This window comes from Panicum virgatum, chromosome 1K (genome assembly GCF_016808335.1).
Source record: "Panicum virgatum strain AP13 chromosome 1K, P.virgatum_v5, whole genome shotgun sequence".
NCBI lineage: Eukaryota > Viridiplantae > Streptophyta > Magnoliopsida > Poales > Poaceae > Panicum > Panicum virgatum.
The window spans coordinates 19,243,164-19,315,095 of NC_053136.1; the positions used below are offsets into that span (position 1 = coordinate 19,243,164).

Genomic DNA, 71,932 nt, shown 5'->3' on the forward strand with positions numbered 1-71,932 from the left:
CAACCTTTGTATATATCTCTCAACCTATCACATGGCTTCTAGGAGGACAACCTAGTTTTGTTTTTGTTTTCAATAAGTGTAGGATCACCATAATTTGTGCTCACCACATTGATACATTTTGGCAATGCCTTTTGCTTATGGAAAAATGATGAAAGTTGCTGCTTTGTTTTACCTACGCTATGTTGTAAATGACTTGACCATTTGTTCTCAATTAAATGGAATTAAAATGATTAAATACTGGCTCTTTTATTTGTGGAGGTTAAATGACTAAATTCTAGACCCACATATTCTATGTTGCTCTTTGATTTAAGTCTACCGATGACCTTACTGCTTGTGTTGTTTAATTTGAAAACTTAATTCCTATGCTATCTACATTTGTGAATCTCTTGCAAAGTTCTACCTACCAAAGCCTATACATACATATTCTTTCATGATGAAACCTTTATATTGCAAATTTATATTTTGATGAGTTGGATTAAGATTGATTTCTTTGGTATGAGACTAAGAAGCTGGTCATTCCGTTTTTTTTTGTGTAACCTTCTTTTTGCTAGCCTATTTATCCATGCATTGTGAGTTTCTACTTCGGGAATTTTGCAAACCTCGCTAGATATCCACCCTAAACCAAAAATATCCTTTTGTGATTACCTCCTTGACCACAACCCAATTTGAGTATGGATTATCATTTTGACGGAATCAAAAGAATCAAGGGCACCATGTAAAGAAAATTTTTGGGAGACAAGGCTCCCCGGAGATTCAAGAGGTTCTACGAAGAAGAAGGTGAATTTGAGATACTTACCCTAGCTAGTTGGTTCTCCCACTATTCATACTCGAGGACGAGAATTCGTTCAAACATGGGGGGATGGCTGGGTAAGTATTCTATGTTATCAAAAGTTCTAAGGAGCAAAAAGAAAGAAAGAGAAAAATCGAAAAATAAAAAAAGGGAGAAAAGAAAAGAAAAATGAAAGAAAAAAAGAGAAGAATAAAATGCTCCTTCGCTCTTTTTGGCTTCATTAATTTTCCAAGTTACTTTGAAGAACTATTCCATACTCAAATCTTCCAACCATGTGCAATCCAATAACGAGAACTTCATTTGTATCTCGGGATCATCCATTTGCCACTTGCACATGTCCACCTATCTAAATGTGTGTGTTTCATCTTTCTCCCTCTCCAACATTATTTTCCAATGGCCTTTTTTGACTAGTCTCGGTAATTCCATTAGATCTCTCTCCTAGTTTGATAATATTTCAAGAATAATGTTTTGCTAGGATTGTTTTTACCTACCAAGCTCCACATAAACCTTCCACTTTTATATATGAGTAGAATAGACTGAAGACAATCTAATGTAGGCTTGAGCGACTTGATGAGATGAGTGTTTCCATGATCTTTTGCAAGAGAACCTTACTTATGTTTGATATGCATTCTTTTGAAAACTCTTCATGATGAAACAAGGTAAAGTTTTGAAGTTCGCTTAAGTATGAGATCATTGTATTTATTTATTATTGACTTATTGTGGCTTGTTCTTTAATTGCTAGTCTATCTTCTATAATGAAAAGTAGCCAGTCACAACATGAACTTAAATGCTAAATACATGAGAGAGTAATATGTCTTGTTATGTATGACTAAGTGCAGAGAGGACATTGAGGGGCAACGCTGATTTCTTTATAAGCAAAGCTCCTAGACTTACTCGAGGACGAGCAAGGTTTAAGCATGGGGGGAATGTTGGCGCTCCTTAAGTACCCATTTTATCCCTTGTTTATCCTTGATAATGGCATAAATTTAATATCAAAATCACTAATCGTCCTAACCCCGGCCTAATTATTGGTCATTTTCACATTTGCACATATATTTTGGAGGAACTTTGTTTTTGCAGGTTTTTGGCCTATTTTGGAGCATGAAATGACGAGGCCCGTGATCGAGCGCTAACACGGAGAAAGATGAAGGCCAAAGCCCAAAGGAAGGACCAAAGCCCATGTTGATTCGAAGCCCATTCATGCACATCCATCCTCCAAGAGAGCCCAAAGGACCAAGCCCACGAAGATGAGATCAAGATACTTCGGGATTAAGTAAAGCAAATGAAGATTTAAGGAAGGATTCCCTATCCTATCCTTTCCTCGAAGATATCTCCAAGATAACGACGTCCAAAGGGGTGCAATCGTGAAGGACATAAACTCTAGAAGATGCGAGGAGTCTACACGCGAAAGATGAGACTGAGGCGGGCTCGAAAGAGGGTAGGCCAGCCGGCTGGCCTAGTCCGTTTCCGAGGCGGTTCGGTCTCCCCTTCGACCGGTGGCTTCCTCATCTCATAAATAGCTCGCACCTTATTCAACTCGCGGCATCCATCCACCCAGAACTCGACGAAAACCTAGGGCCAAGACCGGAGGGAGATGATGGCCGCCACAAGTCTTCGAAGTTGTCTAGGAGATGGCTTAGGCCGCCCCTAGCCGCCATGGCCTCCCTGCATGGTTGTGCCATGGCGGAGTTCATGAGCTAGTTGGATTCATCGATGGTGTGCACATGGCGGTGATGATCCAAACACATCTATTATGTGAGTAATGATAATCATGTCTTCCGAATCTATTAGCGATCATGTCTCTCCTTTTTTATTTCGTTCTTGCCTTGGGTGCACTCATTCCTAGATCTATTCTCGAGATAGATTGCATGGGGTGTTCTTGTAGCTATGGTGGCTAGGAGTTCATACCGGATCTACCCAAGGGGGTTTGACACGTCTAGCGTGCTTCGGGGTGTCTTTGTCCAAAGGAAGTGTCGTGACAGGGCATGGCCTGAGTAGAGGGGTTCCCGAGGGGTTGGATTGGAGGTTTTGATTTAAGGATGCTATTGATTGAGATGCATGATTTATTTGCTCGTTAGCTTGAACTACAACTAGATGACGATAGGCCTAGTCATGTCTTTGGTTTTGCTATGGTTACGCCTATGTTCATGGATGAGATCAACCTTTACACAACACTCATATCTATTAAAGGTTTACTCTATATGTGCAATTTGTGCTTCATGTTAGGATAGATCCGTTAGATTAGATGGAAAACCTTAGATAGTTCTTTGTCGATCCATGCATTGATAAACCTTGGGGGAGTACTCTAAGGGAAAAGCTACCACGATCCGTGCGCTTGCGGTACATAAATTAGGGCGCTAAGGAGCGTCAACAAAGCACTACCGCGGCGCCGTGATGGCCACGCCTGGAGGCACTCGAACAACGTCCTCCGAATGAGGCCAGGGGGAGCCTACGGCGACAAGCATGGAGATGACCTTGAGAAGAAGGCGGGTAGCACGAAGTCAGAAGAAAAAAGGATGGCCGACACCAACAAGATGACGAAAAACATACCCCCGATGATGGAGGACGCCGCGAAGGCACGGAGGCCCTCGGAACAACCCACCAGAGGCTTCACCTTTAGCGGGACGCTTCTCTCCGGCCATCACTATGTCGAGGTACGCAACCAACACTCTTCTTCTCTCTGGTATTATGGCTAAGTGGAGGAGTGTTGGCAAGATGTCCTCAGGCAAAGCAGAGGCAGGGCATTTATAGCCACACTCTGGAGTGACACCCACGACCTTTCGGCTTCCATGCCACGTAACCGCATGACCCTACGACTTCCTATCACGCGAACCTCTAGATAATGGGTGCCGACAGGGCGATTGAGGTATGAGCCTTAAATCCCTTTCCGTTTGAACTTCCCTGGATACATAAATTGACAAGGAACCGGACAGCCACGCGTCGGGCACCGATCGCGGATATTGTGCATCCGGACCATCCCAGCTAGCCAAGCCGAGATCACCACTTGCACACAGTGCGGCAAGTAAGGCTGCACTCAGGATATGGGGCTGTATACGCTCCTACGACCCTTAAGGCCGGGGTTCCGAGACTTGCCCCTGACGGATTCGATAGCCGCCCCATGCTGACCTAAGAGAGTGAGGGGCTAGAATGGATGGGTCCGCTAGCGGCTAACACCCTGGTGTGCGAAACGCCTTGGGCATCTGAACCCACGTTCGAGTCTTGGTTTGCAAAAATGATCCATGGTTTTCCCCCGAAGAAAGGTAGCGAACCGTTGGGTCCGGTCGAATGGGTCTGGTAACTATATGGGTCGGTCATCACGAGTTTGTAGTCGACGACAAGCTGGTCTACGTCGAATCCCCGCAAATAGGAACCAGGGCTTCACTCGAACTACCTATTAGTAGCTCAGTGAGCACCAAGCTTCGTCCATCGAAGAAAAGCATGGCACGGCTCAACCCCTCCGTCCCGATCAAAAGGAACGTGTGAGGGAGATGATGGAAAGATGAGATGTCTCTCGATGGAATCCTCCCTACATGCGGAGGCTCGAGGGGCGAACTCACAAAAGAGGCCAAAAGTGTGGCCGCACAAAGCACAAAGAGTGGAGAAGACAAGAGAAGAGAAGAGAAGAGAAGAGAAGAGAAAACATAAAAAGGACATCTTGGCTTGAGAACACAGAGATATATTCCACTCTTCAATTGAAATCATGCACAAAATGTGATTACATGATAGCAGACTCGTGGCCATGTACAAGAACAAGGGTGATGCTGGAGACCTTGGCAGAGAGTCTTCCTGGTAAAGGAGGATCACCACATACGACCACGTCATGATCTATCCTCTAACTGCCATGGTGACCTCATCAACACCATGGCTCTGAGCATGAATAGGAAGGCTATGGAGACAAGCGCCGAGGCTCACAGCTGGCAAGAGCAAGGCTGTCAGGGAGGGATCAACGAGGCCCCAAGCCCAAGGCGCCGATCGAGCCTCGCGGCATCCATGTCTACCTTGCAGGAAAGAAAGACATGGATGGAATTGGCATCGGCGCCGAGGGGCTCGATCCACAGCAGCAGGCTCATTGCAGCATCACCATCGATGGTGAGGGCTGCAAGCCCCAAGCTCATCCTCTTCCGCTCGTTATGAATCCTCTAATAGCAAACCAGCAAGAGATCGGCGGACAGTTTGGACCGCAGAAGGTTGCGCTCTTGGATGGTTGAAGTAATTAGGCGCCATGGCTAAGGAACCACTAGGAGACTTGGTGCGAAGCCAAGGAGCCCAGAACCCCCATTTATAGCCATGCGAGCAACCCGCGCGGGCAAATCGAAACGACTCACCGCTCTGCCTAGGCAGTAAATGTGCGCACCTAACCCCACTACCGCGCCTTCCGCGGTGGTACAGCGCGGGGCAGTTGCGACACGACGCCACGAATGGGCGGGAGGCATGGCAGGGCCACATCGCACATGATGCACCATCACTGAGACAGACACGATGGCTGCCGGTCAAGAATCCATGCCACGGTAGCCTCCATCAGCCGAATCCCACTTGAGTGTCCGGCAACCGATGGGATCGGACGAGGAGATAGGGGTCTGACGGGAGCGTTGGCACGGAACAGGTCAGCACCAGCACGTCCTTGATCGGCACGGCAGTGCCCTGCCCATGTGTCAGACGCGATAAATGAGCACTTTGACGGGAAGGGATGTTCGGATTCAAAGCATCGAGCTTTGCGATAATTACACTAGACGGGATAGGATGACTGAATTCAAAGCATCGAGCTTTGCGACACCCTTGGGACTTCACCCTCTGAGCAAGTCTCTGACTCACCCAGAGGCTCGGCGGCTAGACCCAGTGGGTGCGCTCGGGCGCACCCACCGGAATTCAGGAAGAAGACCGGCCGTTCCCAAAGGTGACCCCGATAAATGGAGAAGAACCAAGCCATGACGACATGACCCTCCGCATGAATCCATGATTCATCCGGAGGCACGGGGGCTATTGTCAGGTATAAATATACCAGATACTTAAAGATTGAGGATTAAGGGGGGGCTAAGCCACTTCGTCAAGTAGCCTTATAGCGGCATCAGCCAGGGCGACCTGCGTGGAAGGTTCCCGCCTCTTCCGACCTAGTGGGGCGGATCTCTTCCGCCTGACCTAAGGAAGGAGCCCGCGCCTCACCCAATCTATCAGCCGGGCCCGCCTTGTTAAGCAACTGGATAGACGGAGAGGGGACGCGCCCGACCTGTAGCTGGGACCCGCCACAACCTGCCATGACCCACATCGCACAGGTCTAATAGCGGCACAAGCGGACAGGCGACCGAGCGTGCTCTGGCGCCGCCTACGCTGACATAGTGCACAGTGGGGCGCCTCTCCCCGTCACATCCTTCGGCGTTGTAGGATGTAGGGTAGGGGCCTGGCATGCTACACAAAGACCAAGATATCGCCGTGTATCCGGCTCTGCAGACCACGGGGTCAGAAGGACCCGGGCGCGAAGGCGGAGGGCAGCGACGGCAGGGTCAGGAGGGCCCACGGCGACCCACAGAGGCCAGGGCGAGGGAGGAGGAGCCATGTGGACTGCATAGTTCTCTCTCCCTTCCTCTCACTCTCTACGATTGTACACTATTCTCTCCCCTGTCATATAAAGGGTAGAGAACGGGCTCCTGTGCGGGGTCCGAGACTAGACGAAACCACACAAACACACTCTTGCCACTGGGAAAGAGGCAGGCGGAGCTTCGAGCAGCCTTCGCCAGCAGCTGCCCTAACCAGATGAGAGCCGCGAACATTCCACCTTCTCACCGGTCTCAGAGATTTGGGACACCCGTCCCTCTCTCAACCATTTGTAACCTCCTACTACAAACCAGTGCAAGATCAATACATGAGCAACACGAACTGGACGTAGGGGTGGGTACGGTGGGCCTGGCGTGGGTGAGAAACGTTTTCAATTGTATTCGATCTTTATAGTATAGATTTGGATCAAACATAAAAATAGTTTGACTCCAAGAAAGTAGGGGTGACTTACAGTTTGAAAACGGAGGGAGTATATGATAAACTGAAGGAGCAAGATGTTATTATTCAATGACAGCAAGGAGATCTATGTCTGTATTTTAGTTTTCTAATAATTATCTGATTGGTCAGCATGAATTACAAAGGATTTTTATCTGCATTGCGAGAACGATACATATATAATTTGTTGATTTCAGCAGGATTATGAAGAGTATTGCCCGCATTAAGAAGACGACGGCTTATTTTATTATTTGCTGCAAAGAGTACTATAGCTAGTGAACTCATCGGTAGGCTGTTATTAGTTCCTCATCCTTATTTCGACGATGGCTTGTTGATCTTGCTGTTTTCCCAAAGTAGGCAGTGGTTGCGATGAGTCTATCATTTACGTACACTACTAGAAAACGGGCCAAAGGTACCAGCTGCTTTTGCAACCGGTACTGATGCCGCATCAGTACCGGTTGCAAAAGCAGCTGGTACCTTTGGCCAGCGGCGATCAAAGGGGGGTTTGGTACCGGGTTAAAGCATTACCCGGCACCAAAACCCCAGTATAGGCACCGGTTAGTGCCACCAACCGATACCAAAAGAACAAGGAGGAATAGGTACCGGTTGGTGGCACCAACCGGTGCCTAAAGGGCGGACAATGGCACCGGGTTTTGCCATGACCCGGTGATGCCACGTGCCCACAACAAAGGCACCGGTTGGTATCTTCAACCGGTGCCTATGCCTATTGTTTGGCACCGGTTGTTGAGCACCAACCGGTGCCTTTGAGCCATGCCTATAAATACCCTAACCCCTCCCCCCTCCAAGCTACCGTGAACTCACTGTTCATGGCAGCTGAGTGAGGGGAGGGGAGGCGATTTTTTGTTTTTTTTCAAAAAAGGTTACTTATTTTTCTCCATAACTTAGCAATTGGTTTTTAGAAGCAGTTATCATTTAATTTAGTTTATACATGTGATAATTATTTTTAGTTGTGGCATTTTATTGAAGTTATATGCGTTATCAATTTATTTGATATGTGAATACTATCAAATTATTGTATTTATATGTTTTATCAATTTATTTGATAAGTGAATAGTATCTATTTATTATAGTTATATGCATTATCAATTATATATTTGAATTCAAATTTTGTATGGAAATATTATCAATTACATATGCAAGGGTGCTTTATTTAGTTCCCTTCAAAATTCCAAAACATTACAAGATTCCACATTCGAGATGCATGCTGCGCCAATTCGAGACCCGCAGCTCAGCTAGGCTAGAAGGCCACATGCGTCATTTCTTGTACAAAAATATAAAGTTTCATATAGAGAAACAAAGTTTTTACACAGTCATGCAGTCAGAAGGCCATATGCATCGTTATAATTTTGTAGTTCAGTTTTATTAATAGCATATTCAATATTAGTTATAAATTGGTAGTATGAATGAACTATTTGTACACTACAATGATGTATATAAATGTATTGTGGACCCAGATGAGTCGGCAATGGATGTACATGGCCGACCGGCGTTCAAAGGAGTTCATTGATGCCGTGCATGAATTCATAGAAGCGGCCGAGAAACACAAGTATGGCGGTTTCGTTCGTTGTCCATGCAAATTCTGTAAGAATGAGAAGGATTACTCATCATCAAGAACCATCCACAGTCACTTGTTCAATAGTAGTTTCATGCCGAACTACTATGTTTGGACCAAGCATGGCGAAAGAGCAATTATGCTGGATAATAATGTAGAAGAAGAGGACAGGATTCCTGACTTTGCAGCCAATTATAATGCATTTTTCAATGACACTGCAATGGGTGAGCCTGAAGAAGATACTGAAGGATACGTTGTAGAAGATGATCTTGGTCAGATGCTGCGCGAAACTGAGGAAGGTTGCGAAACAGAAAAGGAATCGAGAGATTTGAAGCGTATGTTGGAGGACTACAGAACATTGTTGTACCCTGATTGCAAACAAGACCAAAAGAAGTTGGGTACGACATTGGAATTGTTGCAATGGAAGGCATCAAATGGTTTGTCTGACAAGGGATTCGAGGAGTTGCTGAAACTTATAAAAAACTTACTCCCTGAGGGTAACACCTTGCCGGCGACAACATACAAGGCAAAAAAAGTTGTTTGTCCTTTAGGATTAGAGGCACAGAAGATACATGCTTGTCCTAATGACTGCATCCTATATCGAGGTGCATATGAAAATTTGGATTCATGCCCTGTATGAAACGCATGCCGGTATAAGATCCCTCGAGATGATCTAGGCGATGTTGAGGGGATGCATGTCAAGAAGAGGGTGCCTGCCAAGGTGATGTGGTATTTCCCTCTAATACCACGTCTGAAACGTTTGTTCATGAACAAAACGAATGCTAAATTGATGCGATGGCACAAAGAAGAACGTAAGCAAGACAATATGTTGAGACAACCCGCTGATGGGTCGCAGTGGAGAAAAGTGGACAGAACATTCCCAACATTTGCAAATGATGCGAGGAATATAAGGTTCGGCTTAAGTACGGATGGCATGAATCCTTTCGGTGAGCATAGCAGTGGCCATAGTACCTGGCCTGTGACACTCTGTATATACAACCTTCCTCCCTGGTTGTGTATGAAGCGGAAATTCATTATGATGCCCGTGCTTATCCCCGGCCCGAAGCAACCCGGTAACGATATAGATGTGTATCTGAAACCACTGATTGAGGATCTTCTATTATTGTGGAAAGAGGAGGGTGTTCGTATGTGGGATGCGCACGTAGAGGATCATTTTAACCTTCGTGCATTGCTTTTCGTAACCACCAACGATTGGCCAGCACTAAGTAACCTCTCCGGACAATCCAATAAGGGTTATAGGGCATGCACCCATTGTTTAGAAGAAACCAACAGCACGTACCTCAAGCACTGTAGGAAGATCGTGTATATGGGTCATCGTCGATTTCTTCCGATCAAGCACCCATTAAGGAGGAGGCATGCTCACTACGATGGAAAGGCAGATCATCGTACCAAGCCTAGGCACCGTTATGGGAAAATGGTGTTTGAAATGGTCAAAGATATAAAAGTAGTATTTGGAAAAGGACCCGGCAGCAGATCAGTGCAGAATGATGACGGACGTGCACCTATTTAGAAGAAGAAGAGTATTTTTTGGGAGTTACCTTATTGGGAAGTCTTAGACGTCCGCCACGCAATTGATGTGATGCACCTAACACAAAATCTTTGTGTGAACCTTCTAGGCTTCCTTGGTGTCTATGGTAAGCCAAATGACACATTGGAAGCGTGACAAGATCTTCAACGTATGAAACAACGGGCCGCCCTACATCCAGAAAAAAGGGATAAAGGACATCATTATCTAGGTCCTGCGTGCTACACTCTTAGTAAAGAAGAGAAGCAAAGTATGTTCGAATGTTTGAACAGTATCAAGGTCCCATCAGTCTACTCTTCGAATATAAAGAGGCTACTGAACTTGAAAGAGAAGAAATTCGCACACGTAAAGTCCCATGACTGTCACGTGTTGATGACGCAATTGATTCCAGTTGCACTTAGAGGTATTCTACCAGCTAACGTTCGAGCAACAATTATAAAGCTATGTGCCTTTCTCAACATAATTTCTCAAAAGGCAATCGATCCATCAAGTTTAAACAGGCTACAAGAGGATGTTGTCCAAAGTTTAGTCAGTCTTGAAATGATATTTCCTCCATCATTCTTCAATATTATTCCCGGTCCTGTTTTCCTTCATAATATGTTCCCTTTTAAACGATACTTTGCAGTCCTAAAGAAATACGTTCGTAATTGGGCTCGTCCAGAAGAAAGCATTGCGAAGGGTTACGTCACAGAGGAGGTCATTGAGTTTTGTGTTGACTATGTGGAAGAACTCTGCCAATTGGGATTCCAGTATCACGTCATGAGGGGCGGCTGATTGGAAAGGGCACACTTGGAAGAAAATCAGTAAATGCCACAGATCATGCCACGTTGAGCAAAGCACATCTCACAGTTCTGCAACAATCAGCCTTGGTGGCTCCATACATGGAGGAGCACATGCAAATTGTGCGAAGCATATACCCTTTGAAGTCTGAGACATGGATTACAAAACATCATAATGATACATTCGCCACCTAGTTGCAGAAGGAAGTCATGGCCAACGATCAAATTCATGAGCAGCTAGCATGGCTGGCCAGGGGTCCGGCAAATTTAATCCTGATGTACCAAGGATATGAAATTAATGGTTACACATTTTATACAATATCCCAAGATAACAAGAGCACCAATCAAAATAGTGGTGTCCGTATAGATGCCACCGACTCTAGTGGCCAAACGAACTCATATTTTGGATACATTGAAGAGATCTGGGAACTCGACTATGGGCCGTTGAAGATACCTCTATTTCGTTGTCAATGGGTTAAACTCATAGGAAAAGGTGTCAATATCGACGAGTACGGAATGACAACGGTAGACCTCAAAGAGCTTGGCTATCGAGACGAACCATTCGTCCTAGCTAAAGATGTCACTCAAGTTTTCTATGTGCAGGACATGTCTAGCAAACCGAGAAAGGACAAGTCCAGAAATAAATCAAGTTTTGTAGGTGCCGGAGATGAGCCAAAGCGCCATATTGTTCTGGCAGAAAAAAGGAAAATTGTGGGAGTCGTCGATGTCACAGATGAAGAAGAATACAATAAGGTTGAAGATATGACTCCGTTCGCAGTGGAGGTTGACACAAGTATTCTTTTAGCCGAAGAGGAGGCTCCGTACGCACGTCATGATCATAATAAAGCGACGATTGTAAAGCGAACCATCGTTAATATTCCCTTAGTTGAATGATTATGTCTTGTAATATTTTCTGTGAACATTATCAGATTTCTTATGCAATGAATTGATTTATTGGGCAATTAAATGATTTATTATGCAATTATTTTATTTATTATGATTTATTATTCAATTAAAATGATTAGTTATGCACCTAAATGATTTATCATGTAGTAATTAGAATTATTATGCATTTAAATGATTTATTATGCAATTATTTGATCTATTATGCAATAAAAATAATTAGTTATGCACCTAAATGATTTATTATGTAGTAATTAAAATTATTGTGCATTTAAATGATTTATTATGCAATTATTCGATTTATTATGCAATCAAAATGATTACATATGCTACTAAATGATTTATCATGTAGTAATTAGAATTATTGTGCATTTAATTGATTTATTATGCAATTATTTGATTTATTATGATTTATTATGCAATTAAAATGATTTATTATGTCTTTAAATGATTTATTAGGCAATTAGTAGACAAATATATCATTTATGTAGCAATTAAGAGAAAACTCCTTTGGTACCGGTTGGTAGTTTCAACCGGTACCAAAGGCTTTTTTTGTCAAAAAAAAAAGGTGCTCTGGGCGGGAGTCGAACCCAGGCTCCTGCGGTCAAAACAAGTTGAGTTACCGTTGCGCTATTTAGAGATTTCAAACATTACAGGGCCACCAGTCTAGATAAAGCAAAAGAGGCCTTAGGCACCGTTTGTTTTCCTCACCCGGTGCCAAAGTGTGTTTCAGTTCCCGCCCGTTGGGGTCCTAAGGCACCGGGTCAAACAGAAACCGGTGCCTAAGGCTTCATAAAGGCACTGGGTGATACAGAAACCGGTGCCTAAGGCAGCCATTGGCACCAGGTGATGTTTTCACCCGGTACCAAAGGCCCTGCCTATATAATCCTTCCCCTTCTTCCTCGGCTAAGTCCTCCCCGATCTTGTTCGTTGCCACCACCGCCATTGCGTCGACCCCAATCCTCGTGCTGCCGTCGCCGTCATTCGCCGCGCACCGCCACATCGTCATGCCGCCGTCTCCGGTGGCCCTCCTCCGCGCTCGCTCCTCTTCCGCCCTCACCCGCGCCGGTGGCCCACCCTTCCTCCGCCCTCGCCCGCCGTCCTCGACCTCTCCAGTGCTCGCGCCATCCTCGATCGCCCTCCCGGCCCGCCTCGACGCCGCACGCGGCCCTCTCCCCTGCGGCAGCGAGCACCTCGACGCCGCCCCCTCCAACACGCCGGCGACTCGCCTCCCACCACCGCGCCAGCGACTCGCCCCCCTCGACCGCGCCTTGCAGTGCCCCCGCGCGCGCCGACGACGTAAGGAATGGTGGTGCCGCCGCTCGCCGCCCCTTTTTTCTTTATTGTTTTATTTATTTATATATTCTGTATAATTAGTTTGTTATGTATGTATATATGTATGTAGTATACAATTTAGGTATATAGTATATAATTTATTATATTAGTTTGTATAATTATATAATTAGATAGAATTTAGTTTGTATTATATATGTATATAGTATATAATTTAGGTATATAGTATATAATTTATGTATATTAGTATTTAGATAGAATAATGCTTTTAACTATTACTATTAGATAGAATTTTTAAATAATGCTTTTAACTATTACTATTAGTATTAGATACAATAATGCTTTTTAGAATTTTATTACTTTTATGTATAATTTTATTACACTGTATAATGTAATGATGACGACAACGAGTAATGACGACGACGAGTAATGACGACATGTGTGTACTTGTATTCAAATAATTCAATTTACCAAGTATTGATTATTTTATTTTGTAATTCTTGATTTCATGTATTGCATTTGTAATTTAGATTGATTTAAATTAATTCTCGAGCTCGAATCCGTTCGTATTCGCTCTCTAACTCACACACGCATTCGCCGTCCCTCGACCCTCGACCCCGACCCTCAACCCCGTCCCTCGACCCTCGACCTCCACCCTCAACCCTAGACCTCGACCCTCAATCCTCGACCCCGTTACTCGACCCGGTTCCTCGACCCCGTTCCTTGACCCGGTTCCATGACACACACACTCACATCACACACACACACGCACTCACACTAACTCTCTCTCTCTCACACACACACACTAACTCTCTCTCACACACACACACACTCTCTCTCACAACACACTCACTCTCACACACACACACTCTCTCTCTCTCACACACACACACACACACACTCACACTCACTCTCTCTCACACACACACACACCCTCTCGCTCTCTCAAAGACACACACTCACTCACACTAGCACACACACAGACACACTCACACACACACACAAACACACCCTAACACACTCTAACACATTTATATAAAGTATCGACCGACGACCCTTGACACACACACACACACACACTCACACACACTCACACACTGACTCACACACACACTAACTCTCTCTCTCTCTTTCTCTATCCCACTAACACACAAACACACAGACACACACACCCACACACACACTGACTCACACACACTCACTAACTCTCTCTCTCTTTCTCTGTCCCTCTAACATACACACACACTCTCTCTCTCAAACACGCATATTCGTTCAAAGAATTGAATTCTCCTACTTCATTTAAGGATGGACACATACTCTAACACATTTTTACGGTTTCAGTTAAGGATGGACCCCTTCGGTGATGACGAGGTCGCCAAGCAACACATGTTGGACGCAATAAACGAAGATACGAGGGCCAACACCACCCAGCCAATCGCTGAAGAAGATGCTCGGACAGCTGATTAGTTCCTGAATATGTTTGGAGATGCCGATGAAGAAGATGATGACTTTGCGCCGCCACCCAATCAACAGCAGCATGTTCCAGTACGAATCTTAAAACTATATGCATGGTGACTTCGGTAGATTAGTTTTGCGATTAACATATCTTTTCTGCAATTTAGTCGACCTTCGCATCGACTTCGTTGAGCCAGTCAAAAGGGAGACGCCGGCCAACCAAGAAAATGGAGGGAAGACAGGTCGTCACAGAAGTGGACGCAGAGGGCTGTCCAAGTGCTCCAAAGGCTGTTAGCACAAAATTTGTCAACCAATGTGGGGTTATTATTCGGGCAAGAATTCCGATCACCACAAGACTATGGAAAATGAGCAAACCCGAAGAACAGCAACACGCCGTGCCTGCACATCAGAAGGAAATGCTATGGGCAGAACTCAAGGATATGTTCACTCTTCCTGAAGGAGTTGATCAAGAACTTGTGAAGAAATGTGCCTTGAAAAAGATGGCCCTTGCCTTTGCAACTTTCAAGAAGAAGTTGTACATCAATTACATCAAGAAGGATAAGGAGCCGAACTGTGATGATCTTCCTCAGCTTAAACCATACTGGGAGGAGTTCAAATAATACAAACTATCAGAGGAAGCCCAAGAAAAATCCGAACAGGCCAAGGTGAATGCAGCAAATAAGAAGTACAATCACCACCTTGGGGCTACCGGGTACAAGAAGTCAGTTAAAAATGGCAGAAGATGGAGCAGGACCTTATGGATAGAGGCATCAGGCCGACGACTTGGGATTGGCCGGATAGATCCAAGTGGTGGTTATTTGCTAATGGCGTGACACTAAACCAGTTGGATGGAAGTTTGGTCGTGCCCGAGCATATGCAAGAAGTGTCCCGCGATCTAGTCGCTGCAATAGATGAGACCCAACAAGGAACATTCCAGCCTCAAAGGGAGAATGATGAGTTAACAAGGGCATTAAAGAATCCGGAACACCCTAGACGAGCCCGCAGCATCGGCGTGGTCCAATGGAAAGTTGCTTGGGCCGGAGATTCCTCTTACAAGACTCACCGAAGAGGAAAGCCGAACATGAAGATAAATTTCGTGCCATACAAGAAGAGATGAATAGGAGGGTTGCGTCCTTGGAATCTCAGATGGACGCCAGGGTCAATGAGGCAGTGCAGCTGGCTCTGAGCCAAAGGGGCACTGCTGGGTCGCACCCGGATGTTGTGATAAGCCCGGCCTCTCAGCGACGCAGCAGCTGTGCATCCACGGCGCCCGACGTACAAGCGGAACAACAACCCCAGATTGAGCCAACGGCGGTAGATGACCAGATGTATCTAGTGGATGATGTCACCATGCCGATACCGTGCGAGCTTCATGTGCGAGCAAGAAATATATCCATTCATGTCGCATACGGGTCAGTCCTGCCCCTGAATCCTTCTACTACAATTCATGGAAGGCCGATACCCCCTGGCTACACCTCCGTCACAGTCGAGCAGATAGTTGGAAACAATGAGGATCTTGAGCTCGACTTCATTGGAGGGGATGGAGAGAAGACATTGGGAGACGCACTGCACGGGGTCGTTCTATGGTGCAAGGCCGACATCAAACTTACTGCAAGCACAACGGCTCCCGTGCAGACCGATCGCCCGTCTCCGCGGCCTCCCTCACCGCCGTCCCCACAACCACTTCCTTCACCACCGTCTCCGCCGGCGCAAAGGGCCACGAGTACTCTAACTCCTCCTGCACTAGAAAAAGGCAAGAAAAAGACAGCATCCCTCCCACCGGCTGGACCCTCAAAGAAGAAGCAGAAAACGGTCGAAAGAAAATTAACCTACGAGAAAACCGCTGAGGAGTTGGAAGAGAAGACTGCTCGATATATAAAAGAACAATTGAAGCCTAAAGTCCCCCCGCTGAGGGAAAAGGTACCTCTAGAACTAGAGAAAAAGCTTCTCGCAAACCTAGACAACCCACCAAAACCGAAAAGCTTACCCTCGGACTATGATCATACTCTGACAAAGGCACACAAGGTGAGAAATCTGAAGAAAAAATGTGGCAAGACCATTCCTCAGCTTGGCACACAACAAAAAGAACTCGAGCCCCTCCAGGTGCCAGGGTTGCCACTCCTACACCCGAAGGGACGTACAACTCCAGGCGGACCTACAGGCCGCAATATTTCTTTCTAAAACTGGATTAATGCTAGAGGAGGCAACGGGGCAAGTGGAGGTGGAAATCCCTGTCGCTCCCGTTCTTACTCCATTCCAGCATGGAAACTCTTTTGTCACTGAGGAAGAGGAGAATAGTCTTGGCACGCAGATGTTCAATTTGCATAGATGGTACCTGCGAATGTCGAATGATGAAAGGAAAATGTTTGGAGTCAAGTATCGTGACCATGATTTCTTCTGCGGGGAGGACGACTTCTGGGTGTACTTCGAAAATTTATATCACATTTACCATCGACAAGCCCTCGACGCCTCTATCATCACCATTTGGGTTTTGTAAGTATCACTTACCTCTACATTAATACTTTTTGTTAACAAGAACATAATTATATGTGTGCATTATAAAATTTCTATTGTATCGTTTAGACAGGAGACCCAAAAAAACCGAAAACATGGATGGCACCATCAAATCGGCTTCATGTCTTCTTTGCTAGTCAACCAGAAAGTGTTCAACGAAAATTACAAGGGAACGTGCCAAAACATGTACGATTCGTTGACTAGGTAAAATTACAAATCCTATATATTCATACCATACAACTTTAGGTAAGTCTTGGTCGACTCAATCCTCTGTTATATTACTAAATAAATACTAAGTCGTCTAATGCATGTATGTATATATATATATATATATATATATATCCTATCTATATCTGCAGTTATCATTGGATTTTACTCATACTTTCCATAGAGACCGGCAATCTTATAGTCTTTGACTCAATGAGAAATCCAAAGTCCACAATCCAACATATCCTAGACCCCTTGAACAGGTAAGTTCAGTTTGCACAATCAAATTCTTTTTCTGTTAATAACAATTCCTGAACATCAAACTTAACTTTGAGCACAGGGTTTGGAAAAAATTTGTGAAAAATAACAAAGGACGTGGTCAATGGAGGCCCGAACTGAACGTTAACATGGATTATCCGGTATGTTGATTCATAAAGATTTGTCTAGTTAAGTATATAATCCCAAATCGTTCTAAATTGAGTAATTTATTTGTTTCTCCTTAAGTGTGCGAGACAACAACAAGAAACTGATTGGTGCGGGTACTACGTATGCGACTACTTGCACATCATGACTCCATGCGGGGAAGGCTACTGATGAAGACACGAGAGTACGTCCAAACCGTTCACTAGTATATTTTCATAATTGTACTAACGCACGTGATGTTAATCCCTTTTTCCTAAATGATAGATGTCTCAAATGGGGGATGAATGTTACTCTACTGATCGGATCAACGCCGTGTGCGAGCAGCTCGCCAGATTCATTTTGAACGAGATCTTGGATCCTAGAGGCGAGTTCTACCACGACGGTCACATCCATAGAGGACTTCCATCGACCTCCTGAGGGGACCAATAGTTGGACTACAAACATGACTTGTACATTTGTAAATATTTTTAAACGTTATGCCTTGATGTTTGTAAATATATTAGTTCATCTAATTAGCTTAATTATATGCTCGCATTTCACTTTTAGTTAGTTTCAAATATTCTCTGAAAACGAACACGAACGACCAATGAATGTATAGTACTGTAGAGCTTGAGTGCGTTTAGCAATTATAAAAGAATAAACAGTAATAAATATAACAAACAAAACTGGACTTGGGAAAAAAAAGGGAAAAGATCATTGGTACCGGTTGGAAAGATCAACCGGTACTAAAGGAGCTGCCACCTTACGTCAGCGTGGCAGCCTCTTTGGTACCGGTTGGAAAGACCAACCGGTACCAATGAAAGTCTAAGGCACCGGTTGAAAAACCCGATGTCTAAAGGCGAGGCCATTGGTCTCGGTTTGCGGGAACCGGTTGGAAAACCGGTGCCTAAGGGTGTTTCCAACCGGTTCCCATAGCGTGTTTTCTAGTAGTGGTAGTTCTCTTCACTCTGCATGAATTGGATTACAAGTGTACAATTAGACAATGGTAATCTTAAATCGCCTTGATGCCCTCAAGAAATAGAATTCTGATGACAAGGATAGACGGAACAGCAATGTACCTCGAAACCTACTCCTGCTAATGGGGCGGGGCTTAATGGGTTTTTTGTGTGGGTTTTAATACGGGTACTATTGGATGGGTGGAAACGGGTGACACTATGAAATGAGTTGGGGCGGGTTGGGTTGACGACATAGACGGGTTGGGACGGGTTGGGGCGCTATGGTAGTAGATCGGCACGTAAGTCGCATATCATCTTCCATCGTGACTTCGGGTTGGGGCGGGTTGGGGCATTGGGCCGACGGGGTGGGTCGGGGCGGGTGGTAGTTAGGGCTCTTGAAATATGGGTAGGGGCGGATTTGAAGTGGGTTCAACCCCATTAGCAGGCGTATCGAAACCTAAGCGAGGACAAGACAACCCGGAAAGCCCTTCTACCTGCTTCATGTCCACGGTCCGTGGCAAGAACGTGATGATATTAGGAGATATTTTCAGAGCAGCCTGAAACATCGAGTACCTGCATGCAAAGCCGTAGGTCACAATATACACACAACTCTTCCACTGGTATCCACGTGAGGCTGGTTACTTGACAGTATTTGTTATTAGGTACCAAGAAGCACATACCTACGTACCTTGGAAGGCGTCAAAATTTGGTACTAAATTCGGTACATATTTAATTGTAAGTCAGTGGTGCTATATGCTGTCTCTAAACATCGAGAAAAATAAGGCTCACTACCGGAAATCGGTAAACGCCAAGTGCAAAACCGTTTGCCGAGGGCACCAACGACAAAAAAAACATATTTACCGAGTGTTCCATGTATAACACTCGGCGAAACTGCAACACTCCGCAAAATAACTATTTGCCGAGAGCCTTTGGCTCGACACTCGGCAAACAACATATATGCCGAGTGCCACGCGTTAGGCACTCAGCAAACACACTACGTAAAAACTAAAGAAAGGAGACACCTAATATAGTGAAATAAAAATAAGACGCGTCACTAATTTAAAATTAGTGATGGATGTAAATTGGATGCGTCACTAATATTTTTACATAAGCATCTGCATCACCTATATTGGTGACGGGTCTCCTCATGATGCGTCACTATTTAAAATGACACATTCATTGGAGACGGTTGTTGTTTAGACGCATCACCAAAGTTGCAACTAATTTGTGACACAATTTTCTAACCAGCGTCACCAGTTAGCTTGTTTTTTAGAAACACAGTACAGACGCAGACGCTCACAAACACGTACGCACACTCAACCCTATGAACACACGCACGCAACTCTACCCCTATGAGCACATCCGAGAGACTGAGCCAGCAAATCCTCGAGATTGACGAAATCACCACAGGCGTCTCGCTGTCGACGGAAACGTCGCCTACCACTGAAAGCACAAACGCCATTAAATCCTAGACAATTCGCTCCCACGGGGAGTCGAACCCAGGACCTCAGGTGCTACTGAGGCTTTTGTAACAACCAGGTTACAGGCACTTTCGTACTTCACCAATTAGCTACTTGTATCTCTATCTCTACTACATATAATACACCAAAAAAAACTTTCTTAAGTACACCCAAAACCCTGCACACCTCAGTCATTATCTATCCTCATTTCTTCTAAATACATCCAAAATTCTACATCCAGATCCAACTAAACATTCAAATGAACAGACCAGATTAGCTCTAAGATCTTCTTTCTCTTACTCACTCAGATCCAATGGACCATGTTCATGTTGCCTGGCCCAAACTTCCTCACTCATCCCGCCTCCCTCGTCCCGCCTCCCCTCCCGAAACCCTGCGGGCGACTCTCCCGAAAGAAAGAAAAAAAAATACCGAGAGTCCAAACGGCGCGAGTCGCGAGAGGAAAAAGGACGCGGACGGGACGGCGGCGGTGCTCGCGGACGCCGGCGGCACAGGTGAGGATGTCTTTGATCTTAGGGTTAGGGTTTGGGAGATTTGGGGGCCGCGCCGCCGCTGCTGCCCCGCCAGGCCATGCGCGCCTCGTCTCCCTACCCCCACCTCTCCCAAATCGATCCCCACCTCTCCCGGCGCCATCTTCACTCGACGGCCAGGCCGCTGCCCTGCGCGCCCTGCGACGAGCCACGGCGCGCCCCGCGAGGAGCCACTGTAGGCCGCCGCGCGCCTGGTGCCGTCAAGGGCGGCTCCGCCCCGTTCAGGCCACCGCCCTGCGCGCCCCGCGAGGAGCCCCGGCAGGACGCCGCCCGACGCGCCGCGCGAGAATCACGTCCAGCAGGTCGCCGCCCTGCGCCCCGCGAGGAGCCCATATATCCAGCAGGCCGCCCGCTGCATGTCATTGCCGGAGATCTGTGTGGGTGAGGTCAATGACGCTTTTTAATTCCTAACTCTCATTCCAATCTCAACTTCACGTTGGCTTCTTCTCCCTCTCAGATCTGAGCCATGAGATCATGGACAGCATGGCCTGATCTATACGGCCGTGGGGATTGGGGGCCACGGCATGCGGCAGCGGCAACAGGCGGCAATACTGGAGCTTGCAGAGCACACTCCTCGCCTGATCAATACGGGTGGTGCGTTTGAGTGTGTCAAATATAGCATTTAGTATACAGAACATTTTCCCACAAGATCAATTTTAGATCTGAATTTAGAGAATGTAAGCTTTGTTTAATATAAGAACTGTCAGTAAGTTACATTTGATTATTGTCAATTAGTCTGTTACCATACAGCCTGGTCCACATTTGATTGATGGTATTTTGTCCATGTTACATTAGTCTGTTACTTGATGTCAAGTTATACTAATGGGATAGCGGTTTACAAAATTTGGACGATGCAATGAAATGTAAACATAATTCACAAAAATCATTGTCTCCTTATGAGACTATGGAGAAGCATTTTTTCCTGATTCTCAGCTAATGATTAAATAGGTGTGGTATACACTCACACACACTGGTTACTCTGCTATTGATCTTCAGGGAGAATCTCTCCTATGCCAACTGTATTTTTACGGTTGCAGGTCATTCAATACCAACCATTTGATTGGACAGATTACCCTATAGTTTCAGCGCTCAATGGACTTGCAAGCTGTAAGAGCACTCTGACTTTACTTGGCTACACGATGTTGTCCTATATACACAATCATTAGCTTTACTTGGCTAAACAATGTTAGCATGGTGACTTGTATATGTTTAGGAGAATTTTGGTATTGTGAATTACATAATTTTCTGATATGCAAACTGTCAGCTGGTCTGAAATTTTGCTCTGAAAAAAATGAATGCTCTGACCAAACTGAACATTATTGTCAACAAAAACTGAATTTATGACAGGTAAAACCATTTGAATGCGAGTGTGTGATCTTGGATATCATAACATACTTTGTATTATGTCATTTTAAATTTATTATATGAAAGATTGCATTGTCTAATTGGTTTTATTTTATATTTATCTTTCCAATGATTGTGTTCTTTCTGATAATTTTGGACTAAAACTATGTTGTGCAGAAATTTGTGTCCTAATCTCTTTGTCAGTACAATTGCAGATTTTTAGCTCCTATGGTAATGTTCTCTTGTTTGAGAATTATTGTTCGGAATTAGTCAAAGCAATAGTATTTACTATCTCTTGGTTTATTTCTGTGTGTAAAATTTGTTTATAGGCTGTCTTGTATTTGTCTTGACTCTCATAGGTGACAGAGAGGTGGGCATGGGTGCGACGCTGCAGGAATTTGATATTTGTGCTACATAATGTCAGGGACAAGTCAATGTGTCTCTTGAGCTGGTAGGTTAATTTGAGCTCAAATGTTGTTCAATTGGTTACAATCCTATAACAGAGTTCAAATAAGCTTCATAAATTGTTAAAACAGATAAACATGTGTGCAGAGCAATGTTCTTATGGCGTCGCCTAGGCGTCACCTAGGCGACAAGGCGCTCCCCTGTTTTGGCCTGCCTAGGCGTTTTAGCCCGCCTAGGCGTCGCCTTAGCCCGCCTAGGTGGCTAGGCGGTGGTGACTCGCCACAACTCGCCTTAACGCCGTAAGAACATTGGTGCAGAGCTCATGGGACTCCAACATCTCTATCCAAGCTTGTGCTTTAGGTACAGATGACTAACTGCATGGGTGTTTATCTTAGAATTCCAGCTCTATGTGTTGCAATTAAATTATACTTGGTGGCCAATATTTCATCAGTACTCTTTGCTAAAGGAGGACGCGTCACTGCATCTGGTTGAACAGAGCATGATTGGGGAGACCCACCTGCCAGAGGTAATGCTATATTTCATTGTTCCTAAATATTTCATCAGTTCTTGCCTAGATGTTTAATTTATGTTCGTGTTTGTTGACGGTGAGTACTAGAGCAGCAACTTTCCCAATTTAAGATAATTTGATATGTTAACTTATTTTGCTCGTAGCTATCCAATTGCCTCTTGGTTTACTTATGATTGGGTTCGGAGATGGTGGAAGGTGGAGTCTTGGGAAGAGTTTGTCACTTTCTCTAGGTGAAGATAATGAGCTGTGCTATGCTTGTAGTGATATATGATAGGGAAAAATGTGCTTGCATTCATGGTTAATAAAAGATCTTATTCTTGATCGCATAATATAGTTGTTCTCCCTGGCAGCTTGGTCTAGGAATTTGCAATTTTGGGAGGTAAAACAATCATTTGGTTTCCTAATGTGTTAAGCAACTCAGTGATGGCTTAGGGAAATCGGGAACCTGAATCTAAAGGAGCATGCACTAGGATAAAATTTGTTGCGATAGTCTTGTAGTTTTCATTCGAAGTTTGGCAAACGAACTATTACTTCAGCTCATCAAGAACGAGGATTGGTCATATTCATTGACTCATTGTTCTGTCAAACAGGCTTAAACATATCTGGATGCAGACCTATTTGCTTTTCGTTGATCAATGGTATTAATATCCACTAAAAATTGGATCATGATGTGAGATATGTTTATATTTTTGTAGTGGTAAAATTTATTTGAAAGATTGCATTGTCTAATTGGTTTTATTTTATGGTTTCCTGCATTTCTCTATTACAGTGAAGCAGAGAGCTAAAGGGGCTGCCGCGAGTGTGAATGGGTTGCTAGAGAAGGCCAGGGCGCTAGGCCTGCATAGGTGTCCAAAAGTTCAGTGTTCTAAAAGTTGCTGGAGGGTGCAGCGCGGGGTCGGCCGCGGCCGCCTCCGCTAGGATGGTGAGGAGGCGGGGCCTCGAGTAGGCCTCGATCAGACGCCGCAGGAGCCCGGCGAGGATAGCGCCGAGGGGTCAGGCTCAGAGTCGGAGCCGATGGCCGGGAAACGGTCTTGCAGCTGTTGATATGGACGACGCCCAGTACCTCCTCGACGGAATGCCTCCAAGGCAAACTGCTGACTGGACAAACTTTCGGCCTAGACATCCTGGCCCATGTCTTACTCGCGTTCGATGAAATTGTTGCTACAGTTAGCCTTTGCAAGTAATGCATCGTTTGATTAAATTCTCTTAAGCTTTTTGTGCTATCTTTTAGGTTTCTACTTTGTGTATATATATGTTTTTCATTCCCCTACGTCTTGCATATGCACGATTTAGGTTTCTACTTCGTACATGTGTTGTTTTTTTTTACCCGCAGCGTTAGCACAGGCACTTACTAGTCTGTTATAAGACCGGCAACCTGGGCCTGGGCCCCTCCGGCCTTTCACGTGGCGCAAAACTGCCGCGCACTGCCCCGCCCTTGCATCCCCTCAGCGCCGCCAGCTCGCTAGTTCGCACCACCATCGCCGACGGCCGGGCTAGGGTTTCGCTCCAGTGCGACGCCATTGTGCGCTGCTCCAGGGCTCGCTCCCCACACGCATGGCCGCCGCCACCTCGCGGATCGACTTGTCCAGTGATCCTCCTCCCCGCTCGCCCTCCTCGTTGCTTGTCATGGCCTCGTCGGCGCCGCAGGTACGAATCCCCCTTCGCCCACTCACCCCGCTCGCTGCGGCCTCGCCGGTGCCGCAGGTACGAATCCCCTTTGCCCGCCCCCAAGACCTCCCCGCTCGACCTCCTCATCGCTCGCCGCGGCCTCATTGGCGCCACAGGTACGAACCCCCTTCGCCGGCTCCCAGATCCGCAAGTCTCACTGGCGTGGCCTCGGCAATGCCCACGCTCGTGCTCGCGCCGGGGCGATGACAGGGCCTCGGCTGGCCGCCTTGCTGCGGCAGCTGTGCCACTACCTGTCGTGGGTGCCACAGCTCCTCCCCGCTGGTCTCCCCTCCCCGCCAGGCGCTTCCATCCCCTCCTGGCCGGGCACTCCCCTCCCCGCCGAGCGCTCCTTTCCTGCCCCGGTGTCTGCTCCCGCCGGCCACCGGCCAGGCCAAAGGTCAATCCTCCCTGCTCCTCTCCTCTCCCCTGCTCCCTCCCTCTGCTCCTCTCCTCTGCTCCTCCTGTCCTCTGTTTAACTCTTGGATGGCATCATTTTTTTCTTTTTTTATGCTTTCAATTTATCTCACATCTGTGCAGATTGTCGAACAAGAAGAAGGACAGAAAATGGCATATTAAAACAAGTGAGCAAGCACAATTGGTTACGCAGAAAATTGCATTATGCTTTATTATCCTTAACTGTTACTTCTGAATTCCGATGCATTCTGATTGATTTTGTAGCCTTGTAAGTGCCAAAGAAGTTCCTAGTGGCAAACAGCATGACGGACCCTATGAGGTAGAAATTCTTCTATACCAATGCATCGATTGGACTTCAGTTTTCGATTGTAGTATGGTGTACATATGTAATGAGTTCTAGCAAATTTTCTCTTAAGTGCTTTTTGTTTGCTAGTACAACAGAGAAAACCTTACGAATGATTGGAGTAACTATGTGGTTATTTGACTTCAATTTTTTATGTGGGACTGAAGTGATAGGAGCAGAGGTTTTCTCTGTATAACTACAAGGCACAACTGTACCAGCAGTATGTGCTTCGGTGCTTGTAATATTATTCACAACTGTACCAACTGTAGATCCCTGGTTATTCACAGCACATGTCAATGCTCACTGTGGTTTATGGATACATGCTAATATAATCTACTGATATGTGATGGAAAAAAACTTGTCAGATAAGTCAGTATATGCAAGTTGCCTGTATCGGTCCAAGCAGCAGCCAAGTTGACAGTTGTTTCCATCACCATCTTGTACTTTAAAAAGTTAGAAGTATCTATCCAGTTTGTGTGTCAAATCAGGTTCGCAAATTCTCTGTGGACATGTTTCTGAGAAGATAAGAAATTTACTTGTGACACATCTATATAATCTTCATGATGCAGACAAACACAAATGCATTTTTCTATGCTAGTTACGACATATCGAAAATAAAGTTTGTTTCCCTTTCATGAACCATGCTATTGATGATGGAGTCAATCTTTTGAAACTAACTGTTTTATACATGGCTTTCCAGCTAACCTCTTGAAATTCTTGCAAACTTCAGCCAGGGTAAGCAATTCTAAACTTTTTGCATCTCACTTGATCTGATAGAATCTGAAGGTAGGTGAATGACTAGTTCTCCCAGCCATGCAACAATGAGCTAGGGAGCATTAAAATTTAGCACCAAGCTATTTCTCAGTTCAGTTCTGTTCATTTCCTGGTTTAATTTGGTATCCTAGCCTTCAGTTTTAGACAACCTATTTTATTTACACTCTTCTGTTTGTCAAGAGTGTATATTAATAAGGGGCCTTTTTGCTGCAGATGTTATTTTTTTCTGTTAGTTTTGCCTTCTGTTATTTTTTCTTGGCATATACACTTAGATCAATGATGATTTCTGCTTGAGGTTTATTTTGATGGGCAATCCATGTAGACATGACAATCAGCAGTGCAATGTTTCTTAACGAAACCTGAAATCAGACCTTTTCTTTCTTGAGCAGTTTGTGGCAACTACAGGCACCAATATGCCGAAGAATGACATGAGAAATGCAATGGACATCAGAAAGATGAAGTATGCACCTATCTTGCAATCATTCAACAGTTTATTTTATAAAGTTATCAATTGTCCATCCAGTGTTTTCTTTCCATGTTACTTTGTTTGTGCATTATGCCCTACATACTTAGCACATGTCTTCGCTCTGTAGAATTAACTGAGTTCTCCGTCCGCTTCTAATTTTGAAGACATCTAGACTCGAATGATGACTCTTCTCTACTTATGTGTTTTAACTCCTCAACAGGACCTAAGGTTCAGATCAAGGGACAAGCAGGGAGGAAGCACAACTACAGCTGGACATCAATGCCAAGTTTTGAGAGAAAGGTGAGCAAACTAACTGCAGCTGGATTTTTTGTTACCCAAGGCAAATTCATGGCATGTTTATCATTCTTAATCATTTTCCTGCTGACATCTTATGCTTGTTAGCTATACAAGTTATATTATTGTGATGACAACATCATTATCTTATATCCATGATTTGTATGTGTGATCTGTAGATAAATTATTTACTTGAAAGGTGTATCTTCACTTGTCTCACTGTATTATCAGATTTTGGAAACTCCATGCAATAAAATGTTTATCGTTCTGTGTCAACTGAACCTGCTAGGACCTTGGCAGGTTTAGCTTGCATTTTACTTATTAAAACCTGCCATTACATGATAGAGACCAGTAGATAGCTTTAACAATAAAAGGTGGTTTCAGCTTCTAATGGGTGTCTCACTTTCCCCATAAAAATTACGCAGGACTTACTACCGACCCCATCAGCGAAAGTGTATTGTCCAGCATTCAAGAAGAGCTTGCCGCCATCTTAGTGTCCCATGTATTTGACAAGAAGGGAAATTTTCAATTAATGTGCTAATCTAGTTTTCTGGTACAAAACAGTTGCACTGAGTATTGAACCTGCAACTATATATATACGTGCATGTGAACATGTAACTTTATCTGCTTGTGAACCTATATTGTTGTGAATTGTGGTTATCCAATTGTATGTAGCAGCTGACCATATTTTTTTTTATAAATTCACATTGGTGACGGGCAAAACTGTAGCACATCACCAATAAGAAAGTTATCGGTGACGCGCAAAACCAACTGACGTCACCTTTGTATGTTATCGGTGATGTGTAAAACCAACAGCCATCATGTTTGTATGTTATTGGTGACGCGCAAAATCTATAGCCGTCACCTTTGTGTGTTATTAATGACGCGTGAATTCTATAGTGGTCACCACTGTGAGTCATTAGTGACAGGTGTTTGCACGTCACTGATGTGGTTCACTGATGTGATTCACATCAGTGACTAAAATTTAGTGACGTGCAATCTAGCTTTCACTAATATTAGTCTACAGCCGTCACTAATATGAATTTCTGACGTGGTGACAGTGTTACGTGCCATGCACACGCCACGTGGTTAATGGATATCATTGTTTGCGAGTGCCCTAGGCTCGGCACTCAGCAAACAACATATATGTCGAGTGCCACGCATTAGGCACTCGGCAAACAGGTGGTTTTAAATTCTATAAAAAAGATGATTTTTGTCGATATATTTTCTATATTTAGTTAATTTCTTTATTAAAAGATGATTTTTGGGAAAATTAAAGTTTGGACCGCAAGTGTTAGGAATAATGTACTATAATGAATGGAAGTAATGATATTCATGTTGTTGAGTCCAGTTTGAGTAAGTGTTGAGGATTTGAAAGGAAAATTCAAACATCTTGTTCACGAAATATTACTACGAACGTGTAGCTGAATAGGTTTTAAATTCTATAAAAAAGCAAACAAAGTCTGAAAATCATAAGATTTGTCATGATATCATATGTGGAGACTGTGATAAAAAATTGAGAAGGTTTTGCAAAAGTTTTGACGTACGTTGCTTATGAAATGAAGCATCTCCGAAGAAGTTCCATACACAAGAGAAGGATTCATTTAGATTTCGAGTCAACCTTTGCCGAGTGTCCGGCCATTACGACACTCGGCAAAGTCTTCGTCGCCGTTAACTTTCTGTTGCATCTACTTTTTTTGTCGAGGGCCGTCTAGACACTCGGCAAGGTATTTGCTGAGTGCCCGATGAAAAACACTCGGCAAACACGTCTTTGCCGAGTGTTACACTCGGCAAAGCCTTTGCCGAGTGTATTTAAGGCTTTGCCGAGTGTCCTGTGCACTCGGCAAATCAGAGAAATCCGGTAGTGGCTCTGTATGTAACCTTCCGACTATTGCTTTCCGGTCGTCATACTGCTGTTCTAATGAAATGCAAGAATTTCACTAGGAATTTTCGGAACATATTAATTTATCAAATTAGAGGACCACAATGTGCAGGAAAAGTGATCTTCATTCATACACTAAATTCCTTTATGGCAAATGGGCTGGAACACACATGGAAAATACAAAGGGGGGACTGAATATAGTAGCCAAAGTTTATCATATCGGGATAGTGATTACATACATGCGTATTGTATTAGAAAATAAACAACGAGAGGCAGTTTATTTAGCATTTGTAGTAAATACAGTCCTTAGCTATATACATAGGTTTCCCGTAAGACTTTTTATGACGTGGAGGAGAGGGTTGGAAGAGGCTATATTTTGTTATCTCAGCAAGAATCAGCAAGACTATTCTCTACGACTATTCATCACAAGATCGCGCCATGAGTTCCATGTATAAACACTACTTGATCTATGTACATTATTGTTGGTCTAAAACTGTCTTAAAGCTTAAAATGTCGTTAGGGACCGACTTTAAAGTAAACAAACAGCTAGCATACCCGTCTTTTGGCTTGAGCATATCAGGGTGTAAACTGGAGCCTGGATGTACGACGGGCCGCCCCAGGGTGGTGACAGGAACACGACATCAGCCTGTTGCAAGCACTTAGAAACCATTACAAAACCCTCTTTGAATTCAGGATCTCAGGCTCTCAGCTGGTACCGGAGTATCTTGATCTACAGATGAGACGGTGAAGAAGAAAGAGATCGTGGCGGTTCCGGTGGTACCTTGAGGAACGGCGCCAGCAGGTAGAAGTCGCCGACCACGAACCGGATCCTGTCCTCGACGCCGTAGATCCTGGCGTTGTGCGCCGCGAGCTCCGCCTCCGGGGGTCGATCTCCACGGCGACGACGTGGCAGCCCCGGGCGGCGAACTGGATGGAGTTGCTGCCGCAGCCGGCGAAGGCGTCGACGACGAGGTCGACGGGCGCCGCGCGCGAGGCCTGCACGGCGGCGACGGACTCCGGCGTGGCGGAGTACCAGCCCTCGGCGTCCATGCGCACACCGTGGTCGTACAGGGAGAAGAGGGTGTAGCGCTGCGCCCAGTACTTGCCCGCCACGGCCGCCTCGGCGGCGGCATCCGCGTCCTGCGGCTCCGGCTCCGGGAGGGGCGGCAAGCGCTCCCGCCGCTTCGCTGCCGCGGTACCGCCGCGGGTGGAGCTGCCCGCACCCGCAGCAAGGCGCCGGTGGCGGGCAGTCCTAGCGGAGGTCGCACGCAAGAGGCGGAGGAAGCAGCGGGCGGTAGGGAGCGGGGCAGCATTGGCTCGCCGGCGCCCAGCCGGTGCCAGCACCACGGCCTGCCTGTTGTTCGCCATGGCTAGGTTCACTTCCCTCGCCGCCGGAGATGGCAATACGGACGGGGCGCCCCCTTTGCGCAGCAATAAGCTAAGAGAAGACACCAAGTGGCCGGCCAGCCTCCTTGCATTACAATAACAAAGGACCTGACCTGCTTGCTAGTAACAATAACAAAATGCGCCATTGAAGCTGGCTGGGCAGGGCACGTGCTTGGCCGCAGAAGATGCCGGCGACGGCCGGTGGGTTCCTTCGTGGATTCTCCCGGCGCCTCTGCCCGAGCGCGTACTATCTGTTTGAGCTTTCTACCACTCTATCTCCGCGGCGACGGTCGGCCACCCACTGCAGGTCAGCAGTCTGCGCGGGTTCTTGCAAACCACCTCTCACCTCCTGGCTCTGGGGCAAAATCACATGCATTCTCCGATCAAACTAAAAGGGGAAAAAACCATCAAATGCATTCCTAAATTGAGAATCATACAGTCCAATGGAGCATCAGCCCAACTTCACAAAAGCATAATGAACTTCACGTACACTGTTAATCAGCAGAACCTGTAACCTTCTTGTGCCGTGGGAAAAATGTTGGCAGATCATGTTTTCCCTTGGGTCAGTCATACACGGAGCACACATTTTGGAAACAACAGGAACGTCACATTAACCAGGAATAACAAAAACCTTATCTGGAACTGCAATTGAAATCTGACCCTCCACGAATGCGAAACTGACATATATAATAGCTGGACTCAAAGCATCAATAGTGAAACCTTTTTTTTCTTGTGTGGGTATCAATAGCGAAAGGAAAAGTCTAAGAAACAACAAACCGGCGGCCGACTTATCGCGCGATGTTGGGCTGGCCTAGCGCACCTAGGGGTGGTAAAGGGCCCAACATTTTAAACTAGAAAATCAAAGGACCGGGCCTTAAAAGGGCCGGGCTCTAATCTTATACAACTTTGAACTAAAAATTTGAAGGGCCTTATTGGGCTGTGAAGAGGCCACTAGGGCCATGGCCCATTACCACCCCTAAGCGCACCAAAGCAAGCCAGGCTTTTTACGGTAGTGCATGCTCATTACGAGAAAGCATATCCCCAATCGCCTACTGCCAGCGACGAGGACGCCTGCCCGCCGGTGATTTCTGCCGCAGCAGGTCGTATTCGCCGATCAGGAGAGCAGGGGCACGTATGCGGAGACCCGACGGCCGTCGCACCATGTGAGTCCCCCAAGCTCTCTCCCTTTTTTCTCCCATATTGTGCTAGCGGCGACCGGTCGCCTTGCGCCGCCTTGGGGATGGAGTGTTCGGGGAGGGAGTGCAGCGGCGCCCCGGCCATACCGAGGCCCAGTGCAAAATATTAAGATGGGATCCTAGCGGCAGCGATATCTAAGTTGCCGAGTGTGTGGCAGTCTAGGAGTGGCTATGCTCCGTGGAAGTCTCACGACTCATGTCTGGCGACCAGCGTTGGCGAGTCGACACAGCGACCGCCAGACGCTAGTCCGTTCCGCCTCCGCGAGGCACGAGTGTCAGTGCGCGATAGGAGACGAAGTGGCAATCGGAATACGATGTGTGACTTTCGGATGCCATTTGGATCTCGTTTTGCTATGGATTAGGCTACAAATTAATAAAATTAAAGCCTCCTATATTAGTATACATAAGGTATACTTCATATTTTGGAGGCTCTTCAAATTTGCTGGCCCTATGCTGTCGCACGGTCCGCACGGGCCCAGGGACGCCCCTGGGGAGTGTTAGGTGTTTTATCGGCGTATATTCTAAGATGGTAGGGTTGTCGAGATCAAGAATATGATGGTGCAAGCAACACAAGGGTTTAGATAGGTCTAGACCGCGAGATGTGTAATATCATATGTCCTGTTTGATGATTTATATTGCTTGAGGGATGAATGAATGCTTTGGAGAGGTCCCTGTCCGCCCTCATATAGTCTGGAGTAGGGTTACATAAAACCCTAGATCTATATGAGGCTAGAAGTCCTTCTAGAGTACTACTGGAGTAGTTTCTATCTATGCCGACTAGTTTTTTATGTACATGAGTACTTCACATAACTTATGGGTCCTGGACATGCCCCATCCCACGTCTCGCACATATCCGCGCCACGTCAGGTATCCTGTGACCCGTGTCTGACAAGCCCCGAGCTCCTTATAGCAGAGTAGTTGTAGCCTTCGAGTACTTATGAAGTCGTTTTCGAGTCCTTTGAACTTCGGCTAGAACGCGCCTTCTGAGTACTTCCTTAGCCACACCGAGGTTACATGGTACTCTCGCTCGAGTAGTCTTGAAATCATCAAAAATAATCTTCATATGTGAAGTGTGATGAAAAGTCACACTCCATATGGAGTAGCCTCTCGAGCCTTAGGTTGAATCGGAGAATCAGGCTCAGAGCCCACCTTAAAATTTGATTTTTGTCATCAAAATAATTTTGAAAATAAATCATCAATGACACGTGCCCAGAAGCCCCCGAGCTTTGAATCTAATGCTTAAAATTCATGTGCTTTGATGGTTAATTTGGTTAATTCATTTAGAAATTCGAAAGCCCCTTCTTTCAGGGATAAAATCCCTTAAAATGACTTTTATCCCTTAAAAATGGCTGAAAGAATAATTTTCTGAAAAAATTCCATAATTACCACTCAAAACAAATCTTATTCCACGGCAAACGCTTCACCTTCCATGAAATTACAAAGTTGCCACTTTGCTGGTTATATAACCACGAGGTGACCTAGGGTAAATCTCACTTCACTGTTGAGCCCCCTTCACTTCTCTTTCGCTAACACCGCCGCCTTCATTTCAGATCTAGTTTTAGATCTACTCCTCCTGCTCCCCTTCTTTATTCCATATTTCTTTCTCCTCCCACTTGCCTCCAGCCCCCGAGTGAGGTGTAATGAAGCACTCATGACTGCAGCGATGGCGGGCAAGAAACAGGCAAGCAAGGACAAGGGGAAGCAGACACAGGAGGCCCCGGTCGCCGACTCCTAGAGAACAAGAACAAGTAAGTGCTCCGAGGCAAATCTTCTTAGACTTGTAGCCGAGGGCCTTCTGCAAACTAAGGAAATAGTCCAGTGGCATCCTGCTCAATCAGAACCCGCCCCCTTTGAAAATGTTGATGAAGTAGTTCTTTTTGTTCATTTCATTGAACGTGGGCTTGCACTTCCGGCTTCTAATTTCCTCCATGGATTGTTGTATTATTACGGCATCCAGATGTGGCGGAACCACCCAAAATACTGGGCCTGGGTGCTCTGATCTTCGTTGCTAGGCAACTCTGACCAAAATCGGCACACACCAGTAGTTCCTCGAGTGAAGCCTCGATTAAAGCCACGCTCTTCCAGGATTGCACAGACAACACTCACACGAAGGTGAGCCCAGAGATTACAACATAGAACATTTCTTACATCATCAGAGTTTGCCGCGAAAGGTAAATTTATTACAAACCATGTTCAGAGTAGCATAGTACTACATAGTCCTGACTACACAAATTTATTCGAGTATCATTGTTGCAGCGGAAGAAATAAAATGACGACTAGCGAAACCGGTGATGCTCGATAAAGCCCGTACGAAACGTCACTCAGTGGGAGGGTGGTCAGCACCAGCTGAAGGGCCATCCCACTCGACAGATCAGCTCGGAGACAACGTACACGGCCAAGTCAGACTCGCAATCATATCCTCAAAGTTAGTACCAGAAAAATAGTGCCACAAGCAAGGCTGAGTATACTAATACTCAGCAAGACTTACCCGTCACCGGATATACCTTAGTCCAATAACTAGACATGCAAGGCTTTTTTGTTGGTGGGGTTTGTTTTGCCAAAAATGCCACTAAGAGTAGATCCTTATTTTCAGATTTTATCTTTGCCATCTTCTAGTTGGATTAACCGTTCTAAGTTTGCATCTATCTCTACACAAGCATGGTAGAGCAACCAATTAATCATCCAGCAGTAATATCATCATCATGTTCCACTTGTTACTCTATGTGACCGAAATAGTTAAGCAGTCTCATGCCGTGAGAGGCGGACGATTCCGAATCGAATTTCAACCTGGCCAGGGGAACCTAACACACACGCATGGAGATCGACGCCGCTTTCGCCCATGCTACTTTTCCCCTTTCTTTCCAGTCCGTGGATCCGGGTCACCCTCCTCGACTACAGAGTCCGACCACTCTGCACCCGTACGTCGCGACAAAAATTAAATCCTACTCCTACAAAGAGGGTGAATGATCGTTCCACTCGCCAGTCCAATCAGGTACTTCAGCTTACCGATTACCATATTTCTCGGCATGTGGCTAGTACTTTCAAAAGCTTAACGAAATGAGCCACACACCGCGACCTTAACCAATTTCAACTACACCGACGGGGTATCACAACTACACAACCCCGCACGTTATCCTTATATTCCAATGGTAAGTAAAGGTCAGTCAACTCCTATATTCTCGCGAAAGGCAGGAAACCTCTCGACTTCTACCGTACCTAGTTAGCGGGGCAACTAGTCGAGAAAAAGATCCGGATATCAACATAGGTACCTAGGGACATGCATCTAAAGTTTCAATCAACACCTGAAAACGTAAATGCGCAAATAAAATTATTACAACACATACGAATAGTTAGATGAAATTAACACGGAAAATAATGGGATTATGCACCGGGGCTTGCCTTCTTGGGCACTGACAGACTGAGAGTCCTCTAGGGCTTGGCCCAGGTCTTGAGTCAAGTTAGCACAGTTAAGATTAATATCCGCCGTAGGAATAGAGTCCGAGGGTACCAATTCGTAATCACCGTCAGAAAGATTAACCGATTCTATATGCAATGCAAAGATTTGTTATTACAACATGATATGAACTTTCTTTACTTCACTATAGAGTTGTAATCCAACAATATGTTAATTCAGTGATGATCTTGTGATTTCATTTCCATGGGCAGTCATTTATGGAGTAGAACTTATATTTACTTTACTTCATGAATGAGTGGGTTGGGGTGTTTTCATTTCTAGACTAGAAACATGAGCATAAGTTCTAAATTTCATAACAGAAAGTATGAGCATAAACTAGTACTAAAAAATTTACAGCTAGCAGGTCAGGTACTCTAGAATGTATTGTAAAATTTTTAGCTTTTAACAGCAAGACATCTAACCATGAAAAATCATCTATTCAGATTAAGCTTGGAACTTCACAAATTTGTACAGATTGTTAGGCATGGTTTCTGGAGCTATAAATTTTACAGTAACAACTAGATATTACTTACTCAGCACTGTAATTTTTCTAGAATTTATATACTCATAAAACAGGAGTTCTCAAAATAACAAAACTAGCATGCTTTCATCAAACATAATTTCTACAGGAAGTTTTACCATGTTTCTGGATCTTAAATTTTTACCATAGCCTTGAATATGTCTAAACATGCTTCAGTAAAATTATAAAGCGTTAAATCCAGCAATACATTTACTTATGAATTAAACTATACATGATCTTGCATATATATTCGAAAGACAAAATGACCAGCATTGCATGTCAAAATTTTTCTACAGAAAGTATTCATACTAACTAAGTTCAGGATAAAAAATCATGTTAGGTGTGAACTATTGCATTCAGAATGAAAATAACAAAACCAGGCATGACATAACAAGCATGATTTATATATGCATAAATACTAAGCAACTAGAGTTCAAACTTTGCAGGCATGATTACATGACTAAAAAAGAGTTCCAAAAATAAACCTAGATTTTTATAATCATAGGAACTATATATCATGAATTAAGTCAATATAACAAGCAAATAACACAATATATAGCAAACTAGATCTAAAATCTCTCAAATTTGCACAAAAGAAAGGATTCAGTACCATGTTCTTACAGAAAAATTTTCATAGCTAAAACATTTCTATTTCTACCAGTATTAATATATGAACATAACTAGTAGATCTAGAAATCTTGGTCATTTGAGCAAGTAAATGATTTCTAACAGGGTTCAAACTTTTACCATGGTGTCTATGGTACAATCTAACTCTAATGTATTAGTTTCATCCCAAGAAAAGCTACAGAACTTCATGAACAATTAGATCTATGAATCCTACACCTAGAGCAAGTTTTTATTAAAACCTATAGTTATCTTTGGGTTCTGGTCATGAAATTTTTCTGGGAAGCTCTGATCATAGACATGATTCTACCAGCAAGAAATCTCCTACAGTTCATGGCTAGAACTTGTGGAACATTAAAGTACTATTTAATCTAACTTTTAATCTAGATAAAAATGCAAGCAGAATCTTAGTATGTGACTGTAACAAAAGTTGTAGGTTTCATTCCAAGGATTCCAGAACATCTTAGTTTGTATTTTTATGATTTTCATACGATTTGTTAGATATTTTACAAGTTCACTGCTCAGAGTTCATGCATATTTTGCCATTTCACCCCTGGAATCAAGTTTTATATTTACACAGGGGTCCCTGGCCAGACTTTGGAGGGGAACAGAGGCAGGGGCGGCGCTTTCTTGCCGGATTCCGGAGAGGAGGCTCGCCAGCGGCGAGGGAAAAGTGGGGGAACACGGAGAGGTCGAACCGCACCTTATGGTGGTCTTGGATGGGTCGGGGGCGGCTGGGAGGTGCGTCGCCGGCGTGAGGATGAACTCCGGTGAGGTGTAGCTCGGCTCCGGCGATGGTCCGGCGAGGTAGGGAGGGGGCTGTTGGGCTTGGGAGATTCAGTGCGTCGAGGGGAACCGATTCTGGGGTTAGATTGGGGAGAGGGAGACCGGGGACGGGGGTTCCACGGAGCTCCGGCCCGCGGCGGCCTTCCTGGGCCCGCGCGAAGGGGCCGGCATTGCCCTTTTATAGGCCAAAGGCGGGGGGGAGAGCAAGCTGGGGGTGTGAGCAGCCAGGGTAGGCACGGCCCGAGGGGAACGGCGCAGGTGGCACGGCGGCCATCCTCGTGGCAGGCAACAGGGGAGGGGAGAAGAGCGTGGCGAGCGAGGGCAGGGCTGTGGGTTTGCTTTGGGGTTAAGGGAAACGACGGTCTGGGCAGGTGGCGAGGCAAGGCAGCTGGCCGGGGCTGGGCTCGGCGCGTGGCCAGCCAGGTGGCCGTCGGCCAGTGCTGCCGCGGGGCAGAAAACAGAGAAGGGAGAGAGGTGAAGGACTGAATACAAGAATTGAAGGAAGTTCAGGGGCCTAGCTGTAAAACGGTATTTTTTCAAATTTTTGTATTGAAACTGAAAAAACTGTAAATACCAAAGTTGTAGGAAAATTAAATATCTATAACTTTCAGGTTGGGTAAATATTCATTTGAGCTTCATTTTAAGAGATATTTTAAATTTTCGAAAACTGTGATTTGAACAACTTGTCTTTTCATGTGCAAACTTTCGTTTTCTCCCTTCGGCTTCAACTAGACATTTGTGTATCTTGTCAAGAGTGACATACAGATAAATTTTTAAATACTTGGGTGGATCCATTTGAAAGTTATTTTAAATTAAAGCTAATATGATTTGAATTTGTTACCATTTCATGTGATAGCTTTCAATTGGGATTCACTTTGTCCATAAAGTTTATAGAGCATTATGAAAGGTTGAATTTAATGCATTGTTACCACTCATGTCAAGTCAAGTTTAAAAACCTACCAAATTGTAGCTCAAGCCCATTTTATATTGCACATAAACACATATACACACATGACACATGCTTACATTTGCAAGAGCAAAATCCTGAGGTATTTATTTAAGTATTCTTGGCTCATTTCTGTTGAGGTTGCGTTAACTATCTTACTTTGGCTATTCTGACACCTAGGGTGTCACACCAGATCCACCACTTCAATCCTAATTCCATTCTCCATATTTCTATAATTATTCAACTTTGTGGAGCTTTTCTTGGGATTGAGCCCCCCTTGGATTTGTTCCGCTATTTGTTTCATCTCAAGGCCCATCCCAATGCCAAATCTCCACATAAAGTCGGAGGCTATGGCTTCCAACTTAGGCAAGGTAGGGATTCTGAATATATCGAGAACCAACTTACGAGCAACTTGCCTGGTTGGAGGGACAACTGGTTTTATATTGGCAATCATGCACTCAAACTTCCGGATTGGACCCAAGAAGCACATGCTTAAATTTGGAAGTGAAGGATGCAGGGGTTACTAGAGCATTGGCGATGTAGACCTGATTGACCAGACGGATCCAGCCGCTTCAAAAGCGGGAAAAATATGAATTCAAGTATCTTGGTGAAGAAGATCCATCTCATCTGGCCACCGGAAAAGTGATAGTGTTAGCAGCCACAAAGATGGCCGAAAGGGGCCTTCAATTTGTTAATGCTCAATATGCTTAAGGATGGCAATGGGTCGGGTTCGGTTCGGGTGCAGTGTCTGGCACCCAAAACCGAAACCCGAACCCAACCCGAACTCCGATTCGGGTGAAAATCCATACCCAAAACCAAAACCCACGGATACCCGAAACCCAACGAATAATCTGAAACCCGGAATTTTTTTACAAAGCACAGATTGAGATGCAGCAACACCTTGAGATCCACTTGAAGCACCAAGAGCTGACATTGCTCACTTCCTCCTGCAAGTTTGACACTTAGATGATGCATGAAATTCAAGATCCAGGGAAGGGATATGCTACCGTACCTCTTGGCATTCTTGATTCGCGGACAGGCGAGGCATGCGGCGGTGAGGTCGTGGTCTGTGTGTCTGGCGAGGCGCCGAGGCCGATGCTGGTGCGCGGGTGCAGGCGGACTTGGACCGGAGGCTGGGGTCACGGAGTATAGGCTACCCACACCCGCATCTGCGGGTGCCATCCCTAGCCCCGAAGGCCCGCATAGCACTGCGGCCGGCCGGCCGGCCCCATGGCCTCGCTAGACTTGGCGTGTTGTGGACTCATTTGTGGGCCGCAAGTATGAGCGCAGGAAGAAGCAAGGGGCTGCACTACAGCAGCCGCAGGGCCATCCCAACGTGTGATATGGCATGCATTTCTTAGATAGGAAGTAATCTCATTTAATTAAGAGGTTGAGATATAGTAGGCAAGTAAGTTGGGATTCTCTAGGAGATTGTAATTTCCCGGCCTCTATATAATGAAGCCGGCGTGATCAATAAAGGCAAGCAGAATTAGAACCAAAACTTTCCAGAGCCTCCAACGTGAGGGCAGGTTGCCTCTAATTATGCTTATCCTCTAGATCATCTGGTATCAGCTTCCTTCGATCTTGCCTTCCCAGCCGCCAAGCCCCCCCTGCGCCACCTCCAAACCACCGCCGATCTCTCTGCCCAGCCATCGGGCTGAGACTCCACTCACCCAGCGCCACCCCCTGTCCGCCATGGCTGACAATCAGGTCCCCGCGGACATCTCCTCCAAACTCGACAACCTTCATGGCGACGTCTACGGCCGCGTGCCTGGGCTTGTCACCTGAGCCCTTGTGCGGCCTCCACGTCAAGGTGGCCAACGGCAAGCGCTTGCAGTCCTCTGGCGTCTGTCGTGCTGTCCGCGTCGTCATCGGCGGCGAACCCTTCGACATCGACATCTTCGTCATCCTGCTGGAGGGCTACGAGCTCGTCCTGTGGTACCGCTGGCTACGGTCCCTTGGGTCCTTCACCTGGGACTGCACGCAACTCCGTCTTTCCTTCTAGAACGGCGGCCGCCGGGTGCGCCTCACCAGCAAGGGCGCCCCAACTGGGCCACGCGTCGCCGCGGCCGCGGCAGTGGTGGACTACCTCTAGCTCCTCCTCGTCGCGTTCGCCGACCTCTTCGAGCAGTCGACTACTTTACCGCCGAGTCGCAGCTTCGACCACCACATCCACCTGCTGCCCGGGACGGCACCGGTGGCTGTTCGACCGTACAGGTACCCGTAGCTACTCAAGCATGAGATCGAGTGCCAGTGCGCGAACATGCTGCAGTAGGGCATCATACGCACCAGCACGTCTGCGTTCTCCTCGCCGGTGCTGCTGGTGCGCAAGAAGGACGGGTCCTGGCGATTCTGCGTCGACTACCGCACCCTCAACGCCGTCACTGTCCGCGACAAGTTCCCCATCCCCGTCGTCGACGAACTCTTGGACGAGCTCCACGGCGCGGCGTTCTTCACCAAGCTCGACCTGTGCAGTGGCTACCACCAGGTCCGGATGTTTGCAGACGACATCAACAAAACGGCCTTCCGGACCCATCATGGCCACTTCGAGTTCCTGGTGATGCCTTTCGGCCTCACCAACGCGCCGTCCACATTCCAGACGCTCATGAACGAGGTACTGCGCCCCTTCCTTCGTCACTTCGTCCTTGTCTTCTTTGACGACGTCCTCATCTACAGCAAGACATGGAGCGAGCACCTGCAACACATCCGCGCCGTCTTCAACACCCTCCGGGCGCACAGACGGGTGTTGAAGAGGTCCAAGTGCTCTTTCGGCGAGAAGAGCATGGCCTATCTGGGCCCCATCGTCATCAGTGACGGCGTGGCCATGGATCAGTCCAAGGTAGCGGCTGTGCAGACTTGGCCGCTGTCGAGGACACTGCGGGCGCTTCGGGGCTTCCTCGGACTCACGGGCTACTATCGGAAGTTCATCAGCAGCTACGACATCATAGCAGCGCCCCTCACCGCCCTCCTCAAGAAGGAGGCTTTCTGCTGGTCACCTGAAGCAATGGAGGCATTCCACGCGCTCCAGCACGCCCTCACCACTGGACCGGTGCTGCAACTTCCGGACTTCGACAAGCCGTTCATCGTCGACTGCAACGCGTCGGGCTCCGGTTTCGGGGCCGTACTACATCAGTAGGGCGACCCCATCGCGTTCTACAGCAAGACGGTCGCACCCCGTCACGCGAAGCTGGCGGCCTATGAACACGAGCTAATCGGTCTTGTGCAGGCTGTGCGACACTGGAGGCCGTACCTGTGGACGCGCCCGTTCGTAGTCCAGACAGATCGTTGCAGCCTCAAGCACCTCCTGGACCAGCGGCTATCCACGATTCCTTAGCACACGTGGGTCAGCAAGCTCTTTGGGTACTTCACGGTGGAGTACCGACCGGGGCGCCAGAACGTCGTCGCCGACGCCCTCTCCCGGCGCGATGAGGACCAGGGTGCCATCAATGCCCTAGCACTATCCCGGCCGGAGTTTGAGCTCTTCGACGAGCTCAAGCGAGAGGCAGAGTCCCTCCCCGCCTTCATCGCCAAGCGCCAGGAGATCGCCGACGGCCTCGCAGGAGCGGCATGGACCACGTTGGATGGTCTGGTGCTCCACAAGGGGCTCATTTTTGTGCCCGATGACTCCTCCTTGTGGACGGCCTTGCTTCAGCACGCCCACGGGACTGGCCACAAAGGGGCCCAGAAGATGCTAAACCGCCTGAGGGCGTCCTTCTACAGCTCCCACGCCTCCAGGCTCGTCTGCGACTACGTCCGCAGCTGTCCCGTCTGCCAGCGCAGCAAGACGGAGCATCTTCACCCAGCCGGCCTGCTGCAACCATTGGATGTGCCGAGCTCAGTCTGGGCGGACATCGCCAGGGACTTCGTCGAGTGCTTCCCTAGGATCGGCGGCAAGACAGTGGTGCTCACCGTCGTCGACCGCTTTTCCAAGTACGCCCACTTCATCGCGCTGGGGCACCCCTACACGGCGACGTCCGTCGCCCAGGCCTTCTTCGACAACATCGTGAAGCTCCATGGACTACCTTGTTCCATTGTGAGTGATCGCGATCCCGTCTTCACCAGCAAGTTCTGGACAGAACTTTTCTCCCTCGTCGGTGTCAAGCTGCGCCTCAGCTCTGCCTTCCACCCCTAGATGGATGGGCAGTCTGAGGTCACCAACAGGATCTTGGGCGTCTACTTGCGTTGCTTAGCGGGTGATCGGCCTAAGCAATGGCTGCGGTGGCTGCCATGGGCCGAATATTGCTAAACACCAGCTACCAGACAGTGATCCAGGCTACGCCATTTGAGGTGGTCTACGGGCGCTCGCCACCCACCTTGGCATCCAACAGGCCGGGGTTAGCTCGGGTGGTGGCCCTGGACCGCCAGCTCTTCGAGCGCGACGCCTTCCTCACCGACATCCGCAACTGCCTTCACCATGCCCAGGACATCATGAAGGAGACGGCTGACCGCTCTCGCCATTTCGTGGAGTTTGCAATAGGGGATTGGGTGTGGTTGCGCCTCCACCACCGTGCAGCAGCAGGCATCACATCCAGTGCGGCTGCCAAGCTGACCCATAAGTTTTATGGTCCCTTTTAGGTCCTGGAGCGCATCGGGGACGTCGCTTATCACCTACAGCTTCCAGCTTCTTCCCGCATCCACAATGTCTTCCATGTGGTCTTCCTCAAGAAGCATGTGGGTGCCCCTCCAGCCGCGCCAGTACCCTTGCCGCCGATCGACCATGGCCGGGCTGTTCCTGCCCCTGAGAAGGTGCTGCGCACTAGCCTCAACCGCGGCGTGTGGGAGCTCTCCGTACAGTGGCTGGGCAGATCGGCCGCGGACACTTCATGGGAGGATTTGAAGTCATTCAAGGAGCGGTATCCAGCTTTTCAGCTCGAGGACAAGCTGTTTCAAAAGAAGGGCGGAAGTGTTGTGGACTCATTTGTGGGCCACAAGTATGAGCGCATGAAGAAGCAAGGGGCTGCACTACAGCAGCCGCAGGGCCATCCCAACATGTGATATGGCATGTATTTCTTAGATAGGAAGTAATCTCATTTAATTAGGAGGTTGAGATATAGTAGGCAAGTAAGTTGGGATTCTCTAGGAGATTGTATTTTCCCGGCCTCTATATAATGAGGCCGGCGTGATCAATAAAGGCAAGTAGAATTAGAACCAAAACTTCCCAGAGCCTCCAACGTGAGGGCGGGTTGCCTCTAATTGTGCTTATCCTCCATATCATAGCGGCACTGCACTCGCTGGCAGTAGGCATACCCGCGGGGTTGAAAAAACCCGCCTACAGACAGACCCACGGGTGCAATTCTGCACCCGCACCCATGGGTTTCGGATAGGTTTCGGGTGTCCGCGGCTGTGGCAACAGATATAATAAAAATGCACAAATCCGTCAATTTAAATAGTTAAACAACAATTTTTTATAAGTAATATGGGCAAACTAACAACAAATCCATAAGCGCAAAGTAATAAGGACAAACTAACAACAAATTCATAAATTCCTATGCTCATTTTATAGTTAGGATAGTTGGGCTGGACCTTACCTATGCATGCTGGGCTGGTTTTTTTTTGTTTTTAGATGGGTGCGGTCCCACCCACGGGTGGAATCTCAAACTCGCACCCGCACCCGCACCCGCACCCGCACCCGCAATATACAAATGCGCGGACGGGTCCACCAACGGGTGGAATATCGGATCCGCACCCACACCCGTTGGGTCTAAATCCGCAAATACCCGCATCCGCGGGTGGAATGGCCATCCCTATGCGGGGCAACGCGGGCGCCGAGCGGCCTTCGCCAGTTTGTCGTGCGCCTCCACCCGTGCGTGCGGGACGTCGAGACTGGTGCGGTGCGGGGGTGGGGGCGCAGGGCGCGGGGCGGCTGCCGGCGGGGCAGGGGATCGGGGGTGCGGGGCGGCGGATGGGAGGCAGGAAGCTAGAGAGGGACGGAGGGTTGGGGGTGGGTGGGTGATGTTATATGGCTAGAGTTGCTAGATGGGTTTTTAATGGGTTGAGAGTTTCGGGGCCCCGATGAAGCGCCGTAGGTAAATTTTAGGATCCGTCCCAAACCCGCAGTATTTCGGGTACCCGAACTCGCAAATTTGCGGGTGTAAATTAGAAACCGAACCTGAACCCGCAAACCCGAAACCCGCGGATATCCGCCCCGAACCCAACCCGTTGTCATCCTTATCAATGCTCCACCATGTGTGCCACAATTGTATAGTGCTACCAAGCCTCCCAGATAAGTAAGCTTACTGCTCCATCTTCGAGTAGTGTTGTCGTGTACTGTATTGGTGGTAAGCACTAAATTGCTTTTTTTATGCTCATAGGATGATCTGAACCTGTATAGAAGACATCCTCCTCGTCCAGACATGCGTCGTGCGTACCATTTGAAACCTCCAGCACATCAGCGCAAGCATGTTGTGCCGATTGTAGAGGAGGTGGTCGAGGAAGATGTTGATAATGATTCTTAGGGACCTCTCGCAGATTCTGGGAAGAGGAAGGAAACTGAAGCCTCCCAAGGGGATAACAACCCTCCTGGTGACGTCTCCCTACCGACCCTCCTAAGAAGAAGAGGACCACCAGTTCGCAACCAAGGCGCAGGGCTGTTATTAGCAGCAATGACAAATGATTCGCCACAGCGGTATGAATATTTTCCATTTTTGCATTTAGGGTGTTTCTTTGCTTCTTGCATCTTCGATTCTTAGTTATTTTTTATGCTAAAAGATCTTGTGCTGAGCCCCCACATAGGGGAGTAGTTTTGCCGGCAGATGTGGATGATGCTGGATCAAGGCAAAATATGCCTGATGAACCAGCAGACTCGTCTGTCGCGTCTGGGCATACTTTGCCCGTGACTCCCGGTAAAAGCGCCTCGAGTTCCCCAGATGTCCCATTCATGCCGAGGATTTTCAAAATGAAGTCCCCTTTAGCCATGAAGAAAGCCTCAACTTTTTTATTTTCTCTGGTGAACAGCCTTGTATGCCAGTGCCACTTTTTGTTCATGAAGGACTGAAGGACCCACAGGTTACTGTGAGTGCTCAAGCCCTCTAGTTGACTGGAGGGGGAACCCACGGTAGTCACCTCCTCCTCTTCCTCATGCTTCCCTGCCCGAAGCTCTTCTAATTGAGGAATCGGATGCCGGCCAGCAGCAAGGGGATATGAGGGCTGTTGGCGAGGCCCCAAATCTTGATCTTCTTGAAGATCCCCTATTATCTGCTGCTGAGCTGAAGAAGATGAAGGACTAATTCATCGACATGTATAAGTACACGAATGCGAGTTGTTTTTTCTTTGTCGATCCTCCTTGGTTTTCTCGGTTGGAAAATTTATTGTTTCTTGATATTATTTGAATGGGATCTTGCTATGCGTTCCAAGGAGAAATCTGAGGGCCTGAAAGTTGCGCCCAGGCTCAGTGCTCCAAACAACTTCAGGAACTCAAGGACCAGCATACCCACGAGCTCTAGGATGTGCAGGCAAGGCATTCGCATGAGCTCCAGGCTCTGTGGGCTGCCAAGAATGAGCTTCTGAAGAAACAGAAAGGTGATCCTTTTTCTTCTCAAAGTACTTGATGCAGTTGATGAGAACTTTTCTGATTAGAACGAGTACTTTTCTGCATGTCTTGCTGCAGAACTCAAAGCTTTGATGAAGTCTAAGGAGAATTTCCTTACTGACTTTAAGCTTGATGGGTATCGTTTTACAGAGGCCAATAATACCTTGGAGAAGAAGCGGAAGGATGTCGATAAACAGCTAGTCGACTCCATGAAGCAGATCCAAAAACCGCGCTGCGGAAAGGGGCCAATGTAACCAGGAGCTTAAGGAGATGAAGAAAGCAGCGTGAGTGATTGTCGATATGATGGGTCTTCCGGAGGACGAGTATGGTAAGTTCCGAGTCGAGTTACGTAGATAGACTCAAGGTTGTCGGCGTATCGCTTGCTCAAGTAATCGAATTTCTTAGATCTTAGGTTTGCAGCGCATCACTTTTACCTAGATTTTATTTGTTCACAAGTTATTGATATTAGCTATCTCTTGTTAGATTATTCTATTTAGTCTAGCTTGTCTTTAACTTTTATCATAGTTATCAAACGTAGATCTATCATCTCTATCGGCACACTAGATTATTGATTGCTCGGAAGACATAAGGCTATCCGTACTCTCTATTGATATAGGTGGGTTCTGCTATCATCTCCTCGCATAGGAGTAACTTACAACATTGTGTCACCTCTTCGCTCTGGAAATGCGATACCTCGACCTTCCTCCACAAAACATTATATCTCAACCCATATATAGGAGCATGGTTCCCTCGTAAAGTACAAAGGTGGCATGGAATGCGTGGATCCAACCTTCAGTGTCATGTAAAAAAAAACAGTCACAATGTGAGTCTTCAACCGGTATACTTTTACCAAAAGTGCTCTTGACCTCCATGTCCCTAAAAATTTTATTCGCACCTGTATGCCCTACTGCTAACTTTTCTTTTACCTCTGTGCCCTTTTGGACGAAATGGACCATAACGGTGGCTAACGGAGTTGGGAAAAGACATTCCTACCCTTGAGATCTTAAGTCTCTCTTTCCATTACCTGTCCACCTCACCGGCTTTGCGCGCCGCCGCTAGCGCGGACTCTGCGTGCGCGGCCTCGCTCATGCGCCGCTCGTTCTAGACGACCCAAGTCGACTGGACGACCCAAGTCCAGGTCTACGATGTGATCAAGTCCCTCCTCGAGCTCCTGTCCGACGAGGTCTCCAGGAAGCTTAGCTCCTGCGCACTCGACGTGCTGCTGGACGTCGTGAAGTGCTCCCGGAGCGGGCCCACCAAGGCCATGGAGGTTTGCGCCGTGGACGTCCTCGTCGAGCTCCTTGCCGACGCCGATGACCGCCGCGATGCCGAGCAGATACTGCTGCTCCTCAAGCCCCTGTGCAAGTGCCCCGAGGGCTGCCTGGCGTTCGCGGAGCATGACCTGTCGGCGGTGCAGGCGACGTCGGACTCCTCGCCGCTACTGCCTTCTCAACCCGCGAGGAAGCGCCGCGTGGAGCCGGCAACGGCGGAGGCGTCGCAGCCGACGGCGTTGAGTACCTCCTGCCCACACAGCGCCTCGGCGCGCAGCATGTGGAGCCAGGCTGCAAGCGAGCCGTCCCGCACGGCGGCCCTGCCGCGGCACTCAGCGGCATCGGCCACCGCGCGCACCATGGCCACCAGCTGCGGCACGCGCCGGCGCTTGGGGGTGGTGGATGCCGGGAGCTCGGCAAAAGGCGCAAGGCCAGACCACCAGAACGCGTGGCCAGAACGAGCGGTGCATGAGCGAGGCCGCGCGCGGTGCGCATGGCGCGCGTGTGACGCGGCGACGGCGAGGCTTGGCCGGGGCCTTGCCGGCGGCGAGCGGCGACGCAATGGGATGGGGGCACGCGCATGTCACGTTCCAGGGGGCGGCGAGGCACGCCCCAGCGATGGAAAGGTGAAACGGCACATATTTCCTGCATTCGATCAAGTACCTTTTTTCATTCTCGAAAATTGTAGAGTAATCCTTCTCCTTACAGATGTTTTCCAAAATCAGTTGGTTCAAACCGAATCAGGTTCAAACCCAGATTTTTTTCTCTACCACAGAGAAAAATCAGGTGGTTCAAACCGACTCAGGTTCAAACCCCAATTTTTTTTTATCCCTTAACAGAAGATAATCAGGTGGTTCAAACTGATTCAGGTTCAAACCCTGATTTTTTATCCGTCTTAGCAGAAAAACCTGCGGCTTCAAACTGGTTTAAGTTTAAAAGTTATCATTCCAAAAATCTTTGAGCTGTACTTTCAAATTTTTTATTGGCTCTGGTATTCGCTAAACCTTTCGAGGTTTAGGGCATCAAAACCTGGAAGTCTCATAATTTCTCGACTGGCTTTTGTATTCGCTAAACCTTATGAGGTTTAGGGCATCAAAACCTGACAATCTCATAATTTTTCGACTGGCTTTGGTATTCGCTAAACCTTATGAGGTTTAGGGCATCAAAACCTGACAATCTCATAATTTTTCGACTGGCTTTGGTATTCGCTAAACCTTTCGAGGTTTAGGGCATCAAAACCTCAGTCTCATATTCTTCAACTGGCTCTGATATTCGCTAAACCTCTCGAGGTTTAGGGCATTAAAACCTGGCAGTCATGAAATTCTTCGTCTACTCTGGCACTCGTTAAGCTAGGAATGGTCCGAGACACGAAAGCTTTGAAGTCTTACACCAACTATAGTTTTCACGTCCTTGACTACCTATGGCCACTCATTGCAAGGACGGTTACTACACACATCAGTAGAGTACTTCATGGCCACAAAAACAGATATAAGTGACGTCTCAACATAACTCGTTCAACACAAGACATAAAGTATCTGTTACACTGATGGACAAATGTGTTCACAAATGACGAATCATTGCATTACAATAAGTTCAAAGACACAAACATGTTCAAGCTTCTCCATCCGAAGGCTGCTCCAACACATCAACAATCTTATTGGCAATGGGCTTCACTTCCTCGACATACTCAGCGAATTTCTCGTCTGAGCATCCCTCAGCTAACCCGTCGCCAATTGGAGCAAGGTTAACTCCAGGCCAGTAAGACTTAACTAACCCCAAGACGTGCTCCATATACTGCCTCGATGTCTTGGACAGGAAGCCAGCAATCTTTTGAGGAGCCTCGCAAAGACGCTCCACCAAAGTCCTATCACCGGCGCCACCATCTTCGACGGGCTCGACCTACTTCTTGCACCACCGCCTTAAGATCGGCTAGTTCTTTAGCTTGAAGATCCCTTTCAGCTACCAAGTCCTTGATTTGCTTCATGTTCTAGACAAGTTGCTTGTCTGTATCCGCTTGGATCTTGGTTAGCTTCTCCACAGCATCTGTGTGATGGTACATAATATTCATCAGATCCGTCACCAGTTCTTCTTTTGTTACTAACAATTTTTTGAGTTCTCTATGAGCATGAGACAATATAAGTAGCAAAACAACTAAGGAGGAGGCGATCGACTACTTCAACTACAAAAATTAACAGCATAAGGGAGTTACCTTTATGATCCTTGGATAATTTCTTATTCTTCTCCTGCAGAAACTTATTTCTCTCCAATAGAGAACTATTGTCTTTTCCAAGGCTATCAACTTGTTTCTGCAGGGAATCTGTTTCCTTCTCATGATCTGCCTTTAGCTTCTCAAGCTCTCCTCGAAGACCTGTGATTTCTTGGAGTTGACGCTCCTGATCCACGGACAATCGCAGACCTTCTCCAGCTTGTTGCAGCGCTTGAGCCTTGGCAGCGGCTTGTTCGGCTAGTTCCTATACAGAGGAGCTCATTGAAGTCGACATTTATAATAGGAAAAGATAAGTATTCGATTTCATTGACACTTACACTCAAAAATTTCTAAAACTCGAGAATTTTTTCTTCATATAATTTTGCCCCTTCCACCGGCAGCTTTGGTTCTTCTTGCAGATTCTCGTGAGTCGACTGCTCGACTTCCGGGGCTATATCGGTGACCTTCTCTTGATCTGTCGACTGCAAATCTACTCAATGAAGAAAAGATAAGGGCGGTGGAAGGACAAAATATAATTTTGATTTCTAAACTAGGAAAAGATTTCATTACCAACAGAGGCGCCTGTGGTCTTCTCCACCTCAATCTCCACTGGTTCAGTCGAGGGAGTCTTTTCAACTCCTGGTTCCATCGGAGCGGGCATGCTCTTCGGCTGTTCCAAGGTTGTGGGAGTCTCCTCGACTGGTTTGGAAACTGAGGTTGGACCCAAGTCTTCAAGACTAAGGTCAGCTGCCTTGCTGCTTCATAATAGCACACCATAAGGCATCCCAACTACTCGATAAAATATGAGACAACAAATGACCAGGAATGACTTACTGGCACAATCTCTTAACCTGTAACTTCCTCGGTCGCAATAATTTCGGGATTATAATAGATCCCGAGGAGTTCTGTTCCTTGGCCACGCCTCCAGAGCCAGCCGCGGACACACCTGGACTAGCGGCGGCAGAAACTGTGGAACCACGCGTGTGCTTCTCACTTGGGAGGCTAGAATTAACAAAAGATATATAATTAGAATCTGAGAATTTATTCAATTTCTGACGATATTTATGCAAACATACCTTTTGTCGCAACCAGCTGATGACGCCATGCGTTCACGCGTCTCTGGCGATGCAACTCGAGATCCACTCGTTGCGGAATCTTCTTGGGCAGCCATTGTTCGGCTCCCATCATCGCCATCTCCTCCCCCAGACGGATCTGCTAAAAAATTGGATCATGTTTTTATCAGTTTTCAACATGGATATATATATATATATATATTCAATTGGAACAAAAAACATGGAATTGGATGCAGACTTGGGTTAACTTGTGCAGCAGGCACAACTTTAGGGAGTGGAGGCCTACTTTAATAATTATCTGGGTTTATCTGCACAACAATTCTTTGGATTAACAAGACCGTGGGAGATAAAGTACTCGATACTTATGACAAATCGACTACTTTACGATACCTCACGAGGACGCTTGTTTAGTCGAAAATCTTTCACAAATTTTGGGATCTCGAATACTCCTCAAGTACTCGACATACCCGATGCAAAGCATCTGCTTCAGTAATCTTGTCGATGGTCAAGTGTCCTGGATCATCATCTCCAGCATAGAGAAATCCAAAATTGGCTCGATGTTGCAGCGGCTGGATGCGCCGATAGATCCAGTTCATCATTACTGATGTGCCGGTCAAGCCTTTCTTCTTCAAGTGCTCAATCTTGCCGATCAAATCATTAATTTGAGCAAGATTTTGACCCTTCGGATTCCAACTGGCCTTTGGAGTTGGGGGTCCTAGAATTCTATCTGGGAGTGCTGGTGTTTGGTTTTCAACATAAAACCAGAAATCTTTCCAGTCAATAACTTTGTACGACAGTTTGTAAGGGATATACTTCATCCCTAGACCCTGGCACAACTGAAGTTTGGCCCCTCCAACTACATCTACTTCTGTGACACTGGGTTGGGGCTTTAGATGGAAAAAAATATTGAAATAAATCGAAATGGGGTTCGATTCCCAGAAATGTTTTGCACAGGTGAACAAAGATGGAGATGTAGAGAATGGAATTTGGGTTCAAGTGGTGTGCTTGAATGCCGCAATGGAAAAGAAGTCCGTGGAAAAAATCAAAACTTGGAATCCCGAAACCACGCAAGATATAATCTTTAAAAACAATGGTTTCCTGGTCTCCTTCATGCGGAGGAACATCTCCTAGGGCATTACGCCAATGGATTAATTCACGAGGTTGGAGGAGTTTTTCTTCGACAAGACCAAGAAGATGGAAGTCAGAGCACTTACTTGCTCTCCATCCTTCAATCTCGGTTGGGCTTCCTACTCCGCTGGGTTTCTCCTTTCCCTTGCTCAGACTCTTCTTGGGTGCCATCTGAATGAGGGGAGTTCCTTCTTGTTGCCGCGCTCGGGGGCTAGTAGTGACTAGTTTCTCAAGAACGAAAGAGGGAAACAATGACAGAGGCGGCAGATTCAACTACACAAGTAAGAGAATGTGCTAACCCTGGTTTTACCGAATGGTTAAATAACCTAGTCAGTGGCATTCATGTTAATAAGGATAAGTCGAAGAGACACGTGCCAGTTAAGAATTATTTTTGAGCAGTAATTAAAGGATTCTTGTGAACGATTATCTGGTTGATCATTTTTTTTGAAGGAAAGGTTGATCATTTTTTTGGGATTCGGTTCCGAAAAAAGAGGTTATCAGATATTTCGGATTGATTGTTATGAATTTTTTTTATAAGGAATATTTCCTGTAAGCCACGGTTTTTAGATTCTTAATTCCAAATCTATGGGATTTCGTTCTAAGGCTTGGGGGCTACGGGATGTGTGGCATAAAACTATAAAAGGCATATTTTTCAAAGATGATTTGAATGGCAAATGAAGATTTGAAAGATTTCTTGGAGACTGATTTGACCCTCAGTCTGATTCTGCGATTCAACCTAAGGCTCGGGGGCTATTCCATATGGAGCGCGAGTTCATCATGCACCATATAAAAGAAGATGATTTGGGGTGTGAGCATCTCATAGCCTCGATGCAGCCAAGGAAGTACTCGAAAGACTACTCGAAGCACTCAACGAAGAATAGGAGGATTCTAGGAGCACTCGAAGCACTCGACAATGTCTTCGAAGTACTTGACGCCTGCAGGACTCAACTACAAAGAGCTCAGGGGCTTGTCAGACCTAGGGTAGCAGGATTGCTCACGGGCATGGAATATTCTAGAGTAAGGATAGCGTATGAAATGTACCTTACCTCTTTGTAACTACTCGTACAGCAGTAGCACTAGTTGATATACAAGGAAACTACCCGACCATGATGGAGTAGGACTCTGTTAGTATAAGGCTATGACTTTCCATGTAACCCTGTCCCCCCCAAACTATATAAGGGTGGGCAGGGACTCCTCCAAAACATACGCATCATATAAGCCAATACAAACCACCACACATGATGTAGGATATTACGCTCTAACGGCCTGAACCTGTCTAAATTTTTGTGCTCCTTGCACCATTGCGTTATGATCTTGTCGAGTCCCTGCCTACAATTAATCTCCTCGGAGTATCCCTCGGAGAGCTTGGTGGTAAAACACCAACATCACCTATTGCAGTATCTTCAAAGAATGCACCGTAATCATCCACAAAATTAGGAATGCTCTCCTCTTCTTCTTCATCATTCTCTAGCATAATCCCTCTTTTTCCATGCTCGATCCAAACATTGTACTTGGGCATGAAACCGCTTGCGAACAAGTGACTGTGGATGTTTCTTGTTGAGGAGTAATCCTACTCGTTCTCTCATAATTTGCATGGACAATGAACAAAACCGTCGTACTTGTGTTTCTTGGCCGCTTCGATGAATTCATGCACACCAATAATAAGCTCCAACGAACGCCAGTTGGCGTTGTACATCCATTGTTCACTCATCTAGAAAAATAAAGAGTAAATCTATTAATTTCTTTTGTTCAAGTCACCACTACAGAAATCTTTATGGAGGCGCGCAAAAAGTATTAATCGAGATGGTTTTGCTACCCGCCTCGGTTAATCAAAAAAATTTTAAAAAAGAAAGGCCCGCCGAGCCCATCTGCAGTTGTGTCCCGCCTCCGAGTCCCGCGCCCGAGCCCGCCGCCACCGCCGAGCCCGTGGCTGCTGCTGCGTCGCGCAGCGGCCGGATCCGGACCCGCCACCAACGGATCCAGCTGCCCCGCCCCCGAGCCCGCCGCCGAGCTCGTGGCCGCTGCTGTGTCGCGCTGCGGCCGGATCCGGACCCACCGCCAACGGGATCTGGCCGCCCCACGCTCGAGCCCGCCGCCGCGCTCGCTACCGCCCTGCACCCGAGCCCGCGGCGGTCGCGCCCTGCTGGAGAGGGAGGCCGAGCGCCGCCGCTTACCCTCGCGTGGAGAGGGAGGCCACCGCTCCGTGCCCTTGCTGGAGAGGGAGGTCGCCGCCGTGCGACCTTGTCGAAGAGGGGAGGCTGTCGCCGCTCTGTGCTATTGCCCAGATGGGGCTGCGGGAGAGGGAGAGGGAGAGAGAGGAGAGGAAGGAGATGGGGTTGCGGCTGAGGGAGAAGGAGAGGCAGGAGAAGGGAGGGGAGCCGCGCCGCACTAGGAAGGGAGAGGGAGGGGCGGCGGCAGTGCTGAGGGAGAGGGAGGGAGTGGGAGAGAAAAGAAAAAAGCTAAGTCCTGTTTATATAGCTGAGTGCGGTAGTGGGCTTTAGGCTGGGCCTCATTTTTTGAGGCGGACGTCTTATACATGTCCGCCTCTGTAAATGATTAACCGAGGCGGATCCTTTTAACCACCTCGGTAAATAAAGCAACCGCCTCGATTAATATATTTTGAGAGGCGGTTTTTTTAACCACCTCGGTTAATAAAAAATGATCGTCTCGTTTAATCGCAGGAATTAACCGAGGCGGTTTTTTAACATTCCCACATCTGAGGCCTTTTCAAAATGCCTCGGTTAATCAATTTTTGTAGTAGTGTGTGGATAGAATTCACTACACTTATCAAATAATTTTTTATGTTCAAATAAATGAATAATTAGACATGATGCTCTAATGCATCATGTTGCAAAGGTATTTCTAGGGAATAAACATTAATTACTCATTAACCGATAATTGAATGCACAAGTCATTAGAATTATTGTAAAAATAATAAATTAAATCATTTGCTAACTACATCTAAAAAATTAGGGTAAAGTCCGTTTTTCAACCCTGAACTATCACGATAGTCCGATTTTAGCCCTTGAACTACGAAACCGGACATCCTACACCTCCAACTAACGAAACCGTTTGAAAAACAACCCTGGCTCAGCCAAAGGCGGTTTTGCTACAGTAAAATTTCTGAATTTCTGGAATTTCACACCTCTCTCAATTGAATAATAAAGAAAGCATAGTTAATATTGTTTAAAAATCATGATATTTTTTTGGGAGGTAGATCAAAAGATAAGGAATTTATTTTGGCTAGATGTGATACATTAAACATAATGAAATTTGAATTATAAAATTTTAAAAATGGGTAGAATTCAAAATTTCTTGAATTTTTGGGTTAGCTAAACCTTTGATAAAAATGAAATAAAAATATGATAATTCATAATTTTTTATTTATTTTAATAAGGTATTTTTTATTGGCCCAAGTTTTTATGAAAGTTTTTAAATTCCTTCGCAATGCTCAAATTTGAATCAAATTTGATTCCTCAAATTTTAATTTATGAATTTTCTATAGAACTTGGGCCCATAAAAAGTACCTAACTAAACTAAATAAAAAAATATGAATTATCATATTTTTAATGCATTTTTATCATAGGTTTAGCTGACCTAAAAATTCAAGGAATTTTGAATTTTACCTATTTTTAAAATTTTATAATTCAAATTCCTTTATGTCTATTGTAGCACATCTAGCCAAAATAGATTCCTTATCTTTTGATCTACCTCCCAAAAAAAATATCATGAGTTTTAGACAATATTAAATATGCTTTCTTTATTATTTAATTGAGAGAGGTGTGAAATTCTAGAAATTCGGAAATTTTACTGTAGCAAAACCGTCTTTCACTGCGCCAGGGTTGTTTTTCATACGGTTTCGTTGGTTGGAGGTGTAGGATGTCCGGTTTCGTAGTTCAAGGGCCAAAATCGGATTATCGTGATAGTTCAGGGTTGAAAAACAGACTTTAGCCTAAATTAAATGAGGTGCTAACTATATCTAAAAAGTTAATTGCTAAGTCATGAAGAAAATTGTAACCTTTTTGACTAAAAATGCAAAAATTCCCCATCCCTGCCCTCACTCGGCTACCATGAATAGTGAGTTCATGGCAGCTGTTGGGGGGTGGGGGCAGGGGGTATTTATAGACGCAGGCCAAAGGCACCGGTAGGCCCGTTGATGGCCAAGTGCGAGGTGGGCGATCGCTCCAGGCCCCCAAAAACGAAGGGCCCCCACATTTTAAGAGTCTCTAGCTATAGCTTCTAAATCAAACACTCCAAATACTAAATAAGGGCTGCCTCTATTTTTTAGGTGCTCCCCTTAGGAATTGAGGGTGGAGGAGAGAATTTGAAGGTCTCCCCAAAATAGAGGGCCTAGAAGAGGGTCTGCTAGAGTGCTTTTTTATACTTAATTCTCTAAAATTGAGATAGAGGGTTGTTTAAAGGTTCCGCTGGAGTTGCTCTAAGGCTTTTTAATCCATTAATCATATTATATTGATCATCCGGTACATTGCGATAACTGAATTATCGCAGCGAGCATCCTCCGCATCAAGTAGTGTGTCCTTTCCGGATTCTACTGGCATTGCTGGCTGTCGCGAACTTGCAAGCCGCGATTGTGAATCCCGTAGGCCGTTGCCACTGTCGATGATGAGCCCCCTCCCCTCCGGGCCCTGGACCATGGAACCATGTAGGTGCCAGGTGATCCACTGATCTTTGATCTCAGCATCTCATGTACCACGGCAGCAGTCAACAACAATTTAAGAGACCCAATGTGAATACGTGATGTACTAAGGTGAGTTTGAAGAATGTGATTAGAGCTGAATTTTGACCATATCTAGCCCAAATAGCACAACTAATTTTCATCCATATACAAGTGCTATTCGAATTAATTCAAAATACTGTTGTTTTGTTTATAAAATTAATTATGAAGATTGCTAATTTTTTTATTAATTAAATTATATAATTGTTCAAAAGTATATCTTAATTGTGTTAAGCATATAGTATTTTAATATTTTAGGTCTCATATTCTATTTCGCACAGGGGCCCAAAATTTCTAGAGACGGCCCTGGTCACCGAGTGGTGCGCCATGACCCGGTGCTAATTCTCGTTCGTTAGCACGTGATCGTGGCACCAAGGAAACTTATGGCAAGTGCAACTACAGGCACCGGGTCGTGGCATGACCCGGTGCTAATATTGGCACCACTAGCACCGGGTCGTGCCACGACCCGGTGCCCATGCTGCCAAGGGCATTTGGTACTGGATCGTGGCTTGGTACTGGATCGTGGCAGGACCCGGTGCCAATGCTTCCTGCCACGATCCAGTACCAAATGCCCTCTGCTGGGCTCGGCACATGTCAAGAGTACCGACTGCAACAATAGCGGGTATCTTTGGCCTAGATCTTTGGCTCGTTATCTAGTAGTGCCACCATCAAAATCCTCTTTTTTTGATGGGCATGCTCATAAACAGACCCAACTCCACCAGGAGCATTCTCCGGCTAGAGTTTGAGTGGAGTAGAAAAAAGTAGAGTTAGAGCGGTACCAAATAGGAGCTAATTCGCCTGTGCTTCCGGCCAACAGGCTCTTGTGGCGTTCGTCTTCTCCTCTTGGCTACTCAACGCCGACGCCCAGATGGCAGCCGCGCCGCTGCAGACTTCACTAGATCGCCGCACCAGACAATGGGAAGGCGAGGTCTCTGTTGTTCCATGGGTAGCTGGGGGCAAAGCACTCCGTCTTTGCTTCCTAATCAGGCCGTGTCCCGTACTCCCGTTTCGTTTCCATCTCCTGTTCTTGGACAAATTAAAGTTCCAGAAACAGGGAAATCCTAGTTCTGTGTGACTATAGGCGTACCTCCATTGTGATGGTTACCCTCTCTACGTTCTTGTGCAGCACACGTGGCTTGGACGAGTTTGGAGCAGGCAGCCGACTCGCGACCCGCCGGATAGTCGTGCTATTGGTGCTATCTGCTAATGGGTGTATCAGAAGAGCAGCTGATAGTACTTAGTGATGTAAGTTATATATTTTAGGTTGATTTAAAAAGTTGATAAAATAAACTAGAAGGACATTCTGTGTATATTAATTTAGGAGGAGAAATGGAGTAGAGTGATATATCATCATAATTAATTAGCTGACTTACAAGTTACATCCTTAAGGCTATCCGCATTGGGGACGGGGAGCCCTCCACTACCTCGTCCTGCAGTACGGTTTTGCTGTAAAAAAGCCCCACCGGACTATGCTAACACATCTGCCATCCTCCCGTATTGGCCTCTAAACGCCAAATCGAGCGCTAGTAGAGGAGGCACGGTACACACCGATGTGGCGCGGGGCCCGTGCTCCCGGCCGCCGAGTGGGGAGAGAGAGGACCGTCGGCCACCGTGACCCATGCTCCGCCACCAGTCGCCACTCCCCAGCCGCCGCAGTCCGTCCGCCGCCGCGCGCCGCTCCCCCGCCGCGCGCCGCTCCGCCGCCGTGTGTGATGAGAGAGAGAGAGAGAGAGAGCAGGCGAGGGAGGGGATTGGGAGGTCGGGGAGGGAGGCGACAACGCAGCAGGGCGCGACTGAATGCGGATGCCGGCGGCGGCACACCAGCGCAAGGGAGAAGGAGGCCGGGGAGGAGGAGGCGCACCCGATGCCAACGCCGCCGCTACCCGACAGCGACGCCGCCCGACGCCGCGCCGCCGCTCCCGACGGCGCCAGGGAGGGAGCAGGGGACGGGCCGCGCGCCCGCGCTGCTCCTCCGCAGGGGGTGTAGGGGCAGGGCGGGGCTGCGCCGCCGCAGAGGGGCCAGGGCCGGCGCCGAAGTGGGAGACCGGGGGGAGAGAGAGAGATGGGAAGGAGGGAGGGTGCGGTGGGCGGTGAAGACTGGAGAGGATAGTGGGCGGTGGAGATAAGGTTAGGGATGGGTCCCACTCATCAGTCAGTGTATATGGGGTCGGTAAAATAGATTTGAGTAGAAAACGTGACTAGGATATAATATAGAGGGTGAGATATAGAGTATAACGAGTGCGGAAAAAATTGTTATAGAGAAAAAAATCTCGATCACCAAAATAAAATATTTTTTTTAGAGAATAAAAATAGAGGACCACGAATGCGGATAGTCTCGTACTGCTACAACGCAATCCTTGGTGGTAGGCATACAACAACGAGGAGAAAATTACCAGGTAAGATGCCGGTCCTCTGCAACGGGTCGCCCTGGCTCAGAATTGACCTCTCTATATTTTGCTAGTGAGCATATGAAACTAGTGATCAGGATTGATTAATAAAGTATAATCATCATATCTTATGGTGTTCCTTTCCGGAATGATTAAATGGGAGACCGCATGCCCAAGGATTATTATTATCTTTTATAAATATCCCTTGTTATCTTGCTTAAGGCTACCTTATCCGGCCCTGCAGTGTCGGATAAAAGGACCAAACCGCCGCAGCGGCCTCCCGATCTCTGCCCCGCCGCCTCCCGACCTCCGCCTCCGCCCGCGCCGCCGGCTCTCCCCTCCGCCCGCGCCGCCGCTTCCCGGCGTCCGCCCGTGCCGCCGCCTCCCGACCCTGACGAGACCAAGGCGGTCCAAGGAACGGGAGGAGCTTCACGGAGCCGCGTTTGTGGCTCCGGCCCTGTTTGGCAAGGCTCCACGAGCGGTTCCACGAGCGACTGCGGCCGGAGCCCTGCCAAACGGTGGTTTCGGCACCGGCTTTAAGTCTGGAGCCGCGGTTGGAGCACTTCGCGGCTTATATTGGAGAGGAGAAGCCCCAAAACCGTGGCTTCGTCCGGCTCCGGGGAGCCGCTGCCCCTTTTGCACCCGCACGCAGCACCGTGGTGGCCGAGCTCAGCCCCTTGACGCATGCCGGTGGTGGTCGCGGGTAGGAGGCGGTCCTCGGCGGCGCGATCTACGGGGAGGAGGTGGTCGGCCCCGACAGCCCGAGCCGCAGCGCAGGTGCGGCCCCGGAGATCCCCCGCCGCCGCCGGAGCAGGACGAGGAGGCGGAGGACGCAGTGACGCCCAGGCCGACGCGAGGCGCGGGCCGCATCAGACGGAGGAGGTGGCCGGCGGCGGCACGATCTGCGGAAGATGTGGCCGGCGGCGGCTGCACGAAGGAGGTGGCCGGCGGCCGCCCGCTCTGCGCGGCCTGTGGGGAGCAGAAGCGATGGAGGAGGCGGCAGGTTTGGGCGATTGGGAAGGAGACGGGTGACTGGATAAGGGGAGGGAAGAAAAAAGGGAAAGAAAAAGAAAAGAAGAGAGAAAAAAAAGAAAAAGAAAAAAAGAAAAGGGTAATTTAGACTTTTTACGGTCTCAATATAACAAGTGAAGCTGTTTTGCCGAACATTTTCTAAAACGGCTCCAGCTCCACAAAAAAAACGCTCCACCTCTGGAGCTGGAGCCAGAGCAGTTTTTGAAAGAGCCGGAGTCATGCCAAACAGGCGCTCCATCTCCACCATTCCACTCCAGATAGCAGAAATTCCGAGGCTACATCCCCGGAGCCGGGGTGCTCCACCTCATTTGGCAGGGCTCCGCGTCGAGCCGAGCTGGAGCCCTGCTAAACAGCCATCTATCGACTACAGGCTCCTCCGTCCAGTGAATTAAGGCTTGCTCCAACCATTCCCCCCATCCAACTCCCCCTATATGTACTTTCTACTATATTTTACTACCTCACTCTAAAAAATTCCTCCCTCTATAACTCCTTCTCTCCAACCATTCCCCCCATATTTATTCCCCCTATATACTATCACTCATTAACTAACTATTTATTTAATGTTTTTGAATTTAAAAAAATCATACAGTATTTATACTGTCATAATACACATCATCACCATGTTACGGGGCTCAAACAAAATTAATATCGCGAAAAAACGGTGTGATTAGAGATATAAGAGGAGTTGAAACTCACCATACATATGGGGGAGTTTTGGGGGAACCGTTGAATCGGATCCCCCAACCTCCCCTACGTGGGGTGGGGGATGTATATGGGGCTCCGTTGGAGCTAGCCTAATGGGCCTCCCCGTTCCTCCTATACAGAGTGGCGCGGGGCCACACTGTCGGGAGGAGAAGAGTGGGCCACCACCAACGTCGGGAGCTGCGCCGCCGGTCGAGGCCGCGCCGCCGATCAAGCCCGCCGAGCTTACCACGCCGCGCCCGCCGAGCTCGCTACGCCATGCCCGCCCACCGAGCTCACCACGCTGCGCCCGCCCTCCGAGCTTACCACACCTCCGCGGCCCGCCTCGCAGCGCGCCGCCGCGGTCCGCCTCCACCTCGCCGATGGGTCCCGACGCCACCGCGCGCCTCCGCCTCGCCCCGCGCCGCTACGCCTCCGCGGCCCGCCTCCGCCTTGCCGCCACATCGCCCGCTCCCACTGCCCGCCGAGCCGGCCGCTCACCGCACCGGCTGCCCGCCGCCGCGGGTGAGCCCGGAGAGGCGGGCCCATGGCAGGGAAGGCTGCGGCGCCATGGATGGCGTTGGAGCTCCGAGAGGTGGGCCCGCGAGCATGAGGAGCTCTGCTCCCGTGCGCTGAGCTCCGCCTGAGGGCCTAGGTAGGACTCTGGAGTTGTGGGGAAGCCCGAGGAGCTGCTGTCAGGCCGGTCCTCATCGTGGTTCGGCGCGGCGCCGGAGCAGCACCTCGCCGGGGCTCTGCTGTTGTGGTAGGCTGCCGTTCAGCAAGGGAAAAAGGTGGAGAGAGCAGCAGGAGGCATTTGGGGGAACAGGACCGCTTGTGGGGGTGCAGGTCTGGCCGTCGGCCAGCCTTGGTCGCCGGCGAGGCCGGGGTGCTGCTGCCCCTGTTCCTCAGCCAAGAGGAGTGTGCGACAGGAAAAAAAAAGAAGAAAGGAGTGGACCCAACAGCCAGCGTGAGAGGGAGAGAGAGAATGGAGGGAGGGGGTAAAAAAAGAAAAGTTAAAAAAATCTGACACGTGGTTCTATATGTGGTAGTTGGTATAGAGAATAAATATCACTCTATTCGGCTTGTTAGTCGATCAACCAGCCAATAGTGATTTTCTTTCGCACCAAACCAGCACCAGCCACTAGTCAGCCAAACATAGTGGTAAAAGATGGATGGGTGCGGAAGAATTAGCTATAGAAAAGAGAATATCGATAATCAGAATAAAATATTTTTTTAGAAAATAAATTTAGAGTACGATGTGTGCGAATAACGTAAGTTACCTACACGTACGCTACCTAGCGTTGACCGCTGCCACTGCGCTGGTGGCCTGCCGCAATTGTCTTGAGTTGCCCACTACTACACCTCCCCACCATGTCCATATTTCCATGTTGATTGAATTCGTTCACAAAAGTCATCATATCGGTGAAGATAGCTTTTGATTGATTTCCTGTCATGTAATCTTGACCTTCTTAGCATGGAGCAGTTATATGTCAATTCAGATGATAAATTTTTAAGTTATCATCTTGAAGGCCGGTAAAAATTAGTCATCGGATGTAACTGCATAGAGTAGTATCACAAAATGTCCTTTGGTGAGAGGAAGACCCGCGTACGTACAGATCAAAAAAAAATTGATGACGTCACTCCCGTATTACTAATGTTTAAAACTGAAAAAAGCTATAAATCTTAAGCCATTTATCCAAATTTAATTCCAATTATACTCTTATACACAATGAATAAATAATAATACACGGAAAATAAAAACTGAACGTTGTGAATATATAACTACATTGAACAAACATTAGAAACTTACCATGACAAGTAGAATAGATGATTGTATACATGAATAAATAATTTACCATCGCAAAAAAAAACCTAGTCTACATGAGTTGATGGCTACACGGGGGACAAATAATTCTACATTGAGAACAAATCTATCCACATCATCAATAAATTATTTTACATGTAAACAAAAAATATTAACATTATGAACAAATCATTTTTACAATCGGACAATTATAAAAGCAAACAGATGGGTCTGCACGTGAACAATTAACTCTACATGATGTGTCGACATCGTTGAAAATGTACTATTTAATAGATAAACAAAACACATAAACGGCTAGAAAAAGAGACATTCCACTTCCGATTAGTACCGGTTGCTTTAAACTAGGTGCTAATGCGAATTTAGTACCGGTTCTAGAGCATAGTGCCCCCGGGGCCATTTAGTACCGGTTTTTAACACCGCATTAGTACCGGTTGATGTTATGACCCGGTACTAAATAACTCCCGGGGGTCCCAGCCATTTAGTACCAGTTTTTAACACCACCCCGTACTAAATGGCGGCATTTAGTACCGGGTGATGTTATGGCCCGGTACTAAATGCTCCATCCCGGTTACGTCAAAATGATAGCATCTTCTATCCACTCACATGTGCTATGCGGATGGGATGATAGAGGAGACTACGCGCGAGGCCATAGGTCATAAGTTTGAACCCTGGCGCACGCGCATTTATTCGAATGTATTTTTTTCTAAGGTATGGTACATTTAGTACCGGACGCTGCGACCGGTACTAAATGGATGGACCATCCATTTAGTACCGAACAGCCCGTTTTTCAAAGGGATAGTACATACAGTACCGGATGTTGTAACTGGTACTAAATGCAACGTCCATTTAGTACCGGCCGGGCGGCCGATACTAACGGCGGTAGGCGCCCGATACGAATGTGACTTTTTCTTGTAGTGATACACATGGAGAACAAGTTAGTTAACAAAAACAAAACAAGGGGAGCCTCAAGGCTCCTCCCACTCGCTTCGCCCCCCGCGTGGGCGACCGAGCGGGCCTCAAGTTCGAGAGGCCACAACCCTCCCCGCCACCCCCTCCCACCGTGCCGCCACCTGAGCGGGCCGCCGGAAGCTCGTCCGGCCCGCGGTGAAAGCGGCGGCCGGGCCCTCCCCCTTTTTCTCTGGCGGCTTGGGGCGGGCGCGGCCGCCCGGTCCCCCCGGTGCTCCCTCATCGGCGGCTGCATTTTCGCTGTGGCGGGGGTTGGTCCCCCAGATCCGGTGTGGCACTGGCCGGATCTGGTGGCTGCGCGATAGGGGCGCGTGTTTGTGCGAGGCGGGACAGCCGGCGCTGAGCAGTGGCTGCGGCGGCGGCCGGTGCTGGTTGACGGCGGCGGCGGCGGCCGGTGTGGGTTGGCGCAGGGGGGCGGTTGCGGCCGGTGGTGGCGTCGGTAGTGGTTGCGACCGGGTGTCGCCGGCTCCGCCGCCATTGGTGGGGCCGAGGGCATTTCTGCCCATGGGCGACAGGATCTGAGGTGAGGTGGCTGGTGCTCCCCTTCTCCTCCTCGAAAGTAATGCTGGTCCGGTGCTGCCTTGGTGGTGGGGCTGGGGGCTAGCTGGTGCTTGCTAGTGGCGCCGTTGTGGTGCTTCGTGTTGTGCTGGGTTTCTTCCGGTGGAGGCGTTGCGGAGGAGAGAAGAAGCGGGCTACGGGCTTGGCCAAGAACGTGCGGCAGGCATGGTGCTGAGTCGAGCGAAAGCCTTCACTGACGCTTTTGTCAGTTGCGATGGCGGCGGCGCCCTTGTGGCGCCGTTATCCCTGTTGGGGGCACCATTGTGAGGCACCATGTTCCTACTGCACGGGACTCTTTAGGGTAAAAACCCTGTTCATCTTTGGACGTGTGACGGCAGCGCCATTGGCTTCGTGCCCTCGCTGGAGGCACTGCATCTGGAGACCCGTCTTGGCTAGGCAGTGGTGGTGGTTGGTTGGTGGTGTTGCCCGCGCGCAGCGGTAGATGAGATGCGCTTGGTCCATGTTGGCATGGAGGTGCAGAGGATCCATGGGTGGTGGAGGTCTTGAGCCAGTGCACATGGTGCAGTGGTGTTCCCAGTGACGGCTGGGCGGATGTTGTTGCTTTCAGAGCAGTTTCAGATATCTGAGTCCTTTGCAGAGGAGTGTGAGGCGGTGGGAGAGGCGAGGCCCCCATGCAGAGTGGCCAGGATCAGTGTTTTTCTTCGGCGCTGCGACGGGAGTGTTCTGCTGAAGCACCACTGGAGCAGGAGGATCGACAATCGTGTGTTAGCGGCTTGAGGGTGATAGTCCCTTGGTGGAGGAGTTTGAGGTGCCGCTCTGGCTGGCAGCGGGCCGCGGCTTCTGCGTGGCACAACGTTGAAGATGACGGTGCAGTTTACGGTGGCTTACTTTGGGCTCCTCTCCCTGGTTGTGGTGGTGTTGTGTTATGTTGTGTGCGTTGTTTGTGTGGTGGTGGTGTTCGCTTCGGCGCGTAATGTACAATTGCTTTCTTTTTAAATGACAGAGCAGTACTCCTGCTATCTTTTCAAAAAAAATAACAAAAACAAAACGAGAAAAAGTGAAAAATAGTAGTACTACTGAAAAGAAAAGAAAAACGAAGAAGAAAAGAAAACAAAACTATGCTTGACTACATTTGGATCGGGAAAAGATGATGCATCTAAAAGAGAGAAATATACTAAGTAATAATTAAATTTCATCAGATATTATATATTAAGAAAAAAGTCCAGATGATTGTCATTAATTACAAAAATGTTGGGTATTTTAGCGTCACGAATAAATCCACAAGCGCACGGATACCGTTGTAGCTTTCACCTCTGAGTATTCCAAGGGTTATCGAATCCATAGGAAACGTGTGCGCACTATCTTCTATTCTAGTCGGTCCAAGGACACACCAAGATAGGTAGAAGGGTAGAGAGAATTCCTAAGATAGTGCTACTGCAGAGTTAAAGGTCGATCTCTCAGGCACAATACTCGCTTCGGGCACCGGCTTACAACTAATCTGCCAGTCGACTCCGGCCAACAACTCTATGCTATATCCGAACATGGAGGATTACAAAGGACCAATAGGTCTGTCACCACCTATGGCCTACCTCTAACAAACCGTGGGATATAAGGCAAACGAAGAATGACCCTTAGTCTAGACACCACGCCTATGCTACTGATTACTACTGCAGTCTAACTACATATGACGTCCCGTAGCAAACTACAGCACTCCGTATAAATACGGAGCGACGAACCCGCTAGTAAGAGAACTGATCTCACTCAGCTACAAGCACTACTGGCATATACTATACCAAGTAAAATACTAAAGATAGAAACCACAAATGCTTACTTAATATCGAAGAATGTAGCAGCAGCCGTAGAGGTACAAGCTAGTAACAGAGTGCCGACACCCCGGCACTACTCCCGAACTACTTTCTCACTCTCGTAGACGTACAAAATGGAGAAGAGCGCCGACAAGCCGGCGCCCCTCCTGAGTACCTCTCCCCTCTCCCTAAGCTAGTAAACTCTAAACCAAAGAGGAGGCTTGAAGTTGCACTTGGTGGATGTGAAACCCAACTTGGAGGGAGCCAAGGGTGTGCACGGGTGAGAGCTGCAGCTATGCATCTTGGAACCAACTTTGTGAGCCAATGAGTAGCAGACATGTGGCTGGGAGAGGCGGTGGGGCCCATAGGCTAGGTCGGCCGACCAGGGGAGTCGGCCGACGGCCCATTGGTGCCAACCGCCCCCAACTTTGGTTGTCCGGCTGTCCTGGGCTGCTTTGTCCTAATCACATGCGTAATGGCCTGTCCTAAGCTGGTTTGCTTGGGTCTTTGGGCTTGTTTTGATCCAATTAAGCCTGAACATGTGCTCTGTTTGGTCGACGTCTTTTGCCTTGAATCGAGGAGTGTGTTTCCATACTCTTGAGGTGTGTTTTCTGCCTTATTTCACCTGCATACAAATATTTACCAACACTCATGGAAATGGTCAGTAATAAACCCCTACCACTATGTTGATGTTCATATTTTATGTATTTATGAAGGAGTTGATGGCCTAAATTTGATACTTAAGCGTCGTCAACAACTCCCCCGCACTTAGCCTTTGCTCGTCCTCGAGTAAAGGATAAAGGACTAAGGTAAAACATGACTTCCAAAGGTATGAAGCGAGAATAAGAGATATTCCAAGTCATACCTTGCACTTGTGAACTTTGAAGTGTCTATCATGCCTTCTTGGGTAGTTGAGGAATGAAACAGTATTGAACCAATTCACTTCTACTCCTCATGTCAAGTAGCTTGGGATTTTTTAATAATTTTTCAAAATAAACCTTGCTTAGCACCTCATTTGATTCTCTTAGATCGCTCAATGTGTTATGTCCTTACCAAGGCATTTGACTTGCCTCCTCTTTACCCTACTTCTAGTGATGGCTATATGTGGAGCTCAAGGTAGGATATGAAGGATAAGGCATACTTGTATCACATGTATTGCAAAGTCAAAAACTGGATCTAAAAGAGAAAAATAAGTCATACAATCAGATTAAGATGTGCACGTGTATGGACTATGGTGGATGGAATGGAAACTCCTTTTTGTATGATCTCTCTCCCTATATAAATTCTTTTGAGATCATGGCTATCTTTTTGTTTCTTTTTTTTCATGGACCTTCATGTGTCCATATATTTTTTCCTTCTTTTTTCTCAACACTTGGACCTTCATGTGTCCATTTTTTTATAGCCCATGCCTCTTTTTTTTTTAACAATGACTGGAGAGAGAGACCAACACATACTATAGAGCATTTATTGTATAGAATGGATGGATGGTACAATGCTAAGTTCTCATAGAAGCATAGCAAGGTGTATATGGTGTGCACGTGAATCTTGATCATGAAAGCATGAAAAGAATTTATCTCGAGGGTCACAACAGTTTGACAAAGCTCAATGCAAAAACAAGCAACATATGTGTATAAGGTTTCCAAGAGGTATCATCATATGGCTTTGGTAGGACTTTGGCATATCAAAGAGGAGCTTTGCAAAGGGGTTTCCACATTTTCAAATAAATTTTCTAAGCACTTAAACAGTAATAGTGAAGATCATATCATTCAAACTATAACTCAAACATCAACTACTTAGATAAGCATGATTTCCTAAATATTTCTATTCACAAGTATCAAGATGATAAGCATGGAATAAAACATATGCAAGCCAACCATAGAAAATATGTAGAGCAAGTGGAACACACTGATTCATTTTGAGTTTGATTTTAATGGTTCAGCATCAAATTCACTCAAACTCATGAATCAGGGAGAGTTGAGAGGTAGAGGGTGCACAAACCCTCGCTTTTGAAGAAGATGGGGATCAAGGCAGTGGTGACTCAGCCAAACCACCAAGTGGTCAGCTAACTCTGGTTCCTTGTCATGTTGGCATAGTCGATGTTGTGCAATACCCTTGTGGGAGACCTCGAAAGTGTATGGCAATGATGATCCTGAGAGATCTCCCCCACACTTGTACTTATACCTGGTGTTGCATTGAAACAAAATGGTGGAAACAAAATAATGGCTCTGCCGGTTTTAAGAACCAAGGAGCACTAAAATTTATTCAAACTAAATTTTACTCTCAGCATGAGACTTACTCGGGCGATCCTCGGGCGACCTCCCGGCAGGACTTTGTTAAATGTCGAAAGTAGGACATTGAGAGTACGTACCATGGCGTTTTGTTGATGAGAACTCAATATTGTCAGCATGGCAAGTCCTCTCATTTTTTTTCATATTTTTTTAGGTAGCAAGATGTAAGAACTAACACCATTTTCAACTCAAGATACAAGTTAGCAAGGGAACACTTACTTGGGGTACTCACATTCCTCCCCCACATTTGGAGTTTGCATTGCTGGGCGATAGAACTTCAAGTGTGTGGAGTTTAAATCTCCTTTTGTAGTTACTCCCTCGCCAAGATGTACCAAGGTGTTGTAGTTGGTGTAGCTCTCATGTTCATAGGAATCACCTTGTTGACGCAAAAATCAACACACTGGAATCCGAGGGCAAGTGTTCGCCGAGTCACGAAAAGTCAACCAAGCGTGCCAGTCAATTTGACCTGAAATTGACAAGGGAGAAAACAAAGTCAAATTCGAGAGCGTATTGGCTGGGATTCCGAATATCTCTCAGATGGGCGTATCGGCAAGCTTTGCCGATACTATAGACGACAAAAAGATATTAAATGCAAGCGCGTAGTAAAAGAGCGCATCGGCAGGATGCACTAAACGACAAAACCGGCTTTGAACAGCCGATTGCGTATGTATAACAAGATCTAAGCTATGAATGTGTAACTCAGATGATGTGAGCTAAAAACATATCTAAACTGGCTCTTGAGATAACAAAAGTGTTACTCCAAAACCTAAAGCCGATCTAGTATGTTTTTAGATGTGATAATGGCCAAAAAGCAAAGGAAAACCTACAAATCTAGCCGATATCGATAATTAGTGAATAAATCTTGACGAGACGACAGCGATGCACCCGGAAGTCAAAGCCTAGATAAACTCGATAACTTTTGAATAGATTTGAACGAAGCTATAGCGATGCGCCCGGTAGCTAAAGCTCAAATATACTCGGTAAAACGAAAACTCACCAGCAAATCAAGTCGCTCGAATGTGAGGCGTCCTTGATCAACATGAAAGAACTCATCGAAAAAAGAAAAGAAAAGGCGAAGTCGCCGAAAAAGTGCAAAGGAATTGTAAAGTTTGTTGTATTGGATGTGTATCAAGTTTTTCCGGTCCCTTACAACTGATATATATAGCCTAGCGCTATCAAGTCCTAACCGATCACGGCAAACATTACTTGACCCTAAAGAAAAGACTATCTAAAAGATAAACTACTTAAAATATTACAACCGAATCATCAAGATTCTCGTAGAGTCCGGATCCTCTTCTCCTTCCTTGACTTCATCGGCAACTCTCCATCGGCCGAGCACCAGAGCTAGCGGATCAGCATCTTCGCAGAATATTCTCCTGGCCCATCGGACGGACTTCCATCGGCCGATTCCAACCCTGTGTATCTTTTGGTTTCTTCCAAATCGGCCATCTTCCCTTCACAAGAATCAGCTTCCTTGACACATGTCAAAAAACGGTGTCAACACGCCTATCCGTGTTCTCTTTGATCTCCACCTGAAATGGTTAGCGACCAAAAATACCCGAAGAGAAGCTTTATCCTAGAGCATGCTCTTGCTTTTTATTCAAAAAGGAAATGATAAAATGATAATCTGGGTTATCTCCTGGCAGTGTTTTGTTCCTACAGTCATAAGCTCGACCATGGGAACATCCACTTGCTGCTATTGTTGATGATGTGTTCCCCTTTCATCGCCAATTATTGATATGTCATGAAGCTTTAGTTGCAAGGTTAGCGCTACAGAGCATTCACGAAATTTGCAATGTTTGTGATAAACATATGCATCTACAATCAACCTCCTAAAGGTTTTGCAATAGAGGATCATAAGGTGGTTTTAGTCCTCGTGTGTACTCGAGGCACGAAGCATCCCTGACTCTGGAGAGGCATTGAATGAGCATGGTTTCTGTGGTCTTACAAGAATGAAGCTCCCATGCTTATCTGTGAAATCCTTTCTTATGGACTCCAGAGTCGGCGCCTCATCGAATTCCATAGCCCATGGATTCTCCATCTCAAGAGATTCATCGTGGGAAATCATAGATGAATCTCGATCGTGGTCGAGAGCAACTTTCTCGGGGCCAGAGGGAAGAGGCTCAAACTCGCTCGAGAGGGATGATGATCATTCATCTTCACAAAAGTGAAGGATTTCTTTCGGGTCATTCTCTTTAAAGGTGGCAGATTTTGCAACCTCGGAGAGAATGGGCTCAGATGGTATGAATGGAGATTCATGCATCATCTCCTTGAGCGGGTTTGGCTCGGAAAAATACTTTGCCATAGGATTTTCTAAGCAAGATGTAGCAGTGGCAGAAGCGGTTTTCCCAAGCATTTCATCTAGGCTTCCTTGAGATGGAGGAAGTCTTTCAAGTGGAAAGCCTAGGAGAAGATCAAAATCGAGGACATCAAAGATATGGAAATCTAAGTTGACCTCAATTTAGTCTATTATGAGTGGCACGACACTTGCGACCCCCCGACATCCAAGGATGTGTCCCGAGGGACAACTCTTTAAGAGCGTGTCGGTTGGTCTTATCGTAACATTGCCCGAGAGATTATACGCTAAGTGCCATGGCATAACATTAACCTCTATGATGGGTTTAATGTGAGCTTCTACGGTAGTTCCCCTTATACAACAAGGAGTGATCATGGAGGGTGAGCTAATCCAAATTACTTCAGAAAAGTGTTTCAATCCGTCTGACCATTCCTCTGTCATGGCCTCCCCAAGATATGCTTCGTTAGAAGGATCGGGAGGAGAAAGAGGTACTGTAGGCCTAAGGGAAGGTTCTATCAAGAGATCTTTGAATTGATCGGTGTCGACAGAGGAAGGTTCCTTCCCTGATTGGGCATCTATGGGATTCGAGGTGTTTCTATGGTTTCCCATTGATTCATCCTCAAATCTCAAAGAGAACTTCGGGGGGTGAATTTCTTCTCCCTCCGATGTTCCTGGTTCGGTTGAGGACTCTATGGCTGAATCTAGAGACGTGGAAGATGAAAGATTGGGTTCAGCTGCTAGAAGATCCTCATGGGACAACTCACACTCCTCTTGGAGAGGATCAAACTCTGCTGAGAAGAAGGTATACTCAGTAATATAATCTAGGATTTTACTAACCTCAACCGGAAATTTATGTAGGGGTACTCCTCCAGTGATGGAGTTGAGATAATCGGTGGAATCCTTATCGAGACTCTTCTTAAATTTCAAAAGCACTAGAGGACTGAGTGTTGACATGGTAGAGTCGGACTTCACTAGGAGTGAAAATCTAGCCCAGGTTGCACCTAAAGCTTCCTTCTCATTCTGTTGGAAGAAGACAATAAAGAATCTCGTCTTTAAGGAGTCCCAACTGCCCTTTGCATAAGTCGTGTACCATTGCTCTACCTTCCCTTTAAGAGAGAAGGGAAACAACTTCCACCTGAGGACATCTTGTTTCATGCTTGCAGAGGCAAAGTGTGAACAAAACTGCTCGAACTCCTGCATATGGTGATTTGGGTTCTCGCTACTTAACCTAGAGAAGGAAAGCTCCCGAACCATAGCAATAAGGTCGGGACAAGGTTCAAAGCCAAATGTGGAAGAGGATGGTGGCTCATTGAACTTGCCCTTTGGTGTAGAGAGGCTGTGAAAGGATGGTTTCTCCATGGGTAGTGAGGGTAAAGGTAGCAAGAAGAAAATTAGAAATGATACGGATAAATTCCGTAGGGTAGAGAAGTTTTTAAGGGATAACTTCTCTATGGATAGTGGGGATGAAGGTAGAAGGAAAGAAAAGGGAAAAAATACGAGGACGACTACGTAAGAAGAGAGATACAGCAACCGTTCCCCCGCAACAGCGCCAGAAAGCTTTTTGGGTATTTTAGTGTCATGAATAAATCCGGAAGCGCACAGATACCATTGTAGCTTTCACCTCAGAGTATTCCAAGGGTTATCGAATTCACAGGAAACGTGTGTGCACTATCTTCTATTCTAGTCGGTCCAAGGACACACCAAGATAGGTAGAAGGGTAGAGAGGATTCTTAAGATAGTGCTACTACTGAGTTAAAGGTTGATCTCTCGGGCACAATACTCGCTTTGGGTACCAGCTTACAACTGGTCTGCCAGTCGACTCTGACCAACAGCTCTACGCTATATCCGAACGTGGAGGATTACAAAGTACCAATAGGGTTGTCACCACCTATGGCCTACCTCTAACAACCCGTGGGATATAAGGCAAACGAAGGGTAACCCTTAGCCTAGACACCATGCCTGCGCTACTGATTACTACTGCAGTCTAACTACGTATGACGTCCCGTAGCAAACTACAGCACTCGGTATAAATACGGAGCGATGAACCCGTGAGTAAGAGAACTGATCTCACTAAACTACAAGCACTACTAGCATATACTATACCAAGTTAATACTAAAGATAGGAACCACAAATGCGTACTTAATATCAAAGAATATAGCAGCATCCGTAGAGGTACAAGCTGGGAACAGAGTGCCGACACCCCGGCACTACTCCTGAACTACTCTCTCACTCTCGTAGAGGTACAAAATGGAGAAGAGCGCCGATAAGCCGGCGCCCCTCTTGAGTACCTCTACCCTCTCCCTAAGCTAGTAAACTCTAAACCAATGAGGAGGCTTGAAGTTGCACTTGGTGGATGTGAAACCCAACTTGGTGGTGTCCCCTCATTCTCACCCCCTCATCTACTATTTATAGGAGGGAGCCAAGGGTGTGCACGGGCGAGAGCTGCAGCTATGCCTCTTGGAACCGACTTTGTGAGCCAATAAGCAGCAGACATGTGGCTGGGAGAGGCGGTGGGGCCCATGGGCCAAGTCGGCCGACCAGGGGGGTCGGCCGACGGCCCATTGGTGCCAACCGCCCCCAACTTTGGTTGTTAGGCTGTCCTGGGCTGCTTTGTCCTAATCCCATGTGTCATGGCCTGTCCTAAGTTGGTTTGCTTGGGTCTTTGGGCTTGTTTTGATCCAATTAAGCCTGAACACGTGCTCTGTTTGGTCAACGTCTTTTGTCTTGAATTGAGGAGTGTGTTCTCATA

The 71,932-nt window shown here is 47.0% G+C and overlaps 1 protein-coding gene, 2 long non-coding RNA genes and 1 pseudogene across 42 annotated transcripts; 2 read left to right on the top strand and 2 right to left on the bottom strand.

Annotated features, from left to right (window-relative positions):
* Positions 1-18,789: 18,789 nt before the first annotated feature.
* On the bottom strand, positions 18,790-32,382 carry LOC120653634 (annotated as a pseudogene).
* On the top strand, positions 20,227-27,371 carry LOC120698525. Of its 16 annotated transcripts, none has more exons than XR_005684887.1 (12): positions 20,227-20,792; positions 20,869-21,986; positions 22,115-22,206; positions 22,308-22,520; positions 22,612-22,686; positions 22,833-22,919; positions 23,280-23,359; positions 23,459-24,754; positions 24,895-24,938; positions 25,036-26,348; positions 26,575-26,654; positions 27,074-27,371. It is a non-coding gene; the product is annotated as an uncharacterized LOC120698525 (long non-coding RNA). The 16 variants fall into 16 exon arrangements; XR_005684889.1 differs by having other exon boundaries at positions 23,280-23,327; XR_005684882.1 differs by lacking the exons at positions 22,833-22,919; positions 23,280-23,359 and having other exon boundaries at positions 20,232-20,792; positions 20,869-21,005; positions 21,449-21,518; positions 21,933-21,986.
* An 11,826-nt stretch (positions 32,383-44,208) lies between the features above and the next one.
* Positions 44,209-45,964, top strand: LOC120698558. Its single transcript, XR_005684902.1, has 3 exons — positions 44,209-44,960; positions 45,121-45,298; positions 45,587-45,964. It is a non-coding gene; the product is annotated as an uncharacterized LOC120698558 (long non-coding RNA).
* A 1,748-nt stretch (positions 45,965-47,712) lies between these two features.
* LOC120698565 lies at positions 47,713-57,473 on the bottom strand. 25 transcript variants are annotated; one of them, XR_005684927.1, is made up of 11 exons: positions 57,245-57,473; positions 56,471-56,583; positions 56,163-56,404; positions 49,911-52,359; positions 49,759-49,828; positions 49,524-49,662; positions 49,282-49,449; positions 49,018-49,202; positions 48,786-48,937; positions 48,451-48,712; positions 47,713-48,284 (listed from the first exon to the last, which is right to left on the bottom strand). XR_005684927.1 is itself a non-coding variant. In XM_039982262.1 (7 exons), the coding sequence occupies exons 1-5, from the start codon at positions 52,296-52,298 to the stop codon at positions 48,798-48,800; spliced, it is 660 nt and encodes a 219-aa protein (XP_039838196.1). In that variant the 5' UTR covers positions 52,299-52,351; the 3' UTR covers positions 47,713-48,284; positions 48,451-48,712; positions 48,786-48,797. The 25 variants fall into 25 exon arrangements, 3 of the variants coding, with proteins under 3 accessions (XP_039838196.1, XP_039838190.1, XP_039838182.1); XR_005684926.1 differs by having other exon boundaries at positions 56,757-57,473; XR_005684924.1 differs by having other exon boundaries at positions 56,163-56,583.
* Positions 57,474-71,932: the final 14,459 nt, after the last annotated feature.

Coding starts and splice junctions, on each gene's coding strand:
- LOC120698565 (XM_039982248.1), bottom strand. CDS start 50,819: ATGGCACCCAAGAAGAGTCTGAGCAAGGGAAAGGAGAAACCCAGCGGA. Junction 49,663..50,734: donor GATTGAAGGATGGAGAGCAA/GTAAGTGCTCTG, acceptor CCAATTTTTTAG/CAGATCCGTCTGGGGGAGGA. Junction 48,938..49,017: donor GACCACAGGCGCCTCTGTTG/GTAATGAAATCT, acceptor TTCATTGAGTAG/ATTTGCAGTCGACAGATCAA.